The sequence below is a fragment of the Furipterus horrens genome, unplaced genomic scaffold (assembly GCF_987537825.1).
Source record: "Furipterus horrens unplaced genomic scaffold, mFurHor1.1.pri manual_scaffold_15, whole genome shotgun sequence".
NCBI lineage: Eukaryota > Metazoa > Chordata > Mammalia > Chiroptera > Furipteridae > Furipterus > Furipterus horrens.
The window spans coordinates 4,725,484-4,797,572 of NW_028327185.1; positions in this window are offsets into that span (position 1 = coordinate 4,725,484).

Below are 72,089 nucleotides of genomic sequence, written 5' to 3' on the forward strand. Positions count from 1 at the left end.
AAGGAGATAAAATGGTAGAGACCTGTTACAGGACCTAAGGGCAAGGTGACAATGACCAAGGGCAGACATCTGGTAGTAGAACTGATTAAAAATAGCAATGTTCTTGACATATTTTAAAGAAAGAATCAAAATAGTATTTGTAAGCAGATTGACTGCATGATGTGAAGACAGATGTGTTAGCCCTCATGGCGGGACATTTGATCCCGTCCAGATGGCCATGGAGACATTTGGTCCTCACCAACATGCCCTTGAAGTTCAGTCCTGTTCATGATGTCCATGAGCATACGTGGTCTACAGCAAATGATTCTTGATATTTGGTCATGTCCAGAATGTCCATGCTTAGAAACCCTCCTCAGGTTCAAAGAACCCTTAATGTTTATTTATCTTTTTAGTTCATAGGATTAATACATAATTTAAAAACGAGCATGCTTTATTGGCCCAGTAATTGTGTTGTGGCCGTATTGCCAATAAAAACCCTTCTTTCCCTGGTGGTCTAACTGGTAATGGCCCCAAGGGGGTAGGCAGATGGGTCAGTGTGCATGGACAATCTGTTTCCTAGTTACAGGTTAGGTTCTAGCCTATGCCTTTCAATAGCATTCCATCATTATTTTCTTATTCATGCTTTTTTCTAATTCCTGGCTTGATTATCCATTTACCCACCTACATGTTAAGCTACAGGAGGACAGAAACAATGTATTGCTCATTTCTCCTGTTTCTAGCTCGTACTTTAACCAATACCAAGGTACAAGAAGGAAAACATACAAGATATTACCATCAGTTATCTTAACACCTGAAGGGACACCCTTGTCTCTTTAAGGATGCTATCTCATAATAATAAATGCAGTTCCAAAATGCATTTAACTATAGGATAGAGTTATGGCCATATAATGGAAATAAATACTCGAAGCTCAACCAAAAGTCTGTATTAAAATTGCAGCAGGAAATGGTTGAACCAGCAGCAACAATAAAATAGCAGATCTATCATTTTCTTATCATGACAAAGTGGACCGCTCTGAACTGGATGCCTGCTATTTCCTGTCAGTTCAAAAGAGGTCTCTTGATGGCAGAAAAAAAAAAGCTGCAAAAAAGTGAGAGAAATATGTGCACAGCAGCTATTTACATTGTCATGGATTATTTATCATTCCGAGGGTCTGTGCCCTGAGCGGATCTGCAGTGATAAAATGTTACTGAATACTGACAAACACGAGATGAATTGGCTTCAGCCCTCTCATAGCGGATACTTCGGGGTGAGGGCCCTGACCGCTCTGAGCTGCACTTCGCCGGTTCGAAAATTAAGACTGACATGTGACCCACCCATGGGGCTGCAGTGAGGACTCAATTAGGTAAGAAGAGGAAATAATACTTGGGAAGCTCGGTATGAGCGTCTGTTCAATAAATGTGAGCTGACTTTCAGAGTTAAGAGTGGTGCGATCACACTGGGTGAAGAAGTGAAGGGAGGGAGAAGTGCGCATTGGGAGTCACCAGATATGGGGACATGAGCACAGCACATGGGATACAGTCAACAATGTTGTAATAACGGTGGTGGCGTCAGGTGCGGACCGGAAATATCAGACGGGATAGTTGGGCAGTATATGACTGTCTAACGACTATGCCGCATACCAACAACTAATATAAAGTAATATTGAATGTAAGCTATAATTGAAAAAAAAATCAAATTAAATGAAAAAGAATGATACCCTCATGGATGTCCTTCAGGCTGCAGGCACCTCCCTTCAGGAATTCTGGCAGATCGCGTGCTTAGCGTACTGACAATAAATGCATCGCCTCGGTCTCAGCGGAGGCCTCGGGGGGACAGAGGTTTCCTCGTGAGGACACTTTTCCCAGCTCTGAGTAAGCGCCCCACGCTTTTCCGTTCCGCACTCCTGTCCCACCGCAGGGTCCGTGGAACTGCCGGGAGCTTTTGTTCAAGGCGCCTTAAGGAAGGGACATGATGTAGGCAGGCCCACCTGCCCCTCCATGGGGCTCCCTCCGTGGAGGAAAATGGGACAGAGGGCCACTCTCCCCTGTCCGTCTCTTCCTTGTCCCCTTGCAGCGGTTTGTGACTTGCTCTTCCGACACCCCCGGCGGGGAAGCTCCCTCTGGGCTCAGCGGAGCCCCTGACACCTGGTAGACAAAACAATCACAGCCAGAGGTAGATATTTTCTAATTCCTGTATTCGAATTAAATGAACTTGAACAAAATGTAAAACGAATGGACAAACTGAACTAACAAGAAAAACAGAGACAGACCCATAGACAGACAGCAGGATGGCAAACTAGAGGGGGGCAGGGGGGAAGGACGAAGCCGAAAGAAGGACTCACGGGCATGACCAGGGTGCTGACTGTCGGTGGGGGGAGGGGCACATAAGGGGACTAAATGGTAATGGAAAATACACATTAAAAATGTAAAACTGGTCAGTGTCTCTTCACATGTGTTTTTATACAGAGTAGCATTGCTACACTATACATTTTGATTTAATAATGTTTATGAAAAGAGCGCAGCGTTATAATAAGCATTCCTCCTGGCTTCACGTCAGTATCTTCACGAAGATATTTTGTGAGAGTCACACATGAGGAAGGCACACATCTTCCCCTTATATGAGAGAGAAGGCTTTCTCATTGGGAGCCCCAGAGATCATACAATCCTTATACATTGACTTACTCATCTGTTTATTCAAGAAACTGATATTCATCCTAAAATATCGACGTTGCTGTTCTTCTTACTGGATACGTAGCTGTGAGGCAAGACAGGAAATCCGCCTTCTCTCCTGAGTTTTACATTTTAGTGAAATGAAGAGGATGCTCGGGACTCAGAAAGTCGTATTTCTAGTGATCAAAGCAGAAGCAATGCTGCTCGGATTCAAGGGGAGGAAACGGAGCCCAGTCTCCAGGAAAACAAGGTGCAGTGACTTGCAGCTCTGTTTTTTCTTGGCTTGTTGGTTTTATTTCACCATCACAGGGTTCTTCCAGAAATTAGGGCTGCACAATTGCAGGGCTGAAGCGAAGGGTTGGGGGATGTGAAAGGATATTTATGATTAGGCACCAACGCTGAGCTTTTTCTCCCTCTGTGATGGTTTTCCTGAAACCTCCCGCTGCAGGAGAGACTCTGAAACCTGTGCTCAGAAAGAGACCATGTGTGAGTGTTTAGATGGTCATGCCCAGTTGGCCAGCACTGCTCAGCGGTCTCATCGATGAAGTTTCGTTTCTTTGAGATGGAGGATATATGGACAATGGACAGGTGCACAAGGTAAGCTCACTGTCATTAAAAAAAAAGGACAACATTGACCTTTTGTATCTCCTCATAAAGGAAGGGTGTGAACATCTTTCAATTTAATATAGTGGAGAATTTATAAAAAACAGCAATTTAAAAACCTAATTTGAAGATGTTCTTTTGTTATTCAACATGAAACCTATTATAATAGCCTTTTCTTTCTTAAAGAATTTATTTTTAATCAAATAAAGCTTGTAGAGCTTTCTTTTAAGCTAGTGAAGTAATTCCATTATTCTAGTTATATCTTATTTCTATGGTCATAGTTTCCCTACCTGTTTGAACTAAATAACCTAATTTTAGACCTTTTGACATATATATGTGCATGTATATTTATACTTCTTATGAATTATATGGGTACAATTGGTTAATTGGTCATTGGATTAGGTTGTTTTCTCTTTTTTTTTTTTTTAAGGAAGGTATTAAGACTAGCCAATACACGTGATCTTGTGTTATTATTTGTGTTAATTTCCTATAAGAATAGATTATAAATAATTTTATGTTGACTCATTTGGAGATCAAAATAACCTGTTATTTTTATTTAATTTAAATAATTTGTTTACATAAATTAAGTTACATGAGTAGATTTACACTTTATATAAACTCAAATCCTTTGAGTTGGTAGCTACTTTGTATCAACAACCTAACTTTATATGGTAATTATATTATCTTCTGAAAAGTTCCCCTCCTGCAGCTCCCTCGGCGTGGATGCGAGAACTGACCCAGAAATGAACTGTCTGAGGAGAGAGAAGGGTGAGTGCCTCTCGCAGGAGATCACCGATCACTCCTGTCTCTGTCAGGGTTTTTACTGAGTTGCTACATGCAGAAGCGCACGGGGTGAGAATGCAGACCCCCACCAAATGGTTGGGAGTAACGACAAAGGGAAACATAAATCAGCGCGGGGAGACAGGCAGCAAGATTGGGAGGCGCCAAGGCACGCCATAGAAGTCCGGATCCCACTTCTTACTGAAACATTTTGTTCCCACGCTCTACTGATAAGAATTTGGGGCTGCACAGAGCAAGCAGGCTTCCTCCGCGTCAAAGAGGACATTGCATTCCCGTTCTCCTTCTAAACCCCCCGGAGTGTGGGACCCGCAGCGTGGTGTGTGGGGCACACGTGCCAGCCAGTTAAGGTTTAGGGGCCCCTGGTTTCTGGCCCAGGCCCCATACAGAGGCTACAGCCCTCTGTACCACGCATACTGCTCTCCCACCATCTTCTCATCGGACGCTGATCCATAATGCAGAATTTTATTTATACATTATTGCTGAATTGATTTTAATTGCATTACAGGTACTCATACTAGAAAAATGGTATTTACTAGCTCATTTTTTTTCTTTTATATTATGTTTTTCTGATAGTACTTTTCTCCAAACCGGAAGTCAAGACCTTTCAGAACACATATTGGAAGGGGAAAAACTATCTCTGAGCATAAACACCTTTAATTTCAGAATTATTTGTGTCAAGGGTTAAGGGTGTGTGAATGTCATCCCTAGGAACTACTAGGCTTTAGTTTTATTACCATTTTTTCCCCTCCATCAAAGCTAACACTGCATAGGGTGATAACATTGATTTCTTAACTTTATGAAAATTGCGCTCCCAACAGCTGGTCTCTTGAACAAATGAATCTGTCAGTGACTGAGTCCAGATTAATGACACAGCTACTTTTCAAAGGTGTGCCATTCACATTCGAATTTTACTACTCGGAGTAGTTTAGAATGCTTATGTACAAGGAGCGCTTTAATTTATGCACTTAAATACTTTCATTGACATGAAATTGAATGCTTTTGAAGACATAATATACACACTTCAGGAGACATACATTAAATTTAGAATGATTGAAAACTACATCTGCTTTGCATGAGATAATTTATTAAGACCAACTTAAAGGGACAGCTAATCACATTTCTGTAAAGGTATCAGACAATATTGCATTACTATCCAAACTTATTTAGGGTCCATTTTTTAAAATATTCAACTTGCAAAACTTTAAAAGCTAAATTAAAAATGAGAAAATGCTCTGAAGTTCTCTTTCCCAACTCTGTTCTAAAAAAATAGTTGTCGTCGTCGGCAGCCGTCCGTCTCGAGAGACGATGGCGTAGCTTCTTGAGAGTCTATCTGCACCGCCGAGAATGGCTGTGCAGTCCGACTCGGGAGTGACAGTCCCTGCCGCACTTGGTACAGGTGAAGGCAGATGGCCGTTGTTGCTGCTGTTGACGCTGCTTCCGCCTCGATCTTTCCTGGGCCGCCTCCTCGTTGCGCGCAGCCTCCGCGCGTGACGTACCTTGCCTGACCGCGAGCCTCCAGGCTAGGCGGTCGTCTGCTTGAACTTCCCATGTGTTGAGATTGATGGAGCATTGCGTCATGTCCTTTTTGCAGATGTCTTTGAACCGCAGTTTTGGGCGCCCTGTCATCCTCTTGCCTTCTGCTAGCTCGCCGTAGAGGAGGTCTTTGGGGATACGGCCTGCATCCATTCTTTTGACATGGCCGAGCCACCTGAGGCGTCTCTCGCTAAGAACTGCATGCAAACTGCTCATATTGGCTCGCTTCAGCACCTCGGTGTTGGGGACCTTATCCTGCCAGGCGACATGCAGGACGCGTCGCAGGCACCTCATGTGGAAGCTGTTGAGTTTCCTTTCGTGCCTTGCGTAGGTGGTCCACGTCTCGCTGCCATAGAGGAGAGTGCTGAGTACGCAGGCTTGGTAGATGCGCAGTCTGGTTTTCTCAGTGAGGCTGGAATTGTTCCACGCTCGCTGGTTCAGTTTGGCCATAACTGCGGCTGCCCTGGCGATTCTCCGGTTGACCTCCAAGTCGACTGACAGAGAGCTCGAGACGGTGGACCCGAGGTAAGTGAAGTCGTTGAGAACCTCCAGGGTGTATCCGTCGATGGTGATGCATGGGGGAGTCCCCGTGCCTTGAGCCATAACATTCGTCTTCGTCAGGCTGATGGCTAGTCCGAACTCCTTGCATGCGTGGGAAAGGCAAGTGACTAGCTGCTGGAGTCCCTCTTCGGAGTGTGATGTCAAAGCTGCGTCGTCGGCGAAGAGCATCTCACGGATGAGCACCTCTTTGACTTTGGTCTTGGCTCGTAGACGGGCCAGGTTGTAGAGCTTGCCATCGGATCTGGTGTGAATGAAGACACCCTCGTTGCAGTCCTTAAAGGCGTATTGGAGGAGCATGGAGAAGAAGATTCCGAACAGCGTAGGCGCAAGGACGCAGCCCTGCTTTACTCCGCTGCTGACTGGGAAGGCCTCAGAGGTTGCGCCATTGTAGGACACCGTGCTGTGCATGTTGTCGTGAAAGGACATGACCACAGCAAGCAGATGTGGTGGACAGCCAATCTTCCGTAGCAAGCTGAAGAGTCCGCTTCGACTGACCAGATCAAACGCCTTCGTGAGGTCGATAAAGGCGAGGTAGAGTGGTTTATGCTGCTCGTGACACTTCTCCTGCAGCTGGCGTAGGGAGAAGATCATGTCCACTGTTGATCGGCCAGCTCTGAAGCCACACTGGGACTCTGGGTAGACGCGGGAAGCAAGGGTCTGCAGGCGGGCAAGAGCGACCCGGGCGAATACTTTGCCGACGACGCTGAGGAGAGAGATGCCCCGGTAGTTGTTGCAGTCGCTGCGGTCTCCTTTGTTCTTGTACATGGTGATAATGTTGGCGTCTCTCATATCCTGGGGCATGTAACCCTCCTTCCAGCAGAGACAGAGTAGATGGTGGAGCGGCTGTAGCAGGACTGGTTTCCCGCTCTTTAGGATTTCTGGAGGGATTCCGTCGCTTCCTGGTGCTTTCCCGCAAGCGAGGCGGTCGATGGCTTTGCCGAGCTCTGCCGCAGTAGGTGGGGTGTCTAGCTCCTCCATGACTGGTAGGTCTGGGATGGCATTAAGAGCAGTGTCTGTTACGGTGTTCCTCGTCGCGTACAGCTCAAGGTAGTGCTCGGTCCACCGCCGCATTTGCTGTTCCTGGTCAGTGATGACCTCACCTGTCTTGGACTTAAGGGGGGCGATCTTGGAGGGGATTGGGCCTGTTGCCTTCTTGATACCCTCATACATTCCTCGTGCGTTGCCTATATCGGCGGCTTCCTGGATGCTTCTGCACAGGTTTAGCCAATAGGTGTTGGCACAGTGGCGGGCGGTCTTCTGGACTTTGTTCCTGGCAGCCCGTAGAGCTTGAAGTGTACTGGGAGTGGGCGTGACCTTGTAAGCCAGTAGGGCCTTCCTCTTAGCCTCGATCACGGGTTCCATTTCTTCCCAGTGAGCCTCGTACCAGTCAGCGTTCTTCCGCTCTTTCTTCCCGTAAGCAATAATGACGGAGTTGTATATGGCGTCGCGGAGACGTGGCCAATTGGATTCGATAATGTCATCTGCCGCCACTCCCTCGCCGAGTGCATCTTCCATCTTGTTGATGAATTGCTGGGTCTTAACTGGGTTGCTGGCACAACTGGTGTTGATGCGTGGGCGACCCTTCATCTTGGAGTGGTGCAACCTCTTCGGCGTTATGCGCCCCTTGCTTACCACGAGGGCATGGTCCGTGTCGCAGTCTGCACTGTGGTAGCTGCGGGTGAGGAGGGTGCTGCCAATATCCGTTCTTCTGGTGATGACGAGGTCAAGCTGGTGCCAATGACGGGAGCGGGGGTGCCTCCATGACACCTGGTGGATCTCTTTGCACTTGAAGAATGTGTTTGTCACGCACAGGCCGTGGTGACACGAAAGCTCAAGCAGTCGCTGACCATTCTCATTGATCTTTCCTCTCCCAAAGTTTCCGAGGCAGGTGGGCCAGGCCATGTGGTCGGCTCCTACTCTTGCGTTGAAGTCTCCAAGGAGATAAAGAGCGTTACTTCTGGGGATCTTGGATAACGCTTCGTCCAGTGCATGGTAGAACTGTTCTTTCTCTTCGATGGTGGCGCAGAGGGTTGGGGCGTACGCGCTAAGAATGCTGACTGGGCCGAAAGTTGTTGACAATCGGAGGGTAAGTAATCTCTCTGTGCCTCCTGTGGGTGGCTCTATGGAGTTAACAAGCGTGTTCTTCACAGCGAACCCAACACCGTGCTGTCTTGGTTGGTCCGGAGACTTCCCTTGCCAGTAGAAGGTGTAGTTGGTTTCTCTGATAGTTCCGTTGTCGGCCAACCGGGTCTCCTGTAGAGCCGCAATGTCGATGTGTAGTCGTGCCAGTTCCCTATCGATGACAGCGGTTTTCCTGGCACCCTTGATCCACGGAAGGTCTGCAGTAAGTCCGGGGCACATGGTCCTGATGTTCCAGCTAGCGAGGCGAAGAGCCGGAGGCTTCTTTCTTGTTGTTTGCTTGGAATTAACTGGTGCGGGTGTTTTGTGGCCCACTTTTCGAGAGGCGCCTCTCTGATCCCCACGCACCCAGTGGGGCCGGCGAGCCATGGCGAGACGGTAGCTGTCCAGTGAGGTGCGATGACCTCTCCCACCGTCAGAGGAGACCCCTGGCGCTCGTTTCCTTCGCCAATCGGATGAGCTTATAACCGGTATCTGTCTCCTCCCGTGTTGAGTCGACATCTTGCGATGACGCTGGAGTGTCCTCTCAGGTGAAACTGAAGCTACAGAGCCTGGGCAGGGTGATATGGAGGGTCTGCTGTTGCCCATGCAGCAGACCCCCCCTCTCTTCGCAGCTGAAGGGTCCAAGGGAAAGACAAAGTCAATACAGCTTGGCTTCAGGTGCGCCGCAGGAGTTGCCGGTGTTGACTACAACGTCAAACCGCCTTAGGGACTCCGGCTCCGGATCTTCTGTCGGGGTTTACTCCCTTAGCCTTTCCCCTGAAGAGGTATGCCGCAAGGCAGCGGAGGTTTTTTGGAGTCAGAGTTTTCCTTCTCTGATTTTAGAGATGTCCTTCCTCTTTCCTCCTTTACAGTCTTGAGGGCAGCATTTACAGGCTAAAATAGAAAACTGGCAGTGTAACCTTCTAAGCAGATACTACCAATACCCTGCTTGGGTATACTCACCCGACAATAAACATCTCTTAAATGTCCTCCAAGTGCCATGCCTCGAATTAGTAAATGGCAGTGCAATGGCAGCCAAACATTTGGATCAGTTTCACTAAGTAAACCACCAACACAAGTAGGTTTTTAAAACAATAGAATAGTGTCTCATTTTATTAAAAATAATAACTATTTTTAAGCAACTTACCAGCAACACTGAATAAAAACCTGGCTGTGTTTCCCACTGTTTCAACTGCTCCTCAGCTGGCTTTAACACAGCAGTATCCTGACTGGTGGCCTGAGTTAAGACTTGAAGAACAACAGTGCTGGCACTATTGAGATCCATGGAAACCAATTGGCTCAGTCCGAATAGCCCGGCTCTCCAGCTGGAGTTGTCATTATGCATTTAAAATGATGAAGAGTCTTGATCACAGCAATAATGTTCTTACAATTTGGAAACTCCAACATTACACTACAAGAATATTCCTATGAAAAGGAATATTCTTTTACCTTTTCGTTTATCTGCCTGTCAGTTACTATCATAAGTGATCCAACAACCCATCGTCTGTATATTTGAAAACTTTCCTTAATTTCGGGTCCCAGTGCTTAGGGAAGCAATGAGGAGAGCGGAGAGACGATAAAAGGAACAAACCTGTTCTCACTGGTAACACTTCGAGCATTGCACTGTGGTCTCAGTTTTGAAGGATTTTGTTTTTCTGTATTACCATGATTGACACATTGAAAGCTGAGCATCCTGTGTAATTTGTATCGCCTGATATCAGGTTTGAAGAAAACCCTACTGATTCTAAATGCACAATGCACTTCGTGCAAATAGCTAGCTAAATAAAGGGCCTCAGTGACTGAAAACTCTCCGTAAGAAATGCCAGTAGTTAAACGTGCTCCAATAAAAGCTCACTTTACACAGAAGTACTTATATTCCTATAGTTTTAAAAATGGCCCTTTAAGTATGCTTTTGGTTACTTGAGCATGCATTCATTGTCATACCATTTTTCTATGATTTAGAAAAAATGTCAGCTGAAATCACAAGGACATTTCAAGGAACTAAAAATAAACTCAGCAAAAACACAAGATAGTATGCAATCTTGCCCTATAGAAGACAAATCTTTTCACTGAATGAATTGGGGGGCACAGGTTAATAAAATTATGTAGGTTTCAGGTGTACAATTCTATAATACATCATCTCTATATTGCATCTGTATATTGCATTGTGAACAGGTCATATCTTTGTGCATCACCATTTACCCGCCATTTACCCTCTCCTGCCTCCCCCTGCCCCCCTTTCCCTCTGGTGACAACCACACTGTTATCTGCCTATTAATCCCTTCAATTATTCACACAGTCCCCCTACCCCAGACCCCTCTTTCAGCCATGAGTCTGTTTCTATTTTGTTGATGGGTTTAAATGTGTGTAAGGCAAGTTCCCACGAACTGCCTAAGTTAAGGAGTTTCTGGCATCACACACACACACACACACACACACACACACATTCAAGGTAATAAAGTTACTTGTGAATTCATAGGCTACCCTGCAGTAGCCAGGTCCCATAATCGAAGCTCTTAATTCAACCGTTGGTCTGAAACATTGTCTAAGGAAGATGACTTAGGAACAGGGAACATTGATTTGTCCAAGGTCACACAATAAATGGCAGAGCCTGGAAGATACATTTTTAAGATAAATAATGACTGAGGAAATGCTTTAAATGGGATGACTTATTAACCCTTTACTAGAGGACTTTAGAAGAGTATCATTTTAAAAAGTCCCTGTCTTTGTTTAGACTGCTATAAAAACACTGTCAACTTGGTGGTTTATGAACAGCGGAACTGCGTTCCTCACACCCCCTGAAGCTGCAAGTCTGGGACCAGGGTGCCAGCCCTGCTGGTATCCCCACATGGCAGAGAGCAGAGAGAAGAGGCCAGCTCCCTCCTGACTCTTACATGGGCACTAACCCCATGAGTCAGGGCTTCCCCCTCATGAGCTCATCTAATCCTGATTACGCACGTCACAGCATATTATAGGGTCTCAGCATCTGAATTGTCTAGGTGACTCAGATGTTTGGTTTATCAACACTCTTTAATCTGTACATTGAAAATACATAAAAACATTGAAGGAAAATATTGATCTGAATTATATTTTTCTTAAAAAATTAGATCTCATAAACCTATAACTACTATCATTCAAATAGAGCATAAACTAGATCATAAACTTATACCTAGAGCATAAATTAAAAAAATATTTGTTCATGATCCCCCTAAAAACATAACATTCCCATAGCTTGGCATATGAAGCTGGGATTGTATTTTCATCATTTAGTCAGTTATCCCCATATATTTTAGAAGACAAAAAATAAATCACTTGCAAATGGAAAAGTAATTCACTTTAATTATTAAAACTCCTTTTTATGCACAGGTGGTATAGATGCATTTAATATTTCCCACTTGGAATAGAAATAGCCATAAAAATCTTTGCATTTAATGCATAGCTGCACTTAATGCTTTCTTCATTCCAACCTTTATTATATTTATGCAAAAATCATAAAATAGAATAAATTAATGGTACATAATAATCCTCAATTTAGCATCTTAACTATTTATAGTGTTTATCAAATTAATGACTTCTAATTACTTTACACGAGTAACAAATATTCTAAATAGTAGATTTGAGTTTAATACTCAAGAAGAAATATGAGTTCAGGGGGAAGTTAGGGGTGCATAAAGCAGATGGATAGAATTAGAAAAATCCTTCCACTGGGTTACCATATGTGGTTTGCTCAGAAGCTAATAACAGAGGGGTTTTGTTATGAAGTATGTTCTCTGATTTTTAATCCATTACTTTAGAGAAAAACATTATTAATATATGTAAGAGATAAATAACCCCCAAAACATGTAAGTAATGCATTCTATTTTTTTTCATAGAAAAGAATATGGTTCTAGTGATATATTTATATTTCTTAAGTAGAACAGCAATAGTCTCTCCAAGAACACAGTCAACACAGATATTCATTCTATGATCTATGTGACATTTACTTATTATAATAATACTAATATTTCTGTCCATTTGATATTTACAAATTCTAATGTTTTCTATCACCTTCAATGATATGTCATCACTACTTACAAAGTAACTTTATATAGAGTAGCATGAGCTGGTTAGGTATGGAAAACATTGTACTATAGTATATTAAAAATACCCATTACACATAGGCATACAGCTTGTACTAGTATTTAAGTAAATACAATACTTATTACATAATTTTACTCTTCTTCGAAGACTTGCACCTATATGTTTTATTTAACATGGGCTTATATGCATAATATATGTGGGTGAGAGGTTTAATAGTTTGCACGGGTAGGGAAGAAACGATGTGAGCGTGCAGAGATCAGTTATGTCGTTTTTGTGTTGACTAGTCTTGGTGCCTTCATTTCAACGTAAGAACACCTTATGGGAGTCAACCTCCTTGCTTTCATGTGGTCTGGTCCCGACTTGCTTTCGAGGGTGTCGTCTTCATGGCCATGCTTGTCTAAGGGACTTCCAGCTGCCGGAAACCCATTGAAGAAGAAGCCATGCCTTGGCGTCAGGCAGCCACAAGCCACGCTCATGTGCAAGGCTGAAGCTGGGGTCAAGGACGCCCAGGGAACTTCACCAGCACCGCGGAGTAGGAGGACCTCCAAGCGAGAAAATGGGGGGCCACTGGGATCACAGAGAAACTGAAGGCGGCCACCAACAATGGGGTCCTCGAGGTCTACAGTGAGATTTGCAATCAGGCCTCACTTCCTTGGAAGCGCAGGCCTTTGGGAGCCTCATGGGAGAGAGGGGTCACCGTAAGGTTTGCAGCAAGTCCCTCCATGCTGCCGCCCTGAGCCGCAGGTCCGGGTCACTGGGCACACACCGCGTACACCGCCTACGCCTGCTTCATGCAGAGCATGGCCGGCAGGCCCAGCCGAGCACCAGCCAGCCGGCGACCCTGATCTGGTATCACCGGGATGGCAAATGGCTCAGTGTCCACTATCCCAGCCATGTTGCTGCAGTGAGCTCATCTGCAGGCCGTGACCTTGGAGGGCCTTTGAGACAGTAGCAGTCTTCCTTTGAGGTTTAAAACAATTAAATTCCGAAGGGGTAGCAGCCAAGACACACCCTGGCATGTGGCCCTCTCTCCTGCCCTTCCTGTCTGTCTCTGCTGTACCCAGGTGTTTTTAAATTTGAGGGGGAAAAAAAAAGATGGAAAACAATTGTTTAAAAAAGGAGTCCAATTTTTTGGTAAGAATAACACAAAACCGTGGGAGCTATCATCTTGTGATATTCGTATCAATTTTTAGAAGATTCCTTCTTCTCTTCAACATATTTATCTCCATTTGTTGTATGTTCTCGAGTCAATATCCAGAGGCTTTAACTGTCTGCCTTCTTATAATTATCACCAGTTATGGTTCTTTTTCTTGGCAAAGGATTCCCTGCCCTTCCATTGTTATTAAGGAAGTATTTTTATTTTCAAAAAAATAATATTACCCCAAGAAATAGAATTCTCATAATTGTATTTAAATAATTATGTGTAAACTATTTGGGGGGAATGAGGTACTGTTCGCGATATTTTGTGCATATCAAGCATTCTGTTACTTAACACACACAAATGTCTGTGTGTGTTATATGACGTTATACACATCTGAATTGTTCTTTATAAATCACTCCTCTTTCTGAGTATGTTGGAGGAACAGGTTGCAATTATATTAAGTCCAGAATTCATTTTGCTTTCAACATAGGCTTGGAGGCTTTTTTTCAGTTTGTAGTTTTCTGTCCTGTCAAAAGAAAACAGATATTGGCAGGGAAGTTTTCTGGAAATAATCATATCAAATATTTAATTTGAAAAAGATATGATGTAAGTTTAGTTATATGTGTTTTTATATCAGTAATTATTTTTAGGCTAATATTCACATATGTATGTTCTTCTCACATCTGTTTTTTCTGCCTGGAGAAACGCACCCAACGAGGACTGCTCATTGGTACTGAGTCTACAGTGACCTCGGTCTGGGGAAGTGACAACCTCATATCACACGAGTGCCCGCGTCCTAGTGACCCCGGCACCTGACCTCGTTTAATCCATCCTATCTCATTCCCAGTCTCTAGCATTGCCTGCAATTTCACTCTGTCGTTCAGATTTGTGTGTGGGTTTAGGTTTTTCTGCTTAACCTTTGGAACATATTAAGTATATAACTGAGATTTATCTTTTTGCCTTTTCTCACTTTTGCTTATTTATAAGATTTGATATTAATTCTGACTTCTACTAACCAACCAGGGAGAGGAAGGCAGAAAAATCCATCTCATCTGTTTGCCCACTCCTTCAGCCAAATGCCACTTTCCATCCATTGCAAACTGTCTATAAGCCAAAACAAAAATTTTAAGAATATTTATTTTATTATTTTAATGAATTATTTGAAATCTTTTGAATTGCATAGACTCTAGGATATAAGGTAGGCTATCATTTTTATCTGTGAATCTACTACAGGAGTTACAGAGGAAAGCTTCTCCCAGACGTTGGGTGATCTGGGCAGAGGTCAAGTAGAAGGTGAGGTATTAGTCAGAACTTAAAAAAATGCAATGAAAGAAGAAAATCCTGAGTGGTGAATTAATGAACATTTTTATAAGTGAAAATCTTAGAATTACTAAAACATACCAGAGACAGTGAGTGACTAAGTGTATTGATAGCAACATTGGAAGATACTTTTTGAAAGACAAGAGGAAATCTGATTGGAGAGGAGGCCACGTGTCTCTCTGTAGGAAGAACTCTGCAAGTGTTACTGCTAACCCTTGTGTTCTGTTCTTAAGGGCAGAGGAAATGAAAGCATCAAGGAAATACAGTCAATATTATACATTCTAGATGAAAGAAACGTGGATAGAGCCACCAGTTAGGGGGCGGTTTCTACCATCAAACTGTGAGTTGGGAAGGAGCTGAATCGTGGGGGGAGCTGTGGGGTTGGAAAGGAAGAAGCCATGGAGGAGAAGAAAGGTCATGAAGACACAGGACCAGCGGACCTTCGGGAAGAAGACACAAAAGTTTTACCCACGCTATAGAAAATAAGACAGGGGAAAAAATGGCCAACCACAAGGAGCTTAGATCTGTGCAATCCATGTGCAAATGTTTATTGCTTCAGTGTAACATTCTGTAGCACAAGAAGATCTAAAATTTAAAGTACCAAGTAGAGAATGTGGTATATTATAGCCAGAGACAATAAAACTTTACAGCCTCGAGTGTTGGCTGTGAAATTTCCTTTATAATCTGTCACATTAAGCAATTCATGGAGAGAATTCTTATGTTCTACGAAGAAAGCTAGATGGATTTTTTTCCTACTCACAAACAGTGCAAATTTAGTTAAAATATTGCTTCTTAAGGGTTTTACTTTCATTTGTAAGGGATTATTTAATACTGGTAATTAATCCAGGTTACAATTATTTCCAATGGCAAACTGTTTTAAGATATATGCAACTGATTAGAAAAATTCGGTTGAATATTTAATTACAAAGAGTCTGATTAATTTAATTTCTCTTAATAGACATAGTCTGAAATGTTGCACACTTCAAATACACTTTTTCCATTCAAGGCACATGATTTGTCCAAATTTCTTAGTGTAGAAAAATATCATAATTCCTGATATTCTGGAAGTTTATGCATTAGGCAAAATGTAATCATCCTTGTAATTTAGCTGACTAGAACTTTATTAATGTATGTTACTAGAATGAATTATGGCCATTGCTTCTTACACTTTCCCTCATTAGAAAGCCCTGGAAAGCGTCACCAGTTGCTTGATGACTCATTGCTCTCACTATCTCTCCTGCTGTGTTAGATCAACTCCATGAGGAGGGACAGGTTTGTAGGGCTTTGAAAAGGGTCCATGTCGGTAAGAGGTCCGAGAATACATGCATCCCGATAAATCTTCCTCTGAAACAGAGAGTTGTCACTATGATACTTAAAGGGGGAGACAAATCATTTTCAGTGAAGAACAAAGCGTTATCATATGACATACTGGACATATTAAGTGAACCTCGTTTTTAAGATGTCTTAGCAAAGCCTATGGCTAGTAAGTGGCGTACAGTATCTTTGTCTTTGGACTTTGCGATACCATGTTAACTTACAGAATGTGTACCAGAAATTAAAACCTCTCATCCTTAATACCTTGAGCACATTGTCGTAGCTAATAATATTCCCAATGCCCTATCAATATATATCCTGGAAGGAAGAGAATGCCCATGACAGCACTAAAAGCAAATGTTATCATACGTTTGACAAAAGGCAAATATTAAAAATGTAAAGAATATCTAGAAAGCAACAAGGAAAAGGACAGGTACTGATGGAAGAATGAACAAATGATGTAGAGAGTTCACAAAATAAGTAACCAGCATGGCCAGTAACTATTTAAATCATTAACTAGCAGAGGAAGACGATGTGAAGCACAATATTCTATGATATGTCACCACCAGGATGAGGAAAACAGAAAAGGCAGACAATTCACCTAAGCCACGGCCAAAGCCAGAGTAACCAGAGCTATCACGTCATGGCCAGCGGTGACAGTACGTACATCTGTTTCGGAATATTCTTTTATGTTATCTACTAAAACTGAATGAGCACCTACCCGCATGACCCCACAATCCCATTCCTGGGAGCACACTCGAAATAACAGTGACCTTAAAAGTCACACAAAGCAACCTATTATCTTATTGCCCTGGAACAGAGGCCAAAAGCTATGTATTTTAGTTCTTCCGACTTGCTGTGTGACTTTATGATTTTACCTGATTTTGAATTCTGTAGGCCTTAGCATCTTTAAGAAATCAGGGAGGCATCTTTAGCTATAAATTTCTATGAACCTATAATTCTATAATCAATTAGCAAAACTGTTGAAGCTCATGATAGCCTTAGTTACACGTGGAAGGAAATTTCCTGGTGCTATAGATCACTTAATATCAAGTGTTAAATGGCCAGTTACCCTGCTGCTGTTTGGGGTGCACCAAGGCTTTACGAATTAGTGGATTCATATTCAGTTCAAGAACTATCAGTAATAAACACCATTTTTTTTTTTTTTGGTCTGGCCTGAAATTGCTCAATTCCAGATCATCTTGCACAACTTAAATCTTATAAGAGGTAAAAACTAACACATCTTAAACAATGGCTTTGTGTGTGTGTACTAACCCAGCTGTGCTTCGGACTTGCAACTGCCCACTTACCCCAAGTAAACGCTATACACCCCGTTTCCCGACTTCAGTCCCAGTTAGGCTATTTTCTTTCTAAAAGTGAGGTCCTAACAGGCATTTTCCTCAAACAGTCTGGTTTCATCCATATGTAAACTTTTATGGCATATGAGTCTGTTGACTAGGTTTTTTCCCAAGCCACTTCAGGTTACTTTGCTACTGTTTTACATAAACGACAGCAGTGAACGCTGCTGCCAGCCTTCAGTCTTACCCGTCACCAAATCCCTGTTACGGAGACACTGCCATTGCTTCGCTCACCAGAGAATTTTGTTCCCATGCTTCCTTGGTACTGTCAGAGCACAGCTCTCCGGGGGGCATCTCGGGTCTGTATGTATGAAAATACAAGAGATGTCTGAAAGCAAAGAACTAGCTTACGATTACTACTAACGTCCAACTTATTTCACCTAGTAAGACCCACTCACTAGACAGCGTTCTGTCTCTGTACAAAAAGTCTGTATGTGTATACATACATACACATATATACCATATGCATACATACATATCATGTATAAAATACACATGTTCATATGTATAAAACACATGCATAGTCTCCCTCATTATCAACATCTACTACCAGAGGGGTACATTTCTAGCAACTGACAAATCCACCTGGACACATCATAAGCACTCAAAGTCCACCGTATACATTGGGATGCACCTGTTGTATATTCCATGCGTTTGGACAAATGTACAGTGACAGGCATCCATCATCATGACATCATATAGATCATTGTCACCACATTTATTTTAATATATAGAGAGAATAAGTTGTGTGCATCTTTTCAATTTTAGGTTCTAAACAAGACGCTTTGCATTGAAGTCAATTTTTTAAAATCATAGAATATCACGTTCCTGGGTTTTCATTAAATAACTTCTAATTCATCTCTGAGCTTTTAGACTACTAGTTGTCAGAATAATCAATATCAGTGTCAAGTTGATTTTATATAAAAGGATCCTTTAACATATCTTAACTCTGATTTGTTGGCAGTAAATTCTTTCAGCTTATGTTTGTCTAATAAAAGTTGTCCCCCTTTTTCCTGCCTTCCAGATTTTCTTTTTATCATTTTTTTAAGCAGCTTGAATATGCTTTATCTTGGTTGTGTGGTATGGTTGAAAGTATGATTCCTCTCCACAACTCTGCCAAAACTACTTTATTTTTCTTAAAATTTTAACCAAATTTTTCATAAAATGTATTTCTGTTACAGGAATAATACAATAACATAATCAGGCTATGTAGGTTTCAGTTAGTTTTTTACTTAGTAATTCTAACACTGATTCATGCAGTGTAATTTTAATTAACTTTTTTAAAACATCAAAATCTTTTGAACATCTTTCACTAATATCCTTGAAGCAGCTTCACAGGGCATGGGCTGGTCTGATTTAGATAGTGAATAGCTTGTCTTCTGCATCATTTATCTTGTGTGAAAACTCATTAACATTATCCCAAAACATTTTTTGTAATCTCAAGATATATAATTAAACTAAAAGACAATGAGAATGAATTTTTAGTTCAGCATGGCACGGAGAACTTTTTCAGACTCAGTGTGTCAGGACGGTAAGGTTTTATTTGTTAAGGAGATACTGACTTAGAAGCAGAAACAGAAAACTGAACAATACCGAGTGCCAAGGGACTTCGCCTCCACCACGGCTCTGAAGACCTGACGTTGTCATTTCCTTCTTATCAATGAAGAAACTGTGTCCCAGAGAGCTTCATGTGTTCACCCAAGGCCACACAGATACTGAGCGACAGAGTTTAGATTCCCATCTACATGTGTTTCTTCAACACACATTTTCCGCATCCCAGCCCAATTGTAAAGCGTTTGAAAAATAATATTTAGCACGTATAGTTAAACTTTATGACACTTTAATGTACCTTATTATACCTGAAAAAAAGCAAGTTGTTAAGAAAGTGAACTACTGTGAACACATTCCTATGTTTACTATGTAGCCAAGGATCATTCAAAGGCAGTAACCTGCTGAGGAGCAGGAAAAAAAACAGTAGGGATGGATCCAATACATCTAAGAAAAAGTGATTTTTCAAGGGACATCAGAGATGTGAGAATCACCTTGACATCGTCGGCAGCCGTCCGTCTCGAGAGACGATGGTGTAGCTTCTTAAGAGTCTATCTGCACCGCCGAGAATGGCTGTGCAGTCCGACTCGGGAGTGACACGGTATCTGTCTCCTCCCGCGTTGAATCGACATCTTGCGATGACGCTGGAGTGTCCTCTCTAGTGAAGCTGAAGCTACAGAGCCTGGGCAGGGTGATATGGAGGGTCTGCTGTTGCCCATGCAGCAGACCCCCCCTCTCTTCGCAGCTGAAGGGTCCAAGGGAAAGACGGAGTCAATACAGCTTGGCTTCAGGTGCGCCGCAGGAGTTGCCGGTGTTGACTACAACGTCAAACCGCCTTAGGGACTCCGGCTCCGGATTTTCTGTCGGGGTTTACTCCCTTAGCCTTTCCCCTGAAGAGGTATGCCGCAAGGCAGCGGAGGTTTTTTGGAGTCAGAGTTTTCCTTCTCTGATGTGCCCTGACTGGAAGATCGAACCAGCGACACTTAGCTCGCAGGCCGACGCTCAATCCACTGAGCCAAACCAGTCAGCACCTTGACATATTTCCTCAAAATAAGTAAGAATTCAGCAGAGTGAGCAATGGGTCCATAAAAGAGAAACACACCTTTGCCTGCGGTTGTGGCCAGGATAACACTTACAGTCACACAAAAGCAACTTTCAATGCAATTCTTCGTTTCTACACCAAGGAACACTGCATATCCCCTCTTTAAATGCTGAGAAGCCTGAGCTCGAGAAATGGTGTCGTGAAGGCAAGTCTCTGGCTTAAAACGTACCGAACATTAATGACTGCATTATTCTTTATTACAGTAATCTATTAGGAGAGCCAGATCTACTTAAGGGAGTTTTATACACTTCTCCTTGATCCTTGGTTGAAAACAGGATGGGAAATGTTTAATGCTTTGTAGAGAAAAAAAACTAAAGCATCAACTGTACCCCCAGAAGATTAACTCTGGGAGCATTAGAAATCTGGGTAATTTAAGCCCGTTATGGTCCCTGCCGCAGCAGTCATTGGTACAGGGAGCTCTTTCTCAGATAAATACAGTGCTGGCTACTCACATTTTACCCCTGATTTCACCTCCTAAGTATATGTGGAATGGAACTATTATCTGTCATCCATTGTTGAAACTGCTGTGTTAAAGGTAATCTCGTTCTGCAGAGGGTGTGGGAAACACATTCTGGGTCCCTGGTGCTTTTTCAAAACATGTTTACTGTCCAGGGAAAATAGAACATATGAAAAAAATAGCAAGTAAGCAAAAAAGAAAGAAAATGAAAAAAATTGTATTCAAATAGAGAAAAGAATGATTGGAAATTACTGTTTTTGCCATGTATATATGACATAGCTCCAAGAAGGAAAATAAAAACCAGACCATGCCTCACATCTTGTTTAAATGCATAAATGTTCTATATAAGCTTGTGCTTGTTTAAAATAATAGCTGACAGATCTGCACTTCTTATTTTAAACTTTTAAATTATATAAATGTAATTCTACAAAAATGAAGAAGTATTTTTATATGTAATTATCATCAGCAACAGAGATAGGATATGATTTTGCTTGATATCATTTAAATGTGGATATTGTTATACTTTGAGTCCATCATTTTTATGATAAAGGAGAAAAATTAAAATTATACAATTTTGAGCATTTCTTTCTGAAGTTCGGGGACTACAAATTTACATACTTTTCAGAACTGTTAATGATGTTGTAGGCAGAATGTTCCATGTGATTTAACCAAAACAGAAAAAGTGTTTAGAAAAATTATATCGCATGTAAATTTCAGATAATTTAAAGACTCTTTTTTGGAAAAATTGAATGACTTTTTGCCAATCATTTGAAAATCAGAGGAATATAGCCAATTCTATTTGTTTCTATGCTCAGTTTGATTACTCCCTGTAAATAAATCTTAACTAATCCTAATCCCATTTTTTCTGTCACGTCCAGAGCCAACGTTTTTTAGGATTCATTGTCTACCATATGTTAGAACCAAAAGTTTTCCAGAAGGAGATTTGAATTTCTAGTTCAAAGTACTCATCTGGACATACGCCAGAGCATCTGCTCTTCCTTTAGGACAAACAACTCCAATTCCTAAGTGTCTATATAAGCTCTTCAAGTCTCACAGAACATTAATAAAGGCAATACTTCAAACTGTCTTTCAGAGATGTTCTAGAACTGGTCTTGAAACATGTACCATATCTTGAGCAAGTAGAGTGTGCACTTTGGGGAATATATTAAATGCACCCTCTATAAATACACCAGCTTATGTTCTTGGACAAATCTTATTCCCCTTGCTCTCACGCAGCCATCTCTCAGACTTGCCTATTTACATATCACTGGTTTTCAATTAAAATAAGTTGTGAATATTTCTTCTTTTTCCCTCTCCTGTTCCTTTCCCCTCAAACCTACCCTGTTTTTTTTCCCCCATCTTTATTCTTTAGATTTCTTATTCTTTAAAGGAATGGTAGAAGATACAATAAAAATCATCATTTGGGGGGGGCAGGTATAGTCTATTCAACTGTTGGATCAGTCTTTGCAATCATAAACTCAGGGCTTCTGTAAACTTATTGAGAAGATGTCCTATCCATTTTAAATCAACACGGCCTATCGCTGTGCCTCTCTGATACTGCTCTTTCCTTCCGTCCCCCTCGTCCCCCATCATCTCTCTCAGTCACCGTTTTCCACACTTCCCTTCACTTCCCAGTGCCTTTCAATCACTGAGTCTTTAGGAGACCTATTGCCTGTTACTTTAACAACACCACTCTATTACTGTGAGCGTAATGCGTATCTTTTATTTATATTGGTTGTATGAACTCCCACCTAGTCTGACATGGAGTTTTTGGTGGTATTTATATCACTTTTGAGTTACTAGTTCCTAAGCCTAAGATTTATGGGCACAAATTGAAGTTTTGAGACTATGTTTTAAGCACACTGGGTGAAATTTTGGGATACAGTTATGGCCTCTAAGGATCTATTCATAACTCTGTTCATGTAAAATGAAGAAAATAATAGACAAGTTATGGTAAAGGGAGGTAGATGAACTTGAACTCACAAAACCCAATTGTGATTTAGACTTTTTAAATTTTAGACTATGTGTGTCAGTATACACATACACACACACACACACACACACACACACACACACATTTTAATGAAAAGATTTAATTAAATCCTTATTACCCTCTAAGGAAATGACATATAAGGCAGTTAAATGGATTGTCCTGAATCACATAGCTTTTCAGTTCTGAAGTTAGTACCTGACACAAAATAGCTACCTACGGTGCAAAGTAAAACCTTGAGTGTTAAATTTAATCAGTAATGGCATGGGAAAGCAAGTAAGTGGATTCTTAGAACAAAAGGACCATCCATATGTTGTCACCTTACTAGGAAGGGCTATTTAGGTAGCTCAAGTCATGTAAACAATTAAACTTTCACCATAAATACTGTCTCACAAAAAATACATTTCTTAAACCTTTAACTCTCTTGCCCTTACTTCTCAACAATGATATATTTTCTAAGTATTTCATATTAAATCGCGGTGCTTTTAACCAGAGTGTGAAATATGCCTTGGGGATTACAATAATTTCAAGAAATTTACTTCATAAAACTGTTTTCCTGCTTACCCATTTTAAAATACGTTGGAATGCTGTGTGATGAAATATATTTGCTAATACAGAATATTTTCAAAGGGCGTCTCTCCTAGGGAGGAACAGCTCCAAGAAGCAATCAACCTTCCTATTTCAGACAACTTACATCTCTGCTTTGGTATAAAGACGGTGGATGCACCTTGGATGTGGAGTTCCTGAAATAAGTAGGTGGAAGAAAATATTTAGATCCTGAGACTTTCATATGAAACCACAATATACACTTGGTGTGATTTCTCCTTTCTTTGTTTCTTCTAAATTTGTAGGCATCCTTTTACAAAGGCAAAAAAACCCACATTGTAAACAGTCCAAAAATATGCAATGCCATAAAAGACTAACTTAATAACTTTTTTTCTACCTCTCTCAGCATCATAGTCTGAGTTACTAATTTACATAAATTAGCATACATGATGTAATGTCCTGTTTTGTGATCACTGGAAAACAATGTTAACATATACATAAATACGTCTAATTTAAAATTAAAGGGGTGTAAGTTAATTTAATTTTCCTGTCTAGATTTCACCTTTACCCTGTGATTAATCAATCCCACCCCACTTTTCCTAAGTTTGTATCCATATTTGTTGTCTTATCTAGCCAGTTTCCTCTCAGAAACAATCCTATCTCTATTCTCTGTGTTCTTAGCATGAATCCTGCATACACTTCCAGACAAATATGAGCAGTCATAACAATCAGCAATGCCATTTTAGGGAACAGGTTTTAATTTTCATAATTCTTCTTTTCATGTCCTGTGTAAGTATATTTTCCACTAATGGTCTTCCCTTTTGTATGTAATGAAAGTGCCCTAATTAATAACAGAACCCTAAAATCTCTACATCTGTGACACACAGCCTTATTTCTAGCAAATAACTGCTTTCCGGTTCCCAGAAGAAGTGGAAGACATCAAGATAAAGTCTTCAAAGTCTGTGGGAGATACAGCTCTGCCCCATATTCTTGAAAGGAACTGAAAGTGTGGCATTGCTCTTGGAATATTGCTTTCTGCTATTTTGGTTGTCCATCGGTCTTGCCTTGTGATATCTGTCACGTCACCACACAAATGGTGACATTTTCCCTTGTCTTTTTTTACCCCTCTCCCCCTCAAATAGCCTCACAGGTGGAATAGAGAGAAAATAAGAAAGATGGATGAAGTTATATTTCTGATTTCTATTACACTATTTTGTTACTACCCAAAGATCTTGCTAATTTATAGAAATTTATTTTAACTTAATTACTGTTTATAACATATCATCATATGCTTAAAAAGATTCATTTCTCTATCACTTAACAGAACATCGTGAAAAAAAAATCTATGGCAAGATCTGAAGCATCAAATTGAAAGTCTGACCAAATATTGCTCACTCCTGGCATACAGGTATATTTATAAAACCTCTCCACTATTTAACAAAATAAACCTAAACATAAATTTTTCCAGTATTTGCTGCTCTATCAAGTCTTTAAAGAGTGCTGAAAGGATGTTTTCTGTATGTGAATGGGAGCCTAGACCACTGATACTGTAGGCTGTTCAAGGGTGGACTCTTTCCATTGAAGATGGCTGGTCTTGCATTTATTTCTACTAAAGTTAGGATTTGCTATTAAACAGTTTTATTACCATCCTAAATTAAATGTTCATAAAACCGTAGGTGCTCTCAAGTTACGGGAATGGGGAAGGACCAAGTGATGTTGGCATTTCCTGGCTTTCTTAAATTTTTAAAAATGGGACTACATACTAATCTCTGTTAGTAAGCTTGTGTTGCAGACATGAAATTTAATATCCACCCTATATATCACAAAATATTTACCTTTGAGTATCACTTAATTTAGAAAGCCTGTGGGTATAAGTTCTACAACATGTTACAATATGTTATACAAGGACTGAAATGACCTTTACCCAGACTTGGCAACAATTCAATTAATGCCAGGAAAGGGAAAAGAAACACGATAAAAAAATATAGTCACTAATGGAGTAAAGATTTAAACATAGTATCTGACACTATAAAACTCCTAGAAGACAAAACAGGGAAAATGCTTCTAGATGTTAGCCTTGGCAGTGTGATTTCATGGACATGACACCAAAAACACAGAAAATGAAAGCAAAAATAGGCAAATGCAATTATATTGAGTTAAAAAGCTTCTGCATGGGAAAGTAAACAATTAACAAAATGAAAAGGCAATCTATAGAATTGGAAAAAATATCTGCAAAATATATTCAATAAAAGGTTAATATAAAAAAAATATAAAGAATTTCTATAGCTCAATAGTAAAAATCAAATGACTTAATTTAAATAAATGGACAAAAGAAATTAATATCTTTTCAAAAAGACAAAGTTGTCAATACATATATGAAAAGAGTCTCAATATCACTAATCATTAGGGAACTGCAAAATAAAACCACAATATGGCATCACCCCACACCTTTTAGAATGAATTATATAAAAACAAACAAATGTGGGTGAGGATATGGGTAAGCGGGTCCTTGGACACTGTTAGTTAGTAGGGATTTAAGTCGGTCCAGTCGTTATGAAAAAGAATATGAAGGTTCATCATAAAACACAACAAATAAAACTACCGTATGATCCAGCAATCCCACTTCTGAGCACTTCTCCAAAAAAATTGAAATCAGGGTCTTGAAGAGGTATCTGCACTTCCATGTTCATTTCATGCTTATTCACAATAGCCAAGGCATGAAAACAACCTGTGTCTGACCTGTGTGGATAAAGAACATGTGGTCTGTACATAGAACGGAATACTATTCTAGCATCAAAATGAAGTAACTCCTGCTACTTGTGACCATATGGATGAACCTGGAGGAAACTGCGCTAAGTGAAATGAGCCAGACATGGGACAAGACTGCATGACACCATTCGTATAAGTCACCGAAAACAGGCCAATCCATAGTGGCACAAAGTGGAACGCTGCTTGCCTCCTTCACAGAATTACTGGGGGTGTGCCCCGGGTGGGTCACTGTTTAAGAACTTTCTCCATTGGCTACAGTCCCATGGGACCAGGAACGCGAGCTCCCCTGGCCTCCAAAGCCAGGTGACCCACAGGTGTGCTGTGGGTAGCAGCTGCAGAAATCCAGAAGTGTGTAAAATTCACCTATGGGAGGCAAGTTGTTACATACACTTAAATATGAGTATCATTCAGCCGTAACAAAAGCATGAAATCTTGCCATTTGCAAAAACCCATACAAACATGGAGGACGAAATGCTAAGCGAAATAGCCAACCAGACAGGGGAAGACAAGTACCTCATGGTATCACTCATTTATGGAATTTTTTAAAACATTCGTAGAGAGAGAACAGATTGGTGGTGCCAGAGGTAGGGGGTGCAGGGAGGGAAAAATGGGTGAAGGGGTCAAACGTTAATAGAAGAAAAAAAAGAATATGTGAAAAGTCTATATATTAACATTTATAGCAATATTATTTATAGTAGCCTAAAGTAGAAACAAATCTTATGCCTATCAGGTACAGCCATACAATGTGATATTATTTAGCAATAAATGGGAATGAAATGCTGATACATGCTACACCACGAAAAAAAATGGATCCAAAACAAATCATAACGTAGTTGTAAATGCAAAACTGTGAAACTCCTAGAATACAACATAGGATATGGTTCTGTAGTTTTATTTCCTTGTAATGCCCTGATTTGCATTTGATATTAGGTATTATTTATAATTAACATAATTCTGGTGACAAGGAGAGGTGATAGACTGTAACTTTCACTATAACACATAAAAGGGAGCCAATTTACATGATATCGAGTAGAGAGAATGATAATATAGGCTCAAAAAATGCTAAAAAGTAATGAAAATAAGTGCATGATACATCAAGTAAAAACAAAGGCTAAGAAGCGGTGAAAGTGGGCTAGAGTAAATGAATGTAAGGAAAGTTTCCCTTAGACAAGTTCACTCCATTAGCTATGCTGGTGCTGTGCTCGCAGGTACACTGAGTCCAATGAATCATAGACAAATAGTTCAATGTGTAAACTATTTATCACCCTGAGTGAGTTTCTGCTAGGATCACCCCCAGCCTTCATGCAGAGCTACAGCGAGAAAACCCTTTGGACCAGGTAGGAAGAAGTGATGTCACCCCCTAATGCACTTAGCATGGTAATTGACAGCGGTGCACATTCACTGGGCACATCCCTGTCGTCTGGAAACAGGTGGAGGGCAGCCAAGAAGTCTCAGCTTGAGAATAAATCACATCTCACATCCTGATCCCAAAATAGTCGAGAGGTTACGCCACTACAGAGTTATGTTGGTATTGGCACTTGTGAAATGACGTTTCATGGCAACTATAGAAACTGGCCACGAGTGCCATTAAAAACAACAACAATAAAACAAACAAACAAACAAACAAACAAACAAACAAACAAACAAAGACCCAGAGATGAATCACAAATACAAGGTCTGTCCAGAAAGTATCCAGCCATGCGCTGTGAAAAAAGTGGCATTTTTTGAAGAAGACATAAGGTACAAGAAACGTTGTACATGGAATAATGATGCCTCAGTCCCCTTCAAAGTAGGCACCTTGGGACCTCACACAGTTCTCCCAATCACCATCAGCTGCCCCATCATATTTTCATAAATCTCATCGATGATCTGAAATCTCTTCCCTTTCAAAGGTGATTTTAGTTTTGGGAAGAGCCAGAAGTCACAGGGCACCAATCTGGGCTGTAGGGGGGCTGAGTCACCTGGATGATGTGATGTTTTGCAAAAACCTCTGCACAGACATGCTGCATGAGAGGGCATGTTGTCGTGATGAAGCTGCCGATCACCAGGTACCCGTAGCTGCGGCCTCTGAATCATCCGAATAGCGTCTGCGGAGGAGTGTTCAAGCTTAACATAAAATCTGCTGCAGATCAGTTGCTCTACTCACACAGTCATTTTGAATGTGACGGGCACGCAGTACATTTGCTCACTCAATGGTGTCTGCTACCCCCACTGACTAGTACAGTGAAGTCACCATTGTTCATACATGCGCATTCCAGTCTACTCTCCTTAGCTGCCAGGTCACATTGATGTAATGTAAGCCATTCTAGTTATATTAACAATGGTTGGACTTTTGCAGGACATACCTTGTACTTCCCTTCTTCCTAGCCTCCCCAGACATGAGATGTAACAGTGCACAGGTGTGACCATTCCTCTCGGCACTGTTCAGACTGTCCCTCACTCCTCTTCTACCTTCCATATGCCGTATCTTTAAACTATATCCTATGGAATCCTATAATACATACTTATGTGTGTCTGGGTTTTTCATTTACCATAAGGCTTTTGCCGAGTGTTACCAGCCCTCATTCTTCTTTATTCATGTATAGTATTCAACTGCGTGGACATGCCACATTCTGTTTATTGGCTTATCATTGTACGGATAACTGGGGTTTGTACCATTTCTTAAATATTGGTCTACACATTTTATGAGATTGCATTACCAGACAGTCTGTCAATTCTAGCTGCTCCTTTCTTCTCTGTAGGCTGCACCAATATTTACCTAAACAGTGAATGCGGATGACAACCCTGGCTCACTAAGACCAACGGAGTGAATGTCCCGGTACAGAGGACCCAGAGAACAATAGGCCATTTTTCTGATACATGTACCTACTCAGGAATAGAAACACCGGGTCACAGATTATATGGACAGTTAATTTTCCTGGGAGCTAACAGACTCACTGATAGGTATAAAACATTTACATTATTGGACATCTCTAGCAGTTTTTAAAAAGATCTACTATTTATCTACTCAAATAGCTGAATTTTAGATCAATAATATTACAATTGTCCATTTTTTCCCATAACCCCACCAACATTTTACTTTACCCAGCTTCATAGTTTTGTCATATTAGATTGAAATATAAAATCATATTCTTTCTTAAAAAATCATATTCTTATTCATCTTCTAACATTATTTCCCTAATACATTTAGATAGTGCAGTATCCTTCCCTGATATGACCTCAGTCTGGAAACAATGTCTGTTGCCTCCTTCATTTAAACTAAGTCTTGACTTGGATGTGATCATACTAATTAATGTCGTACAGTGATTCTGGCTTCAGTTTCCATTTGACGTGCTTCAAATGTACTTCCCATTCCTTGCTTCCGAGGATGTTTTTCTATATTTCTTTCTAATTGACTAGGTTAGTAAATAATGGAATGAAGAGTTACATTTTTGTTTCACTTCAGTTTTCTAAACACCTTTCTTAATTGATGGTGGTGCCATCTTTATCACACACTAAACACACATGCATACAAACACACATGTGTCACATTTATGTACATACACATATGTACATGTATGGTGATTTATGTTATAACTAAGGCAAACTGATAAGGCAAACCATTTCTGATTTTCATAACTGATATTCATTGATGGCTTTAACAGACATTATTACATTTGCTGTGAAGTCACCATCCATTGGGGAAAAGCATATAATAAACTAATGACAAGTACAAAGTTGAAAATCAAGAATTTTGAATTAAGGAAGATAATAGCATTGAATAACAGAGAAGAGTGCTTGATGATCCTATGTAAACAGAGCGATTGGGGGACATTCCACAATGTTCACAATCCAGATTTAAGAATGGAAAGAAGCCAAACATACAATAACAAAACAAATAGACAAATTGCTTGCTCAGAAAAGCAGCATTAAATGTTTAAATTATGTCAAAAAAAAAAAGAAGAAGAAAATAGAAAATATAAAACCTTTTGTTTTAGGGCGTAGTACAAGGGAAAATGTGCTGATTTGCTAAATTTGTTGAAATGGAAAAGGCAAAATTATACAGAAGAGAAAATGGGCAGAAAAAATGAAAACTGTGAGCATCAAGATCATTTTTATCTATTAACAAGATTGGTTTTTTGCCTAGATACGACTACTGGAACTTTTAATCTTTTTCAGCCTCATCTGTGCATGTTGATAAAACACTGCCAGCAGAGTTTGGCTTAAATAAAAATAGCTACCATATCATCCAAAGCTACTGGAATAAATCTTAATCGATTGATAACCTTCCTCAAGTTTGCCTTCCGCTCTTGAATCACGTATGTTACAGAGTTTTGAGGTTGTGCAGTGGTTCTCTGAAACACTAACCCTTCAGCTATTATTAATTGCATCCCTAATGTATCAGAAATGATATATTTTCAGGAGCAACGAGCAATCTTGTTAGAAAAGCTGTTCTATCAAGTTGATTTTTCTATCTTTAGAGTACTAGTCATTGATCCAAGCGTCATAATATCATGAGTCTAAACTCGATTCTTGTTTGTCTTCTGTGGCTTCTCTTTACTGCAGGGACAAGGGACGGAGAACGTTTGGGAGGCGAGGAGGCTACGGGGACTATTAACACCAAGTGTGGAAACCAGTAACCGAGAGCTGCCTGCTGCTTCCTTTTAAATGTTAAAATCAACTATGGCACTTATCTGCACTGATCTGTTTTTAACAGTAAGAACACCATGTCTAAACTTTCACAATGCATTCATAAAAAGGCATATAACTAGCAACATCTTCCTTCTAAAAATCAGTAGCATGTTATTTTATAGAACAAGTAAAAAAGTAATGTTTTCAATATTAGAAAAAGCCAAAAAAAAAAAAAAGCCATAATATTAGGTCATTTTTGAATCTATATTAGGTTAGCAATGCTTGGATATTTCCAATATTGTAAACTTTTAAGCCATTTAACAAAAATTCCAAATGATTTGTAGTTGTACTAGGAATGCATATACTTAATGGATTATTTCCAAAATCAATAGCAAAAGCTAAAACCAAGAAATACACTTTTGTTATTTCTGTAGTGTGTAAACCTATGCTCTGGGTTTTAAAAGCATGCAAACCTTTATAAAAGTGAGTTACCTTGAGTCACAGTTATGAATTATAGGAAGTGCCTGCATACCGCTGATGCTACTTGTATCTTTGGTGATGGAAGGTGACCTATATATCTGTTTTGCTTTTCAAAATATTGGAAAACTAACAGAGTGGGAACTTCAAAACAACAACAAAATGATTGCAAGATAAGACAAAAGTGATACTAAGTGATAAAATAGAGTATACGAGGTCAGAACGACTCAAAGTAAGATCGGTATCGTAAACTACAGGCTTTCATAGGGTTCTGGTTTCTTTAATCAATTTCTTAACTTTCTTTTCTTACCTGGAGAAGACAGAAAGTTTAAATCAGTGTGTTCTTTCTGAAGGAAACAAATTCCTTTTCTTGAATAAGACTTATCTGTGACAAATATTGTAATAGTTATTTACTTCAATATCATTTAATGGAAGAATAGTCATTTAAATTCTCTATGAATATTTTTGAAAAATATTTCTTTTCTAATTCAATGTATTGTCATATAAAGAACATTAGAATGTTGATTTTGGATTCAGACAAACCCTGAACAGTATTCCAGTACTGAAAATTTATAAACATATAATACTAGAAAATATAATTCTTGAAACAGAATTCTAACGTAAATAGCGATACTTTTGCCAACATAGGAGCATTACATATATGTAATATATATTTTTATTTTATATCTATATATGTCAATAGTATGACTAGTATTTCCACAAATTAGGATATTTATTAGGATGGGGGAAGGAAACTAGCATGTTGAAATTGACTATATATTATGCTTCATAGCAGAGTTCGGCAAACTTTTGCCTGTAAATATATTGTTTTATATACTAAATATATTATGCTTTCTGGGCCACATGATCTCTGCTACAACTACGCAACTCTGTCACACTGTGAAAACAGCCGTAGGTGATGCAGGAATCACTGCATGTGCCTGTGTGCCAATAAAACTTTATTTATAAAACAGTTGGCAGCTGGATTTGATCCATGAGCTACAGTTTTCCAGACACTGACCTCCCCATTAAACAGATTATTTCATTCCTCTTTATATTTTTACAATATATCTTTTCTTAGTACATATAATAATTCAAAGAATACTGCTGAAGCTTAGAGAAGGTGATTGATTAATAAAACCCAGTTAGAAAATGCCATAATAACTTATCTATCATTAACTTCTCAATACCAGATAGCTGATCCAAATGCCATGAGCACCACGAGCTTCATGCTGCCCACATACCTGTGTCCTGGGGACCACAGTTTTCTGTGTTTTGGAGATGAAGTAGAGCCAGAGCCAATACTGCCTGAGAATCACCTATCACACACACAGACACATATAGCAAAGGCGATGCCGGCTCCTTCGCCCCGTATGAATGTGTTCAATGCAGCCCAGCTAAAACCAGAAGCAGCTTTTAAAGAATCTGAAGCAAATGGAAAACCATCATGGAATACTTTAGGGGACCGACAGGTGAGGCAGGAGTTTAACCAAATCGGATGTCATGGCAATCTCTCTCAGACAACCAGCTCTCTTTAGTTTACTATAATCTCCAGGTTAGGAATGAAATGAAACTTTTATTCCCTTTACACTAACATGCATCTCCTTCCCCTGCCAGAGACCTGCTTCTCAAGGGCCCTTAATGTCACTTGTCACTTAACAGAGTCCATGGGACCGTGTTGGCTGAAAGTCATGTTCAATTTTCCCAAGCTCTTTATTAATAATCAGTGTGTATCTCAAGGGACGGATCTTCATACCTCATACCTGCTTTAAGGAAAAAAGCTAATAGCTTTTACATCCATTGCGAAAGCAAGTCATTTAGGAGAGAAAAAGCCATCTGATTGTTTCAGCCAATTTAAATTAAATTGAAATGTCTTTATATGGAGCTCCCGCTGAATGTGCTGTGGAAGATTAAGAGGATTCAGCATTAAGAATGGGGTTACTTTGAAGAAATGCCAACTCGCCCTCTGATTTTCTTCATCGGTTAAATCTTGATGTTCTTTTCTGCCGTGTAAACCTATGATCCTGTGAATCATAATTCTACATGGTTTCCCTTATTTTCTTTATTTTGTTAAAATAATTCCACACTGGGTATATAAGAACAGACCATATAACTGTGACACAACCAGTTTATTAGATGAGAAACTTATGTGTGTTTGGCCATATAAAAATGTCAGATGGTTTAATAGTCGTAAAATGTCTGTTTGAGAGGTACCTATTTAAATAAGAGTATTAAAACTCCTTAATTTCCCCCCAAATATTTTTACTGTCTTCCCTTCAATATGAGAATCATGACATACATTTTGGAATGTCTAAAAAAGCTGAAGTGACATGCATTTTGCCGAAGGGAGTAAAGACCACCTGTTTTTGCTTTAATTTGTTTTAGAATACTGAAATAATAAGTATTTTACTTGGTCATTTTGATTGTCATCTGGAATAACTCAGAGTCTCTGAGCATAAATTTAGTGAAGACGACAATATTAATGGCTACGACAATAATGACAATGACTCCTGGAACTGTGTGTCAGGAATTCTGGCAAGTACTTTACATGCATAAGTCTGTCATCCCATCTCCCTGCTCAGAAAACTGAGCCTACGGCAGGAACCGTGACTCATGCAGGATTCACAAGAGGATGAGAGACCCGAAGTCCAACCTCAGCTGCCATGTTTAGAGTTCTTGCCCTTATCCATTATATTTTATTTGAAAATTTAAAATTACATGTATTTTATTCCTAGAGAAAGAACGGTAATATAGTCCTGTGTTAGAAAAAGTCACACATTTAATCTCCTAGTGAATTTGATTACTGGGCAGTTAAAGCATCAGTTTGGTTATAGAGAAACATTATTTACCCTTGTAATCCATGCTTATTGCCAAGTCTGTTGTCAATCTGATAATTGCAAATTATCTTAATTTCGAAATGCCCTTTACCAAGATATAATATTTTTGTTAAAGTTCAAATATCACAAACTCATTTAATTAAAATGATTTAAAACATTGCTTACAGTAAGAATCTAGATGAAGAAAATACTCTTCAAACTATTCCTCTGATATAAATATCAACTGCTCATATCTAATTATATAAAATGTGATTTTTATTGTTTATAAAGATTTGTTTACATACAAATTTTTACTTCATTTTCAATGGGGCATATTTTAAACATGAACTATCCAAAAGAACTACCAAGCAGCCAAAGAAGTACTACCTTATAGAATAAGCCACAAAAAAGTAGTGTTTAGACAGATGAAATATTCTGTGACATTAAGATGAAATATTCATTTATGTTACATTAATATTCATTAATATTTCAAAGTATCAGTAACTATTAGCCTTGAATGAGCCACAATAAACAATAGAAAATATATTTCAAAGTCATTGTTCAGAAGTGTTTTTTTTTTTTAATTGGCAAACTTTCCTATGACGAATCAGTGATGATTTGGAAAGCTAGCAAATGAGGAGGAAAAAAATAGAAATAGGACGGTTCGATGCAAGTTTGAGATCCTAAAACATTCCAACATTTAAACCTTTCAGAATTTTAATAAGAAATCAGTGGCCTTCCATGAGAATTAAGAGGCACATTTTATTCGTATTATCTCTTTTTTTCCCAAGCACATCTCACTGGGCTGGTTCTGTTTTCGCTGACCCCTCCTCCCCCGGCAAGAACCACCATAATCCCCTAATCCTTTCCTCAGAGGGCAGTTTAGAAAGGACTTCGGTTCTTTTATCTTTTCATCATGACTGATCTTGAGGAAATGTTCCTTGTTCTTATATTGTAAATCAATTATTATTTTCCTTTTAAGTTTATTGTTTCTCCTTCTGATCACATTTCAATGTCGTGTTTTAGACTGAAAAGTTCTTTGGCTTTCCCCCCTCAGCCTGCAACTGTCATGGGTATTCAGAGTTGAACGGGTTTGTAGTATTAGGAAACCCCGATGAGAGCTTTTTGGATACCTGTTTTAATAATCATAAAAATCCACAAATTGTGTTAAGTTGTATGTATAGTTGGGAGAAGTATGTATGTCTGTGTGTCCTAGGAGCAGGCCCTTTGGGTTAGAAAAAATGCATTTAGTGAGTTGCTCCTCCATTCATTTACAAATGATCACTGAGAGGGATGTTATGAGATACATGTTCCCAAACCCCAAATAAGCATAATTTTAAAGGTTTAAAATTCTACTACTTTACCAAAAGTGGATTACTTTAGTGTGATGTCGCTAACAGAAAGCTGATGTAGGATGATTGTGGTTAAACACTGGTGAGCTCAGGGCTAGAATTTCAAAATGTAGCAAGTCCCCTCCACCTCAATATCACTTAGACGGGCTTCACGTCCTGGGTAATAAGCACATTCTAATAGTTTCTGGTATTTCTAAGGCCATACATTTAAAACACCTTTGGGAGTTCTGTGTATTTATATTTAGCGTAATGGAGACGCAAAGGCAGCCACCCAGGATCCCTGCCTCCCAGTGTTGACCCCCTTGGAGGGCAGGTCTTGTGACATGCTTCTATCCAATGGAATATGGCAAAGGTGACAGGATGTCACCTTTGGGACTATGTTATGTTAGGTAAGACTCCCTCTTGCTGGCTGACTGGCTCTAGACTGTCCCTACTGATGGCATAAATTCAGTTTCCATGATGGGAAAGCTGGTGTGGCCAGAACACGCGGGCAGCCTCTCGTTGCTGACAGGCCTCCAGTGTCCAGCCTGCCAGAGGCTGGGCCTCTTGGTCACGGGTCCCCTAGCTGCAAGGAAATGGATTCTGCCAACAACCGCAGTGAGAGGCAGAAGGGTTCCTCCCCAGTACAGCCTCCAATAAGAACACAGCTAGATAGTAACCTAATGAGAAACTAACCAGAAGACCTATTCAAGCCATGCTTAGACTTCTGACCACAGAACAGTCAGGTGACAAAGAGGGGCTATTTTAGCCGCTAGGTGTGTGGTACTTCATTGGCAATAGAAAACTAATGCAGATAAACAAGAAGCAAACACGTGTATGCCTGAAATTAAACTGAGAAAAGTTATTTCCAAAGCTTTAGTGGTCAAGCTTCTTGAAAACCAAAAATAGAAAAAGATAATAACAAAATACAATGGAAGGTGTGATAAGGAGTTGATTTGTTTGAAATTTTCTCCATTTTTCATAATTATAATTACTTAATTAAATAAATGAAAGCACTTGGACAATTTTTTTTAAAGCTCTTATCAATGTTCAATTGAAGACGACTTAAAAATATATACCTACACATACTCAACAATCATTTTTCACTTCTAAAAATAAATAACAACAAAAAAAGGCAGAATGACAGGGAATAAAAAGGGAAACCAGAATATATTTCAAAAGGTGAAATCAAAGAAACAACAAATATAACTCTAGGCTTGCAAGAAAATTATGTCCATCCATTATAACACTTTTAGGATACTATTTGAGAAGCAATTCTTTATGGAGAAATATATCAACAGGTGTATATTCTTGGTGTTCGTACATATAATGATATTAAGTAATAGTCATTACATTTTCTCTTCAAACATCTCACTACATATCATATTGATGTTCTATGTAGGAGAAAAAAAATCAATGGCTTTTGTGAGACTGTGAAACCAACAAAAACTAAGTATTTAAAATAGATTGCAACATGTGTGTTTATTGTTTAATATCTACCATAGATTTTTTATTTAAATCATAACCCTAAATATAGAAGCTTCTATTCATCTGAGTCCCTACTCTATGCCCAGCGTGACATTATGCGTGTATCATCATACTTATTCTTGGAAATTATCACGGACACTTTGGCTCAAATGAATGACAAATTAAAAATGAAGCCTTTGTCTCTCATAAAATGTCATAATAATGTACTCACGTGAGAGAATACCTGATCTTTTCAAAGATCAATGATTTTCTTAATGTATTTTTTTGTATTAAAAAAAACGGATAAATAAATAGCTGGGGCACCTGCGACTAGTAATTTGCAATTATCCATTGCTTGAAAGTGTGCAACGTGCTTCATTAACCAAAAGGCAAAGCTTGCCATCCAGAAAGAACACAAAATAAAACGCAGGTTTTCACTTTCTTTGAGCAGCCAGATGGCTTAGAACTGTTTCTTTGCAATAGGTTATAAAAGGGATGGAACCGAGTCAAATTGACCATTTCAAGTTTAGATCGTCTTTTTTATGACTTTTAAACAATGACGCGAGATGTATAAAATTATTAACTCCACATGTCACATAGGTGACTGTTGAAATAATATATATTTAAATTGTGTTACCAGCAAAACCTTAAAACTTATTTGTTTGAATACACTTACTTAAGCTATATATACACTCTGACAATGTGTTATTTCTGCAAATGATCTGCATGTATGCGGAAAGCCAACTGTTCAAATGCTCAAAAATAGGCATCATGATATAAGAACTAAAACGCATGACTAAGAGGATGGCATTTCAAAACGCATGACTGGGAGGAGGATGCCACGGGATGGCTGGGCAGTTGGCGTCGGTTTTCATCTGGTCCTATTTTCCCCTTTGCTGCTGCGTGGTGGCGGGAACAGCAGCTACACCACGGGGCTTGCCTGGGGGTCGCAAATGTCTGTAGCGCTTCATTCCCACCAGAAAGTAGGGAGCCTTGCGTTGCTCCCCGTCTTCACCAGCCTTTGGCGGCGTCAGCGTTCCGATTCCGGTCATTTTAACAGATGCGGTTGTTTTAATATGCGTTTCCCTAACGACCGAGCATGGAGCACCCTTGCCTAGGTTGCTTGCCACCTGAGCGTCTTCTTGGGGAGGTGTCTGTTGAGGTGTTCGGCCCATTTTTAAGTGGGTTGTTTGTTCTCTTATACTTTAGTTGTCAGGGTGCTCTGTCTATTTTGGATTACAGTGGTTCATCGGGTATGCTTTTGTGCAAATATTTTCTGCCCGTCTGATTTTCTAGCAAAGTTGCTTGAAAAAGTAAATATCTACATTCTCTCCCTCCAATTCTATTTCTTACCTATAATACATTTCCAAAGCCAACTGATTTATTTCTAGTTCTGGTTTCCTATCAGAAAATAGATACTTCTCTACCTATGGGCCACATTTGACTAAAGCAGCTGGACTTTATCCATCTGGTGAACCCTTGTTAAGTGCAAGGCAATCATCTATGAATGACGTTGTGGAAATCAGTACAACAGATGTGTCTGTCTTAAAGCCCTGCCAGTAAAAAGTATGTCATTGTTTTTTCATTTGTAGTAAGTTGGTTAAATAACCTCTGATATTACACATTTGGGACTTTTTTAATCCAAAGAAAATGTGTTAACAACTACTACCAGTTAAATGAAATGTCCGCTCATCCTTTTAGGCAAGGAAATCACATGACATTGGAACATTTCCAGATGATCATTTAAAAAATATACTCTGTCGGGGACAAGATATTTTTGGCATTCTATCACCCATTATTTAAAAAATGCCATCTTATCTTAAAGGTATGATTTAAGTTTGTCCAGCTTTTCAAAAAGCTCTGCAAATTATTGCCATAGTGAGAGCTATTTGCCCAACAAATTTGAAATTGTTTATATTTTTGGTGAAAGAAAACATACACGGTGTTTTGTGAGCTTCAAAATGATTTGAAACAGCCCACAGGGAACTTAGTAAACTTTTGCGCCATCAAAACGTTTCCATGCTTTTCCCATCCCTTTCTTCCAGACTTTACTTTTTATTCCTGAGAACAGTGTTGTTGAGGTATGATTTCCACATATTAATTTACTCATCCTAAGTGCATAGTTTAGCGCTTTTTAGTAAATGTATAGTAATGAGCCCTGGCTGGTTTGGCTCAGTGGATTGAGCGTCGGCCTGCGAGCTAAGTGTCGCTGGTTCGATCTTCCAGTCAGGGCACATCAGAGAAGGAAAACTCTGACTCCAAAAAACCTCCGCTGCCTTGCGGCACACCTCTTCAGGGGAAAGGCTAAGGGAGTAAACCCCGACAGAAAATCCGGAGCCGGAGTCCCTAAGGCGGTTTGACGTTGTAGTCAACACCGGCAACTCCTGCGGCGCACCTGAAGCCAAGCTGTATCGACTCCGTCTTTCCCTTGGATCCTTCAGCTGCGAAGAGAGGGGGGGTCTGCTGCATGGGCAACAGCAGACCCTCCATATCACCCTGCCCGGGCTCTGTAGCTTCAGCTTCACTGGAGAGGACACTCCAGCGTCATCGCAAGATGTCGATTCAACACGGGAGGAGACAGATACCGTGTCACTCCCGAGTCGGACTGCACAGCCATTCTCGGCGGTGCAGATAGACTCTTAAGAAGCTACACCATCGTCTCTCGAGACGGACGGCTGCCGACGATAGTAATGTACAGCCAGTCACTCTAATCCCGGGTTAGTGTTTTCCCCACACCCCAGAACATTTCCTGTGATCACGTGTACCAACTCTTCTTGCCCCAAGGTTACTATCTGACGGCTTGTTGACTAGCGGGAATTAATTGTTCTAGCATCCCAGTTCTTCTGGGAGACATTCCCTTTTACCTGGAAGTGGGTGGCATATCCACTATCTGCCTTCTTCAGCCCTTTGCTGCATTTATGACACTTACCACATTGAAATGTAATTATCGCTTTATTATTACCTTAAGACCCCTCCCTTCTAGGCACAGTGTCCAGATCATTACAATGTCTCTTGTTCCTCTTTTCATGGCCTCGTGTGGTGGCAGAATGCTAAGCAGCACCTTGGAAGCTTGCCTGTAGGTGATATGTTGTTTACACAGCAATCTAGATTGAGACTCTGGCTCAATTCATGCTTGGAAGATTACAATCTTCTAATAACTAGGAATATGATAATCTTCCTAAACTAATTTTAAAAGTTTAGGACTGCTGACTATAATCTAAATTTATAGCAAATAAGATTCAGGGAGTAAATCATAGACTCTAGAAAGTAGATTTAAAATATTTTTTCCCCCAAACTGCATACAGTAACTCTTGAGAAAATTGCATTGTATTACTGGGCTGAAGTTTTAGCACAAGAGGCATATTTGATCATTTATAACATTACAGAGAGGCTGGGTTAGTGTCTTTACAAGCTTCTTTAACCATATCTTTGTAAATAAGGCAAAATTTTAAAGGCATAATTATTTTTGAATCAAGTATATTAATTGAAAGTGTAATTTCTCTCTGCATAATTATATGTGGTCTTTTTGGCATACACACACATAGGCATTTCACTGATACCAGCCTTAGCCTGTCTTAGTATAATTACATTTCAATTTAGTCATTAAAAACTTCATCAGAGATGTGCTTGATTTATATCAGAATTTGTTGCTCTATGAAATTAAGACTTCTCTGACATGGCTTTAAGAATGTCCTGTCTTTTCTCAAGATACTATGGACAAGATATCAGTAAAAAGAAGGCTGATTCATCGTTCTCTTTATTATGTGTTTATTCTGAATATGTAGCTCAGGGCTTTCTTCTTGTCACAAAATTAGCCACTCATTCGTTTTTATTTATTTTTCTTTGTTCATGTGTCTAAAAATAATTTGACCACTTAAGATCTACTTTCTTAGCAAATTTCAAGTGTACACTATATTATTAATAACCACAGTCACCATGGCGTATATTAGATCTGTACAATTTATTCTTCTTATAATTGAAAGGCCGTACTCTTTACCCAGCAGCCCCCCATTTCCGCCCACCCCTACCCTGGCAAGCACTATTCAACCCCCTCTTTCTCCAACTTCGACTTCTTTTGATTCCGTGCATGTGTGATATCATGCAATATTTTTCTCCGTGTCTGGCTTATTTCAGTTAGCTTAATATCCTCCAAGTTCATCCACATTGTCACAAATGGCAGGATTTCCTTCTTTCTTGTGGCTGAATACCATCCCATTATCTGTATGTCACAATCCTTTATCCATTCACTCAGGACACGAAGTCATTAGGAAAACTTAGATTGTTGCCACACCTTGGCTACCGGGGATAAATGCCTCAGTAAACATGGAAGTGCTTATATCTCTTTGAGATACTGATTTCATTTCCTTTGGACATATATCCAGAAGTGAGATCGCGGGTCATTTTTTTTAATTTTAGAAACTGTACCCTGTTTTTCCTACTGATTGCACTGATAGGCATTGTTGTAGAAAATGCACAGAAGGTCCCCTTTCTCCACATCCTGCCCAACACTTATCTTTTTTTTTCCCTAATAATTATCCTAAAAGTTGTGAGGGGACATCCCATAGTGATTTTGACTCACAGTCCCTGATAATTAGTGATGTTGAGCACCTTTTAGTATACATTTTGGTCATTCATATGTTTCCTTTGGAGACTATTCAGGTCCATTGCTGATTTTTAATCAGATTATTTGCTTTTTTGCTATTGAGTTTTATTAGTTCCTGTGATGTATTGTATACTTGAAATTTGCTAAAAGAGTAGTGCTTAATTGTTCTCACCACACACACACAAAACAGTAACTGTATGTGAGGTGACAGATACGTTAATGACCTTGGCTGTGGTAGTCAGTTCACAAGGTATACTTATATCAAAACACCACATTGTATACCTCCAATATATACATGTTTATGTCAGTCATCTTCAATAAGGCTGGAAATACACGTAACCTGAAAATCATTATAACTTTGTTGATATGAATATATGTGTGTGTGTGTATATATATATTTCTATGCAGTGCATATTTTTTTTAATTTTTATTTTTTATTTTTTCAATTATTGTTTACATTCCATATTACTCTGTATTGGTTTCAGGTGTACAGCAAAGTCATTAGAAAATTATGTTTTTTATAGAGTTATATAAATATCTTATTTAGACACACAAAATTCTCTCTCAGAACAATCTAAGGAACAATATGAACCCGTACCTGGGCTCCTGAGAGTGATCTTCTGCCTCTTTCCAGCCCAGAGGTTCTGATTGCTGAGGGGTCCTTCCAAGTGGACCAAGTATGGTGCATGCATGTGCAGCTCCATGATGTGCAGCATACAGGGGCTGACCAGACTCAGTGGACAGGTGTGCCCAAAAATTCTCCCCAATACAAGGCTTGAGTTCATTCTGTTACACAAGAATTGCAGTGCATATTTTAATGTTAACCAAAGAAGAGATTTGCGCTAACAGAAAAATCAGAAAAAAGTTTATTTGAGTGAAAGGACTGTGATTTGGCGGAAGCAGATGGAGATATGATCCAAACTGTGCTCCCAAGAGATCAAAGAAAGTTGGGACTATAAAGTATAATTATGTTATGCAAATGAAGGATTCAGGCTAGGGGACCAGGGATTGGTTAGTTCTGATATGCAAATCAGGGGGAGGGGACTACAAGAAGGAGGCAGAGTCCTCACAAGTCCACGGAACAGCGTTTGTTGCAGGATGTTCAGGGCTCAGCCTTGAGCTGAGTTTAGCGACAGGGTCACCAACTAAGAGCGGCTCTGAGCCCCGAGGCACAAGCTGTGCACGGGCCCCGCCTCCCTAGTCGCCTCCGGACTCCACGTGACTCTTAGCTGTGCTTATTCACTTCATTTTCTCCATTATTAGTTATATAGTGGTAACTAAAATATATTATTAGATTAAATGATTTAATATATCTTTTTGATATTTAAGTCACAGGACATAATACCAAATTCACAGAACCAGATTCTAAACAGCACAGTTATTTCATCACCTACCCTGACTGCTGTTAAAATGCTTTGTGTTTAAAATACTTTGCTTTGAAATATTGCTGTTGATGAATTACTCAGTAATTGACAAATAGTGTTTTATGAGAAAGTAATAACTTTATAAGTATTAGTTTAATCATGAAAATCTCTTTCATATCCAATATTTGATCACTGTGTTACGTGTCAGAGATGCTGGGATCTTTACTCAGAGGGAAAATGTTCTTAATGCAATTTTTTTGTGTCAAAAAGTGCCAGGTATGAGAAGTTTCTCCTGACAAATTGGATTCTCCATTCCTCAGACTCCATGCATCCTGCTATTTTTTTTTACTCTCGCTGACATAGTTTGTGATAGATATACAATTTTTTTATTATACCGTTTTTTTCCTTTTCTTTTTCTTCCTTAACAGCGTTAAGACTTAATATACGATTTTTCTGTCATGGTCTGGCCCACGTAGTGTTCACCTTCTACAAAACCCTCACGAAGAAGCACTCTGCACGCGCGAATAGGCAACGTCTCGGCTCCTGGTTGGCATACTTTCGTCTCCACTTCCCGTGTGGAATGTGATTTGCTCATGAGCGTTGGTCTTTGGGTTTTACACTCAGCATATTGGCCTACTTCTAATACCAGAGCTAGGTTCTACCTCCACCCACTACCCACGCCTCATGAGGTGAACAAACAACATTCAGAAGAAAAGGAGAGATTTCCTTCAGAGTTACTGCGTATTCCATGCTGTTTAGTTCTCCTCTTGCCCTAGTTTTTGTGTCTAACGATGGCACTAAGAAGCGATGGGCACAAGAGAATGCCATGTGCCCAGTATAATATCAAGCTCAGAGTAACTGGGCACATTCTAAACTGTCCTAAATTTTAAATAATGCCTTATGGGTCACTCAGTCATGAATAACCACCACTCAGATCTGCTTGTGATCTGCGCGTCTAAAATAGTTGAAAGCCAGGTTCTATCGTACCATTTCTTGTCAGATGAGGGAAATGGTACCTAGAGATTTTCCGAAACTTGTCTAAGACAAGACAATAAGGGAAGTCAACAGACTCACTTTGTTACAGAAGGGGGGGTGTCCAAAAAACCCCAGAGCTTTGCAGCTGGGGGATGGGGAGAAGGAAGCAGCTTTAAAAATGCTTCCACATGCCTGAGACTGGTGGCTAGTGTCTTTGTTATGCAAATGGACTTGATGCATCCAAGGCCTGGGGAGGTGGGAGGGGTCTTGGACCAGCGGATGGTGTAGAAAGAGCACACAGAGCCTGCGTGAGGTTCTGTGAATGGTCAGAACTGGTTACCATGCTCTCTGCGTCACAGGACGCAGTCAGAGATTTAAAAATAAGTAGCAGACATTTTAATGGGGTACACCATGTGGTTTTGAGAACCACACACACCATGCTGCTTTGAAAAGAAGGAGTCTGACTATGCGGTTTTGAGGAGGGAACTGACCATACAGCGTTGAGAAGGGAGCACTCCATGCAGCTTACAAGGAGGCTGAGAATCCATGCAGTTCTGGATTAAAAGCTGGCGAGCCCCTTAACACAGACAAGAACTCCCCAATCAGAATTGAATGACTGGCAGCTACCGGTAAAGCTGAACTGTGTCTAGGAAGTAGGGAAATGGTATCTCTAACTTTTCTAAAACTGGCCTGGTTTGGTAGGGGGGAGGCAGAACTATATGTTTGTGGGTGTTTTAAGGAAAATAAGACCTAACATCAGAAATCCACAAATAATCTAAATCTATATAACTGTTAAATAAACAATTCTTTTTCTTTTCACTGAACTCTGGTATTGACAGTTATAATTCTGGCGGCGGGCAATCAGGCCCCTAACAAAATAGCCCGTGGGTTCTGTTTCAATTGGAGCAGTCCAAGTGTTCTGTAACAACTTCACATCCTGATATGATTCAGCTCCAAAGTCTATTTTCTTTCCCCAAAACCAGGTTCAGAGAAGTCAACCAAAGTTTTTGGAAATTGTGCAGGTAGCATCACCACCCAGCCTGGCTCTCCCTCCGTGAGAGAGACACTGTTCGAGAGAACACAAAGCAAATACGCCCAGAAGACTCATCTACAGTCATTTTCAGGTTTCCGTCCTCCACGGACCACAATCAGATTTTAGTCATGTTTCATGAAGGCTCGCTCCGCAGCACTCACGACCAAGCCTGACCACGTTATTTTTTACTTCTACAAAGTAAGTTACAATGGATTACAGTCACTAAGGACCAGAGAGGCAGCAGGCCCATTATCATCACCACGAGGACTTCCTCTCTTCTGCACGACTGATAAAATACGGATTGTCAATGCTTCCACCTGACACCTGTATCTCCACCCTCAGAGGACAATGTGGCCTCGGCTCACTCCCTGCTGCACACCGGCTGTCCTCTGGACTTCCACCTGAATCTACTGCGTTGCCCTCATCCTGCCGTTTCTCCAGAAACGCTGCTGCCCACTCAGCCAGCTGCAGCTCAGCATGGCAATGTTAGGAAGAAAAGGACTGCGGGCGGCACCAGAAGTTTGGTTTTCTGCTCCAATGGGAGTTCATCTGCTTTTGGCGCACGCAGCTGTGGATTTCGGTCCCTAGATGTTTTCGGTGATTTTCTCTGACTTAAATGCATATATATATATATATATATATATATATATATATATATATATATATAGACTAGTGTACTTATTTCAAAAATCAAATAATTCTATTAATAGACTTGAAGTGGAAATAAATAATGATCAAGCATAATCATCCCTGAAGCCACATCGAAGAACAACTGTCAGTCTTCGGGACCATTTGGCAAAACACAGAAAGATAGATCCATCAATCAGCAGTGAATGGCTACTTTATGGATAGAGAATATAATTTAAGATGTGCTTCAAACTGATCAATAGATTGCAAGTAATCCAAGATAATTCTAATTTTCTAAAATCTGTAAGCCAATAGAGGTATAATTTAAGAGACAAAGGCGAGGCTAAAATTGAATTTTGAAAATTGCCTTCCTTTGGGTTCCCACTCATTACTCGTTATAGACTTAGCCCTATTCTCGTCTCTCACACCTGCGATTCCTCACCCATGACATACAGCCTGGGTTAGTGACATTTACATACAATTGCAAGATTGAACACATTTTTCTTGACCCTTCCTTACCTCCACAAAATGCTGCTTTCTTATCTGGTACATTACCTAGGAGTTTAAAGATATTGTCCATTTGGGTTAAAGACTTGTAGTTCAGCATTGAATATAATGTGATCGCTTGGAAACAGTGAGGTCATTGACCTAACTGAACCAGGGACCGAACCATTCCGGCGCCTAGGAAAGTATTATGTTCATCGAAGTTGCTCAACATTTAGGTTAATAACGTCAAGTGACCAACAAGACATAATGCAAAACAAAAATTGAGTCATAAACATTGAGAAGAAAATCTTAAACTTTTGGGATACATAGTTGGAATGTTTCAAGTAGATTTTTGAGCATAGAAATTGTATGAAAAAAGAGAAAAGTCATTCTGTAGATGATTGGAAGAAAGCGTCATAATATTTGTTGAGCATTTTAGTTCAATTACTTCCTTAATGCGGAAGAATGTAGATGAATGAAGAGGAATGGGAAATAAAAAAGAAATGGGAACACATAATACAAATAAAAGAATAATTTAGTGGCGCAGCTGTCGGGAAAACTCATTGTAATAATGGTTTGTTTGCTTCGTGTGATTTTCATTTCCTAAGCAGCTTATAGTTAGAAACAGTATCATATATTTTTAAACAACAAATTGTTTACTGTTGGAAATCAAATTGGAGTATTTGTACTCTGTCGTAGGCGAATATTTTTGCTCTGTGTTACACTGAAATACTAATAAAAGTAAATATATATGCACAAACACACATACATATACAGATTATATACACACACTGTATATAATCCAAAAAACCTCCGCTGCCTTGCGGCATACCTCTTCAGGGGAAGGGCTAAGGGAGTAAACCCCGACAGAAAATCCGGAGCCGGAGTCCCTAAGGCGGTTTGACGTTGTAGTCAACACCGGCAACTCCTGCGGCGCACCTGAAGCCAAGCTGTATCGACTCCGTCTTTCCCTTGGACCCTTCAGCTGCGAAGAGAGGGGGGGTCTGCTGCATGGGCAACAGCAGACCCTCCATATCACCCTGCCCAGGCTCTGTAGCTTCAGCGTCATCGCAAGATGTCGATTCAACACGGGAGGAGACAGATACCATGTCACTCCCGAGTCGGACTGCACAGCCATTCTCGGCGGTGCAGATAGACTCTTAAGAAGCTACACCATCGTCTCTCGAGACGGACGGCTGCCGCCGCCGCCGCCGACGAATTTATATACATATATGCTCATTTTTATCCCTTTCCTGGCTCAAATAATCATGCTCCTTATACCCCAGGCTTAATTCTTGAAAATATATCAAATTATATATATGAAATATACATAAAATACATAATTGACCCTTAATGTTTTTTTAAATTTTAGTATAAAAGAGTGGTTTTCTTTTTTCCAATATAATTTCCAATGTTTCAGAAACCACACTGTTACATTTCCATCCTTGTAGTCCTTGCTTCTATAGATCCTTTTTTCCAACAGAATATGCTAATCAAGTTAATGTTATTCCCGCTGTGAAAGTGACTCACATCTGAAATTACCACGTGTAATACAATGGCACAGAATTACATAAAGACTAATCAAGAGATTACATACTAAAAAGCAATCAATAATTTTTTTCATATTTTTCCTTTTTTTTTTAACTTGCAAAGATTGCATTTCCCTATTTTAAAAAGCTGAGAATGGAAATTGTATTTTACTCTATTACAGAAAAGCCTAAACCCACAAGCAGCTCCAAACTACACAAGCAGTACCTCAGAAGGTTACCGACTTTTCCTCTCACACTCAGAATTGCCCAGAAGTGTGTTATTTATAATATTTAGCGAGGAACTTCAAGACTGCTTCTAAATATGAATTGGTGAAATATTAATAATACATGTAAACCCTATGTGACTATTTAGATAATTCTCAGTCCCTTCCTGTTGTATATATATCTGCTTCTGTAACACTGTAAGAAATGTCTGTCCCTTCTTAGGTCCAATAATCTTTGTCTCGGCAAGATCTCACCCAACAGGATTAAGTCCTGAAAAGTCTACGAAAAGCTCTTATTATCAACCACAAGCTCTGCCCTCTGTCATCAGGAAAGTAATTAACAATTCACTTCATCTTTTTAGGTCCCTAAAGAGCCTCAATTCTTGACGCCAGGCACCACAGCTCTGTCTGTTGTTCCTAAACTAAACACGCACTTCACAGCCCGCACATTCAGGTAACAACACAGCTGGCGGTCCCCAATGCAGAGAGGGCGCGGAAAGGAAGATGGCTAACTTTTCATTACTGTTTGCTTGTATTTCTTTTTGTATGGAATGAAAGGCTCTGTGAATCGAATAGACTGAATTTGGTCTTTTAGGGTCTTAATTTTCTCTTAATCTTAGGAGGTGTGATGAATAATAAGGTGTTATGAACTCCTGAAGGGCACTTCATAACTTCATGCATAGCCTAAAACAAACGAAGGTTACATTCAAGTAGCTGAATTTATTAGTCAAGACTGAAACATTCCCAAGTAGGTAAAATCATCTACATCTTAACTTATCCTTCTGAATACTTTTTTTTTTTTTGCTTCCAGGAAATCAATCCTCAAAATGAATTCTGGAATTGGTTGCTTACGTATTTGAGGAGTAGAGAAACGAATGCAAGAAAAAAAAGTGTTTCCCTCATCATCGTTGCTATGGCTGTCATCACACCTTGAACTAACAAAATGCAAATCAGCAGCCCGATGTTCCGGAGTTTCTACCAGATCCTCAAGGTCAACTGCACACATTTTTCCCCAGACCATCATGTTGGTAGCACAGAGTTGGCCAGGGTGGGCATATCTGTCCCATGGAAGTCAGCAACAACTACAGATCTGGGACTTTTCCCCCATCTCTAGGAGCTGATTGGCCAATGTGCACATGGATCTCAGCCAGTCTACAGACAGCTGGATTAATTCCATTAGATTCCTTCTGACATGGAAGGAGCAGTGTGTTGTGCTTATAGGGACAGTCATATCTGAGTCAGGGATTTGTCCTCCCTACCCATTGACCTGCCAGCATCACCGTCGTGAACTTAGTGCCTTATCTATTGCTGTGATAATGCACACAGGGTCTTTTTGTGATGAAGAGATGTGACAATGAACTAGAAAATGGAAACTCCTGATTTTAGCAGGCACTCCATCACCCAGAATCAGCTAGTCTGACGCAAAGCTTGGGTAGTCTGATGGAGATGCAAGCCCTTCCCTACCATGGAGACAACATTCTGAGGGGCTGGGTATCTACTGAATACAACATGAGCAAGTCTTAAAACAATAGCTGGTGTTTGATGAGAGATCTTCTGTTCCCTCAAATGCACAGACCCAATAATGAAGGAATGCACTTAGATGTGCCCCGTCCCACCAATACACCTAATACCTGTGTTAAAACAGAATAAACAGTTGTCTTCCTGCTTTGGGCTGGGTAGATTTGGAACACCCAGAAACCGGGGTGAAATGTTGCAGCCAGGGGCCCAGGGGACTGCAAGTGAGCACTGCCTCAGGGCCCTTTTGGACATCTCTTGGGTGAAACCAAGGTCATGGTGAAAAAGAATGATGTGGTGGACAGGGTGGGAGAAGAGATGAAAAATATTGTGTTTTCTAACAGAGCAGGGTTTTTCTTATCATATTGCTTAAACTGCCCACAGTAATAGAATATTTAACATACAGAGGAATTGAACCTTCCGTTTGTGAGGTGACTTGTCTTGTGTCACAGCTACTGTTGGATTTTATGCTGGACAAGGTTGGAAAACATGCTGTCAATTTAGGACCCCGGGTACAGCAAGAACCAAGTACTTTCTCAATACATTTATGGTGGATTAACATTGCATTGTTGGTTTTTCCAAGTCTTCTAGTTTTATTAATGACATGAATTCACTGTAACTGAGTGACAGCAAACATATTTTAATAAAAGAAAAAATTATTTTTGAATGCTATTCATAAATCTCTCCCGTAGCCCTTCTCTCTTTTGCCAGACAGAGGCGCACATCTGGAGAGAACGCTGAACTCTAGTGAGTGGCGTTTGCCACCATCGCTATGTTAGAAGCAAGAACATAGGACAATTATAGTAAAAAAATCAGTGCTGCCACATTGTCACTAACCTGCTTCTGTGTCGTAGTATTAGGATGGACGGCGGGATACATAATTGTGCCATGTCGCGTCTTTAGCTAACCTGCGGTGCACCGTGAGCTGAGAGGACCCTTCCGCCTCCGTCAGCAGCAAGTGTATAATGAAATTAAAAATAAAATCAAGCTTTTCTCAGGGACCAAATCACCTGTTCCTTTCCAGCCCCGTACAAGGGTTCCTCTTACCCTGTAGGATTTAATAACCCAATGTGGTAATTATTGCTCAGCATAATTATCGGAGTAGCATGCTGTTCTGTGAGCTATTTCACAGGAACATAAAAATGAGGTCCTGACCACCTCATTATTCGAGATTTCATGTCACCACATGTCAGTGTAAGAGTGTGACTCTTTTGGTCTGGGCCTGAAGTCAATTTGATAATTGAAAATCGGCTCCTCCCAGAACCACCCAAGCCTTGGCCCCCGTGTCCCGCCCAGTATGAATGAATGGTATGTGATGTGTGTTTCATCTAAAGGTCTGGTTTTTTTAAAACCCCAGAATGGTTTGCAGGAATGATTTGTGTGAGTGTGGAAATGAGCTAACCTTGACTTTTCTACATACTTGCTTGTGTTTAGTAAGTCCTTTGGTTTTCCAATGATAATACAAAATCACTGAAATTAAATTTTCTCACCTAGGTTGATAGAGTTATATTGATTTTATGTGGCTATGACAGACTTTTGTCTAAGAGACCACAAAAGCTGGAAAAACTCTGGGATTTCAATTCTTCCCTTTACCCTAGATCTTGTCCCAAAATTATTTGTTTAATTTTTTAAATTAGGCTGGCTAAGGATGGTAAACACCGCATAAAGTCCTCTGTTTCTGAGTGACATTGATGAAGTTCAGAAAAATTTATCATCGAAATAGAAAGATTTAATGGAAAAGTAATGAGCAGAAAAAGGAACCATTTGGAGGGAATTCTTGTAAACATAACTGGAAATTTGCACTGGGTCAGGCCCTTCAATCAATTATTCAGATCGGTAATCTCATTTAACCCAGTGCCAACACTGTCCTGTCAGCATTATTATCCCCCATCCAATAGGGAATGTCTTCAGAAAGATAAAGTCACTCAAAAGAGATCAAAAGAAAGGAGGGGGTGGTCAAAGAGAGGCTTTGAACTCGTCTTTCTGAGTCCCCGGGAGGAACTGAGCTGAAGGGAATGAGAGAAAGCCACCAGAGGGTGCCGCTTTGCAGTGTGCATGGCTTTAGCAGACGCGCACATACAGAGACACAGTCAAGTCTTCAAGGGCTGTGGTCTTTCCTTGCTTATACACTTGAGAGTAAAGACTTTAGGAATAAAACCCCCAGGAGTTCAATAAAAGTGGCAGCAAATCTCTCGGAATCAGGAGATGTTTTACTTTGTTATAAACATGTCTCTTTCCTGAAGCCTAAAGTTGTTCCTTGTGTCAGAGCGCTTCATAAGAACCGAGGTTATGAAATTACGACTGATTTTTCCCCAAGGGAGGAGTATAGGAAGAATGAAATATATAACTGTTACATTATGAATTAGAAAAAAAAGGAATAGAAAACTGCCCAAGGTGCATGCTATCATGCAGCCACAGATGTTTTAATAATACATGCTGTTTGTGTTAACAAAAATTAAATATTCAAGATGTATTATGAAGCCCCTATTTGTAAAAGTTGAAGTTTCAGATAATTTATCTTTTTAAAAACTATATATAAAACTATAATATTGATATGCTCTTACCTAAATAAAACATTAAGGCATTAAGAACTACAGTCACTCCACAACTTGGTCTGGGGATGTTGCTCAGGACAGTTAGAAAGAGAAAATCAACAAATCAAGGAAAAGTCATATTATTTGGATTGAGTTATAGTTACATAATATCATTTAAATAATAATTGGGGTCCGGTTATATTTAAAGTATACAAGTTAACCCTGGCTTATACTATATGTCTAAATGTAACACCAGCTTGTTATTTTGCACATAGTATTTTACTAACAAATGTTTATCAAATATAAATAATTCTAGACATTGACCTTTGGGAAATAACACTGGTAATGGGACTGAACTAAGCCATTTGACTAGGGCTTCTTATTATATACTTTATCCTAACGGCATTTTTTTCTGCCTATTAATTATATTCTAAATCTGATTAACTGAAGCTATATTTTTATACAAACTATAGAACAACCTAAAATTGAGAATGGCTTTATAGGTAGCCTTGAATTTATTTTATAGATTAAATTGGAATTATATTGCAGTTTCATTTTTAATGTATATATTTTTTCTCCTTAAGAGTCAGGATGCTATCATTTTCTTTTTAAATATTTGTAACATATGTAGAGGAGATGGAAGGAAACAGAGAGAGGAGGCCTTGAGGAGGACCGCAGCTGGCCTTCACTGTGGGACTGAGGTGTCCTTTGCTCCCCTCACCTCACCCTGAAAAAGCCTGACAGTTATTTTCACTGCAGGACTTTCAGAACGAGGTCCTAACACTTCTGATGATATATTTCTGCCCAGCCCTGGGATAATCTGTGTGTTTCAGCAGTATTACTCATCTCTTCCTATCCAAAATGAATGGTGTTGAATAAATAATGATCATTAGCCATACGCCATACTTTCATATACATTTTCAAGTCTTCCCTTGAACAGTGAGCCTTAATTCATATCCAGCTGCAATTATGTAACTAAAGGTCATACCATCACTAATTCAGATGGAATCTGCATGCACAAAGCAGAATGGGTCTGGGAAGAGTTCCAAACATCACAATTTGTCAAAAGTATCAAAGCTGTCTCTCTACATGACAATGTGTCTAATGCTACTGATATTTATAGATAGCTGCAAAGATGCCTTGGTCCTTAAATTTATTATTACTAAATGCCTTTTGAGAAGTTCTTAAATATTATATTTTATGTTTATCCCTATTTTATAGAATGTCAATAATTATTTGTATATAATTAAGAAACCTAAATACATATTATTTGTTAAATTAAATGTAAATGTATATTTTATATATGGCCATGGTATCCTTTCTGAAAGATTTTTATTAAAAACATTATTTACTTAGCAATTAAGTCAATATAAGAAAATCTGAAATAAAATCCAAAATAATATGCAGAAACCTACTTATCATACTATTGTATCACTAATTCGGAATTTTTTTTCCTCTTAATCTTCTTTCCCACGTTCGATTCCATGTTCAGCCTTTATAATTATCCTTGCATAGTCCCTCGATCAATTAGTACTTGCCTCTCTTTATGCTCCACTCTCTTAGCTAAATGGAAACCCTCGGAAAGCCCAGCTTTCTACCTGCGCCCTACCTGCCCCCCCCCCAGTTGAAAATGGCTGGGAAAAAACACACAAAGACGGCCATCGGGCTCCCCAAAACACTCCAGGCGCATGGAAGTGTTACCCTCTTTCCCTCACCCACTCACTGCCCTTCCCTTGGCAACAATGATTTCCTGCTGTTTCTTCTCAGTCCCTCTGTTCCTCACATGCATTCGCCAACTTGACCCTGAAGCGGACGATCCTGTCCCCGTGTTACTGGGGAAATCTTTCTGCCCATCGCCTGGCTCTATCTACTTACTCGTCTATACGAATCGGTATTCATATATTTGCTTGTTCGTTATTACCATGGAAACCTGTCAGGGACCATAGAAACGGCTCCCCTTTAATTTTGCATAGCAACATATTTCCTTTTTCCTACTAAAAAGGGATTTGGGGCGATGCCCCCCTCCTCTGCATCACTGATTGCTCATTCCCTTGGATTTTGTCAGCCGAAGAACATAGCAACATGACTCTGAAGTCCGCTGACATTGTTCTGCTTTATCACGGTCGTGCTAAATGCAGTGGTGACTCCTTAGCCCCCGTCTGTATCAGTGGCACGGGGCACAGGGGGCAATGTCTTTTTCTTGAAATACCTAGTTTCCCCTCCTCAGCATCCTTAGCTGATTGCGCCATCTTCCTGACTTCTCCACTTGGGCTGCTGTTGGACTTAAATCCTTTCTCTTCTGTTTTTATCTGTATTGTCTCTCCTCCAGGGGTCACACCTACTCTGTGGTTTAATAAGCTTCTCAACATGTAAATGATGTAGTTGTGTGGGATCCGATGCTGCTTTATGCCCAGTCCAAAGGCGATTCTGCCCAGTGTCAGTATCCCGAGGGCGCGCGGTGTCAGACCTGTAAGGCTTTTCCTCTGGGATGCATCCCAAGCCCTTGTAAAAGTGGCTCCATTTATATTATTTTTTTTCATGACACTAACAGGTACATTGCAACTTGGAGAAATATAAGCAAGTCAGGGTTTGGGGAAAAATATTTGGAACCAAGTATTGGCTACAAATCACAACACAACTTAGAAAAATTTTCTGGCTCCATTTCCTTCTCTGTAAACAAGGGACTATTTGATAGCAAGTCTGTGGTGGAAAAGTAAAATCTCTTCCAGGGTACAGGTAAGGGGCAAAATGCACCTCATTTAACTGTGACCCTTTGCTTCTCTGACCCAAGATTGGATAACTCTATATAATTTAATATAATGTAACTATGGGAAAATTAATGTGAATTCAAGTCAGTCGGCCCTAAAATAGAATTTTGTAAAACCAATTTTGAAATGATGTTTTCCTTCAATTTAACTTTCTATGCTTTTTATAATACTCTTCTCCAAAGCCAAAATGATCTCCTATCCAACCCCTCTCTTCCAACATTTTATAAATTCCTCTACCTTCCTCCCTGGATAGAATATTTTTAACATGTAAACAAAAGGGCATATTTATGCTGTCAGTTTAATGAGACAGTCATTTATTAAGTTCAGCAAGTGGATTAAAATTTCTTAGTTAATTGGATGTTGTCTGCACTTCTGATTTGAATCTGGGAGGTGAGCAAGTCAGTTTCTGCTCAGACAAGTGTAATTAACTGTGGAAGCCGGATTCATCTGAAAATTAACTCCTGCGTTCTGTGGGCAATCCATAATGCTTCTCAGGCAAAATAGTCCATTTTCTTTAAATTATCTATAAATTAAAGACACTGTCTTCTGGTTGTTCATACTGATAACAGAGAAAATAAAATGGGATAAGCATTGTTAAGAGACTCACTTCAAATGGAGCTGGGGGTCACTGAAGAGGTGAAACCTGTATATATTCTCTCTCTCTCTCTCTCTCTCTCTCTCTCTCTCTGGCGCATGCCCTGGCCTTCCCACCTCTTCTTCCCTCGGGCCCATACATTTGCATTCTTCCTTCCAAGCTCCAAGAGCCCTCCTTTTGCCTTTGTAACTGTTTTCCTGAATCTACTCAGCCCAATGGACTCACTTCTACTTGTGACTTTCTAAATGAACTTTCTCTTATAACTGGAGTTCTTGGCTCTGAATTCTCTCTTAGGCTCATGGACCATGGTCTAACCTCACTGGTAATATCTGGTAACATTGGCTCTTAACACATCTGAAGACTTGCATTTTCTGTCAGATATTAGGGCCTTATTTTGAGTGGTCTGCACAAACCAAATGCCAATTGGCCCATCCAACAGGTTAACCTTGGGATACAGCTAATGCCTTAGAAACAGCATTTCTTTAAGGAAATACGTATGTTGTGTAATTGCGGGAACCCAGAAAACCCAAGCGAGCGCACACACAATGCTCCCCGCGTGCCTTTCCAGCATGGCAGTCTGTGCTGCTTTGCCTTCCTAACAGGTTTTAGAAGGGAGTCATGTACCTCTCCTACGCACAAAAGGGTGAGTGAAAATGTACACAATCTGCCTCTCACAAAGCCCTACTACACGATAAAGAAATATTTAATGCATAGGCAGATAAAGACAATGGAAATGAACCAGCAAATGGCAGCAGCAACATTTGAGAGACAGGAAGAAAACAGGCAAAGGGCCATTGACGAAAGACAGTGAACTCCTGCAGCGGGGAGTTCAGCCGAGGCTGGCACACAAGTACTTTTCACTGCCATGGTGTGGCCTGGGAGGGAATCGGTCCAGGAGGGCGGGGACATTAACACAGCGGAGATCAGGCTGAGAAGGGATGGAAGATCAACCAGATGCCCCATCCTGGCCTGAGGCCCTTCCTATCCCCCATTAGCATGACACAGGCTTCAGCCTCCCACAGTGGGAGATGGGAGGGTTCCCCCAGGGGAAACCTAAGTGCTGTCCTGGAAGAAACAAACAGGTCACCTTAAGTAATGGCCCTCAGGAAGGTAGGCCAGGCCCATCAGCCCGGAGGGGAGCTCCCTCGCCCAAACACTTCGAACAGAGGCAGGGACAATTCCTTCAGCCTTCCATTCCTCACATGCAGATAGGACTGGACAGCTCAGATGTGTCAGATAGTTGAGGTTAGGTAGTTACCGGGAAGCAGAAACCAATTGACAAATAGAAGGAAAAAGGAATCTGTAGAAACCAGGGTGGTGACGAGAGGGAGTAACTAACATATCCACACCTGCGACTAGTCGCCTCACGGAAGGTATTTTATATACAGAAGAAGACAAAGGATGTTGTATAAGGAACAGCAAGCAGAGATGCTTTGGAAATATAGACACAAAAATTACATCGAGATCTCAGAAATGAAACCTTAAACAGGACAGCAAAAATGAAGGCGAGGAAAATCCTGAGGTGCTCTGCTAGGAAAAAAGATGTGAACAAGCAGAACTGTGTGTGTGTGTGTGTGTGTGAGTGTGTGTGTGTCTGTGTGTTGTCTGTGTGTGTGTCTGTGTGAGTGTGTGTGTGTGAGCGTGTGTGTGTGTCTGTGTGTGAGTGTGTGTCTGTGTGTGTCCATGTGTGAGTGTGTGTCTGTGTGTGTCTGTGTGCGTGTGCATGTGCGTGTGAGTGTGTGTGTGCGTGTGTGTCTGTGTGCGTGTCTGTGTGTGTGTCTGTGTGTCTGTGTGTGTCTGTGTGTGTGTGAGTGTGTGTGTCTGTGTGTGTGTCTGTGTGAGTGTGTGTGAGCATGTGTGTGTCTGTGTGTGTGTCTGTGCATGTCTGTGTGTGTGCATGTCTGCATGTGTGTGCATGTGTGTCTCTGTGTGTGTGTCTGTGTGAGTGTGTGTGAGTGTGTGTGAGTGTGTGTGAGTGTGTGTGTGTCTGTGTATGTCCATGTGTGTGTATGTGCGTGTGTGTGTCTGTGTGTGTGTCTGTGTGTGTGTCTGTGTGTGTGTCTGTGTGTCTGTGTGCGTGTCTGTGTGTGTGTCTGTGTGCGTGTGCGTGTGAGTGTGTGTGTGTGTCTGTGTGTGTGTGTCTGTGTGCGTGTGCGTGTGAGTGTGTCTGTGTGTGTGTGTCTGTGTGTGTCTCTGTTTGTGTGTGTGTCTGTGTGTGTCTGTGTCTGTGTGTGAGTGTGTGTGAGTGTGTGTGTGTGTCTGTGTGTGTGTCTGTGTGTGTCTGCGTGTGTGTCTGTGTGTGTCTGTGTGTGTGTCTCTGTGTGTGTCTGTTTGTGTGTGTGTCTCTGTGTGTGTGTGTCTGTGTGTGAGTGTGTGTGAGTGTGTGTGTGTGTCTGTGTGCGTGTCTGTGTGTGTCTGCGTGTGTGTCTGTGTGTGTCTGTGTGTGTGTCTCTGTGTGTGTCTGTTTGTGTGTGTGTCTCTGTGTGTGTCTGTGTGTCTCTGTGTGTGTCTGTGTGTGTCTGTGTGTGTCTCTGTGTGTGTGTCTGTGTGTGTGTGTCTGTGTGTGTCTATGTGTGTGTCTGTGTGTGTGTCTCTGTGTGTCTGTGTGTATCTGTGTGTGTGTGAGTGTGTGTGTCTGTGTGTGTCTATGTGTGTGTCTGTGTGTGTCTGTGTCTCTGTGTGTCTGTGTCTCTGTGTGTCTGTGTGTATCTGTGTGTGTGTGAGTGTGTGTGTCTGTGTGTGTGTGTCTCTGTGTGTCTATGTGTGTGTCTGTGTGTGTGTGAGTGTGTGTGTGCGAATGTGTGTGTGTCTGTGTGTGTGAGTGTGTGTGTGTGTGTGTGTGTGTGTGCCAGAAGAGATGAAAGGCAATAGGAATCAGTACAGTGTCAGCTATTTCATCTCGATTATTGCACAGGACCAATGGGCTTGGAACACCAAATCCAGAGCCCTACACGCTGCCCAGAGTGATAACGAAAGAAATTCTCACTGAGACATCTGAATGCAGAACACGACGGGCAGAGCTGTGTTTCCACAGCATCTGGAAAGGACAGGAAACAGGTCTCGTGAACAAAATATTCCAGAATATTTGATATTTAACAATAATTTTTGACACATTTGATGAGCAGCACTATTAACACAAACATACATTAATTTATGCGTCATAATTTTTTTTGGCTAAATCTGGCATACTATCTTTTATGAAGAATTTCATTTAAAATTAGCTGAAGGTTCTCACCAGGAAAGTCACCGAGGAAAGTATTTCGAGGTCAGTGCAAAGTCAAACTTACAGGAGCAGAAAGCGTGCTTCATGAGAGGAAATGCGGTCACATGAAGGTGTTTCTACCTCATGTAACACTGGTCCTAACAGACATCCTGTGATAACACAGCCCAACGCAGGCTTCTGTTATGGATGTAAAATGTATTTTCTAAAATATCAGAGTTTGTGCACCAAAAAAAAAACTTTAACCTGTATTTAAGTCAGTATTTCCACATTGTGAAGTTTCAAATATTTTCATATTAAAGCCTTTTAAAAGTGTGTCAAAATATTGTAAAAACAGTAAGTAACAAGGTAGTTAATTTGCACTTCCCCGATCATTGGAGGCTCGGCGTGCGGACTGGCATTCCGGGACTTTGGCAGCCGGAAGCAAGGCAGAGGAGGAGAGGCGGGCTCCACTATTTATTTTCTGCTGGAAGAAAGGTTTGTTCTTTTTACAAAAATCTGATGCGGGTCAAGCTACCCTCCTCCATGCAGTAGTGATGCCATCTTGAACAGATGGCATTCAGAGTCACATGGCAGAGGAGAAGAAAGCAAGAGTGGCTTGCATAGATTTTATATCACTTCGAGAAATGATAAACATCATTTCGGTACATATGCTGATTGTTCTGACTCAGATACTTGGCAGTTAACTTCAAGGGAGACTGGGAAAATATATTCTTGTTGGCCCAGGAGGAAGAGATAGAATTTTTCTTTATCAGAACCATCTTTGTTTTTATCTCTAATAAAATTATGGTTTTGTATTTAATAATTAAAATAGAGAACATACTTAGTAGTCAGTGGGGTTAAAATTAAACTTATCTGTTAAGCCCGAATTATGAAAAAAAAAAAAGAAACTGAAAATATTTCACATTGTCAGATATTTCAGGCCAAGGGAGTTTAGTATTATCACTAGTATTAAAAAGTTGGATCATCTTTGACACAAGGTATTGATTAATATGTGGTTAATCTTGGATATTGCAGGCAAGAAAGGTTGGAGCCAAAATGAATGCAGTCTTTTGGATCAGTTAAAACTTTACTGGATTATAATAATGTTTCAGAGGGAAAAGAAGGTTTGCAAGGAAAGCCTGGAGTCGTTGAGACCATTTGGAACTCATTAAAGGGGATCAAGTGAAAGGAAATAAAGTCTGAACTAAGGAAACAGAGCTGATGAAAGGGGGGAAAATTTACAAGATAATGAAGGTGGAATTGTTTGGAAGGATTAGCCATGAAAGCTGAGATGAAGAAAGGAAATAGAAACAGAAGCAATTTGAAAGGTTCTGTCTGATAACATAAAACACTGATGATTCTGTCACCAAACAACCAGGAGGCAAATATCTATCTGTAGGAGAAAGAAGTTGAATTCCTTTTGGAATATTTGCAGGAGTAAAGGTGGACATACAGGTGAGGAAATCTGAACAAACCTAAAATACTGAGGGTTCGAAACTAGAAACTCACATAAGTATATGTATCTTACACTTAGTTTTGACACATAAAAACTTGAGGTTAAACAAGGAATTTGGAAGGAATCCTACTTTTAATATTGGGAAAGAAAAAGAAAAGGACAAGGAAGATATTTTTGGATAGACTCCTGTGTCCTGATATAATTTAAATCAGAAAATTTCATACGTTATACCTACACCTTTGGCTATGATGCAAAGTCAGTGACAGAAAACAGAAGCGTGTGGTGTTTCCAGTCCTCTGCCCATGGGGAAGACACAGAGGCGCGCTGCCCTGGTTTTTCCAGGAATTTATTCCTGTTTTCTTTCCAATTGCCCAGGAGGGCACCCTTATGAGGGTACAATTTCTCCAACACAGGTATGAGGCCCTGGTGTTGCTTGTCCAGCTGTATTAATCCAAACAAAGATTCTAGTGTTAGACAAACTTACTGTACCATTCGTATTACTCTGAATTCTCCCCAAACCTCAGGGCTTTTATCTCTAGTTATTAATATTTCACATGAAGTTTTATAAATGAGTGGTTACTACACAAGAAAATACAAAAAGACCTAAAATGGAAAACGTAATCTGTACCTGGAAAAGAAATAGAATATTTGAAATATAAAAATGTCCACCCAACTTATTTATAAATTAAACACAATTTTAGTGGACATACTGCTTTTAATTGCTAAAATTATTAAGTCACCTGGAATAATAAGGAAATAGAGAGAACCAAATAATTAAATGATATAGTTAACTTAACCCAACAAATAGTAAAGGCTATTCAGTAAGTGTAAGGCTAAATATAGTGTGCATCCGACATAGAAGCTGAAGGATAAATAGAATATTTTAAACATTAATGAACTAAACTCTGTTGTGAAGAAAGTTTATTATATGGAAAGGCGATATTTCAAAATTGGGGACAGATGCATCAATATTATAATGTGAGAAGGTGGCTACTATTTTGGAAAAATGATAACCTCATTATTACTTAAGCGGATGGATAAATCATTTGATGGACGATATTGAAACAAGTTACTAGTTGCTTGGAAAAATATAATGTAACCCCATTTTATTAATGTCATTATTAGTTTTGCTAACTGCTATAATAAACATACAATGAAAGTATAATGACCTATGTAATAACAGCTGGTCCAATTCTTTCTCCCAGAGGGCAGCTTTCTTCCTGGTTCTACCCATCCTTACCTCTGCCATGCTCCAGAATGCTGAAGGGCTCAATACCAGCAAACAAACCAAGCAGAGAACGAGAAGGAAAGTCCCCCAATAGTGTGGCTCAGAAGCGACACCAAATTTTGACGCATATTCCATTGGTGAGGAATAGTCACAAAATTCCACCTGGATGCCAGGCGTGGCTACGATACATGGTCCCTGGTGGAGAGACAGGATGGAAGCCATGGACTGTTGATGGAGAGCTGGCCACATATTGTGCCCCCAAATAAATAGCATGCAAGTCACATACTTAAATATGAAGGGAAGTTACTGCAATGACATTTTAATTATATTTATATACTTTAAGATTCAAGGCAGCCTTATTGAAAATAATTCAAAGGGTGAACCACAAAGGAAAAATGTATAAACTTAAGTTAGAAAGTATCTATAAAGGTGTGCATATCAACAAACCAAAATCGAAAGCGAATTAGAGAGAAAAAATAGAAACCTACATATAGGCCAAAACTTGAACAATACCTACAAAAAATCTTATAAATCAATTGGAAAAAGTCAATGCAAATCCTGTTAACTGACAACATGCCGAAAAGGAATTAAATGTTCAATATGTATGTAGAGAAGAATATGTTTTTTTAGACGAATTTGTGATAGTTTTTGTTCAAGTTTAGCAACAGTGTCACCAACTAAGAGCGGCTCTGAGCCCTGAGGCACAAGTGTGCTCGGGCCCCGCCTCCCTAGTCGCTCCCTGACTCTACGTGACTCTCTTAGCAGTGATTATTCCACTGTGTTATTTTTTTTTTTGTATCGATAACAAAGCTTAAGAACAGGTCTCAAAAGTAATTCAAGTGATCATGAAGTAATATAAATTCTTGCCAAAACTCGATGCCTTCTAGGATGCCAAAAACAACAAACAAACGAAAGAAACTAAACATCCAGAAATAGGGTCATGTGGCGCTACATTTCTGAACATCTCAAAATATTTACATTAGGCTAAGTGACATTAGCCATACACAGGAAGACAAGGACTGCAGGGTCCCACTTATACGCAGAAGCTACAATAGCGTGCATTTGGAGACAATGAAGCTGACTTAGAGAGAAAGTCATCCCTGCCTCTAGTGGGAGATGGTCCAAGAGTTCAAGAGCCTGACGGGAAAGCCAGGGTATTGACTTTTGGCCGGGACAAGTCATCTTGGATTGGTGGACAAGAAACAGTAGGTAGGTAATAGATAAGTAGATAGATAGGAAGATAGGTTGAAAACAAAAGCAACCCTGTTGAAAGTCTAGGTTATCTTAAGGTATGGTTAGAAAAAGAATTTGGATAATAATTACCAAACATAAGCATATATAATTTATAATTCAGATACTCTTTAAGTGGCATAGGATTCCTGCCTTTTGGGGTGCCGTTTTATTGCTAAAATATCAGTCACAGGGTTCAAGATGAAGAAAAAAATTATTGGGTGCTATGATTTTAAATGTTTCTTTCCAGCCATGATATATTAAGATACTTTGATAAAATATGAGTTATAGACAGCTAAATCACAACGCGACTAATTTTGTAATCTGAATTATTTTTAACAGTGTGTTATAATTAAAAAGCTCACATATTCACACATTGTATGAAAGTGAGTGGTGATAATGCCTTACATTGTTAATTTAATTCATCCTTATTTTAAATTATTTAAAAACTAACAAACACATGAATTGGCCTAATTTTCACATTTAAATTCAAATCCTATAATCTATAATGCTACTTTTTTTCAGATTCCTTCAGATTCCACGTGTATCAAGATTACAAATCAAATTAATTATTTTGATTGCTATTGATGTTTATTAGTAAATATCAAATTAGCTTGACTATGGTTAGCTAATTTTGATTTGATATATCTGCGTATATTGCACATTTAATTGCCTTGATTTGTCATGAGAAAAACTAGATAAAACATAGATGTTTATGTGTGTGTGTGTGTGTGTGAGCACGTGCATGTATGTAAAAGTTTACTTGACTATTCATATCCAAAGTATTTTAAATAACAGATACCTCAAAATCAAATCTATCACACTTCAATTTAAATATCTTGATATCTGGTTGGTATTTTGTCCTGAAATTTAGTCGAATTTATTTCCGTATCTGATAGCGATACACTATCATTCTGAGATAAAATTAATAACATGAGAAATGTAAAGACCTACAGTTTAAATGTCAGTTAGAATTATGCTAATGTAAATAGAATTTTTAAAATAACCATACTGTGATGAGAAAGGCCATCTGAAATTATGCGGCATGCAGTTATTTTTAAGTGAAGCTCAAAAATGTAAATGAGATACAGCTATGAATGTGTAAGGTAGAGAACTTGCCTAAAAAGTTCCTTAACTGTTTTTTCCTAATCCTTTGGAATTAATATCTCTAAATGCCAATTGTATCATTAGCATTTAAACTAATGCCTACTCCTTAAAAACAAAGCATTGTCTTTTTAAAAAATGAGTCTCTAAGGAGATCTAGCCAGAAATTAGGGAAGGACAGGTGTCTGCACCTGTATAGAAGAAAGTTACAGCCCCACTTCCCAACCCGACTGTCCCATTTGGTTTTCTCCTTCGAATCTCAGTATCTACCTATGGCCACATTATTATTATTTTTTGCCTCAAAACAGTTTCCCTTCCCCAATTCCTCACTCCTGCCATTTGCCAGTGGGAACAGCCAGGTCAAAAGTACATCACCGGGTCACTTTTTTTTTTCATTTTTCTTTCCTATTTATTGATCATTTTAAAATTATAGAACACAGGGAAAAGGTACTAAGAAGAATGTTTTTCCTTTTGCTCTCGTTTTCCTTTATCATAAAAAGGATTTATTTCCTCAACAGGAAGGGTGAAGTCTTCAATTAAAAGTAGTGCAAAGAGACACTACATCATTCATTTACAAACAAGGAGGAATGAAAAGAACTACCAGTTGTCACCCCAAAACTGAAAAGCAGACAGAGAAAGAAATCCGGGAAAACACACGAACAGTGCTTCTAGTTATTCTTTGGCAAAGGGAAGGAGGCGGGTCATGAGAACCTAAAGGTTGGAGGAGAGGTTTTGTGGCACCTATATCAGCACCTCTGAAGCGGGAATGATGCAGCTGGGGCCAGCACCCCAGAAGTGAGGGGGGCCATTGCCAGGACATTTGGGAGAGAGTAGTCCAGGGCAGGTGTTTTTAAAGCTGTTGTGGGAGAAGGAAAAACAGTAACAACAACAAGACCTGGATCCCAGACCTCAAGACCTCTGCCAGGGCAAAGGGCTGTTGCTGAGTTCATTTTGGCAGGGAGGGGATCACACAAACAAAGGGCATGACCTTTTCTTCCCGTTGCCCAGATTTCCAGAACACTCTCCAGGTGGAGCCTTCCCCACACCCTACCTCACTGACAAAATGGATTGTGGAGGGCAGAGTCTGAACCTCAATATGACAAAACAGCATTGGGAAGGCTAGATTTCAGACCTGATTGAGAGTAACACTAACCGGCACAGACAGCTAATTATTTAGTAGAGTTTTCCCAAAAAGAGGCCCTTATTTTAAAATGTTATTTCCTGATTTTCCAACACATGAGTGGGCAAAGAAAATATCTTATCTGTGAAACATGTCCCAACAGCCTGGGTTCCTTTTAGGAGCACTTCTGACAGATATTCCGTACGACCAGACTACGAACACCCGGGCTCTGCAGACTAATGACTCTTTAAAAGTATCATATTGAGTAGTATTTCACCGGTAATATATTCCTCCCTCCGTTTGATATAAGAATACAGGCGATCATATAACATTTCCTATGGATTTATGGCATTATGAAATACATTTGGCTCCAGGGAAAATGTCAGTGGAGAAGTATATTAAGGATGAATATCTATTTATACTAAGAATATGATTAAAATGAATGTTCCCTAAATCTGAAATATTTATATATATTATTACGATTTTACAATTCTTTTGCGGTTTAAACTGTTTATAAGAAACATAATGCCTGGGACAAGGACCTGCCTGTCAAACTTCCTTCCGAGTTGCCACGGGCATGAGGAGCCCAGAGGAACCTGAGTGATAGAGTTTGGCGAACTGATGCCAGCGAGCGGACAGTGAATCCACTCTTTGAAAGCTCGTTTGTCACAAGACTTTCAAGAGAAAATAATTTAAAAGAAAACGGCCATTTGGCATTACCCAGGGACATTACAATAGCGTACTGTCCCCTCTCTGCAGTAAGCATCACCGGCCATTGGAGCGAGTAACAGAAGGCCTTCTGGATGGATGCTAAAAGGACCTCCCCATGTGACATTCTCTGCATTTGCTGTCTGGCCCTTGTGACAGTCAACGCTAGCTTCTGTGTGACCATGGCGCTCTGTGTGGAGCTCTTATACGATCTGTGTAAATCTCTCAGAACTGGCCTCGGCCAGAGTGAACAGTCAGCGGGCGTTCTGATTGGGAGCGGTGGTGTGGTCGCTGTGTTAGAGCTTCCACGACAAGGACTAAGGGACTTTGGCGTCCCGTTCTTGCGTGTGCCCCAGGCTCCTCCCCAGTGAGGCTCTGTCTGGAGCGGAGTCTGGGTGCAAACTCTCAGGTTACTGGTTTCCGTTTGGCAAATAATTTGCGTTCAAGAATTCATTACACAGAATTTACTTCCCTATAATTTAGGTAGCAATAATAAGTTTTTATGATAATTCAGGTAACGATTATGAGATATAAATGAAACATCATATATAAAGATAATATAAGGGTATAAGGAAACATTTTTCTTACTATGGTAGGTTACATGCATCATTGGTTTTCATTGAAGCTGAACAAAAACTATCTACTTCAATGTTTTCTAAGTTACAAAATATAAAATGAAACTAAGAACGAATTATTGAGAGAAACACACATTCATATTATAATCAAAATAAATGCTATATAGCAGAGATGTGCAAACTTTGGTTTGGCAAAAAGTAGTAAATATTCTAGGTTGTCAAGACGACATTATCTCCCTTATTGCTGCTTCTGCTTCTTATTCTGCTTATTCTTTTAAGAAACCTTTAAAAATGCCCCGTACTGTGGACCCCGAGCTGTGTAATTGACTAATCCTTGCCCATACATCACGGCTTCTCTGGGTCCCTATTGCATTTTTGGAAGTTGTTTTAAGAAAAGAGCTTTTAAACTTAATAATTTCCTCTTCTTAATTTATTTAATAACAATAATTTAAACCTTGATTAACATATATTCTGGTAAATTATGTTATGAGAGATAACTTCTTCCTTGCCCCCAGACCATCCATTTTCCCATGTTAGGGAAGGTTTCCTGGGCACATGAGATTTCCTCACATTGACTAGGAAGGTAATTTTCTGTCTTTCACACAATATTTAATATCTACAACAGTAATACAATATTTTTAATTAACATAATGTGAGGCACTTATATACGCATAATTGATTGTTAAAAGGGCTTTTTAAAAAATAACACAGTAAATTTTTTATCTATCAAGTTACGTACTTGTCTTTGTCCTTAGGCAATCTCGTCATTAAATTTTCATTTTTAATTATGAATTGTTCATACTTGTACCTCATTCTCATTGGGTGAAGGTGAAAGGCAGCATTTACACATTTTTCTTTCAAGACTTTTATATGTCATATTATACATTTTGACTTAAGAAAATATCCCATATACATCATGTATATAGAGGAGCCGTTATGAATTAAAACAATTTGAAGACATAAAAAGGAAACTACTTAATTGAAAACGAGAGAGGAAGATGGACATAAATTTTACAAAAGTCAAGGGACAGCAAATAAAATAAAAAGAAACTGGGCCTAAAACCAACTATAATAAGCATAAGGTTTTTAAAAGAACATATTAGTATCTTCATTATGCTAGATGTCTTAACATGTCATATATGAATGGGAATATTAGTATCCTCATTATGCCAGATCATTTAACATGTCTTACTATGTTTAATCACACCTACAATATCACAAAGAAGGAATTTTTGTTTCTATTTTATAAAGAAAAATTTATAGATCTTATTAAGAACAATTGGAATTAAATCCAAAGTTGGCTGGAGCCCAAAGTTCAGAATGCTCACATAGCTATGTTATTTCTCAATTCCACAAAAAAACTAGAGGATTACTTGGAAAGTTTGACATATTTTTGAGTTAATATGAAGTATTTTGATGAGTTAATTTCATAAAGTGTCTATAAATAGTTTCACGTCGGGCCTATGTTATCAGGGGTGTGATGAAGGGAGTGATAATTGGAAATGGTGTCACCAATCCACAAGTTTTATGGTCAGGAGAAGTGACTGGCTTACTAAAGACAATTGATATTACACAAGGACATGTCAGACAGCCAGTCCCACAGCATGATCTGATAAGTACTGTCTGCTACGGGCAGAGTAGCGGTTTTGAATGGCTCATTAAGTCTTTGTTGTGCCAAAGCAACAACTCTAATTCCATTCAATTACACTTCCTCATCCTTCTTCCTCCATCCTCTCCTCACATACACTGCTATTCCATGGAAGACCATTTTACGGGACTTAAACTGCTATAGTCAATTACGATGATCCTGATAGGTTATTACAACCTCAGTAAAGCATGGTGATAATGAGTTGATTAAACTCCAGTACCTTGACATATTCTCTTACTTTTCTCTTCATCACATAGGAAACAAACCTGTGATACATATTAGCACCACTGCATTTAATCTTGCAAAATGTGTATTACCTTCCAAAATAAGTGATTCGTTTAGATCAGGTGTTGGTGAGCATTTTATGGCTAAGATATAGAAACGGGATGCCACATTAAGTACTTATGTAGACAGGTTTCTGCAAATTTTACTGATAAAACTCAAAATTAAAATAATTATTTCTAATAATAGAAATCCACTGAAAATAAATTATTTGAGGCCAATAGTATTTCACTTGATTGGGGTTCAAAGTTAGTATTCCTTGTGCACAAGATTGATAGAAATGCTGTTAATGCTGATCTGTAAAGATATTTTCCATATTTTATCTTTGAAAATGCCTTTTGACACAGACTGATACTTCCAAGTATTGATTTCTGTCTACAAGTATGTGCTATTAATGAATTATATTCATTGCATGGCAGGCTTTTATAGAATTCCATGATATTTTTCTCTTGAGTTCTGACAAACAGATTATAATTTCTTATTATTGTTAATTATGTGTTTCCCCAGCTGTCTCAGAGTTGCCTAATGGGAGCTCCCTCTCTCTCTCTCTTTTTTTATTTTTATTTTTTGCATTAGTTTGCTTCTGGTAAAAGATATAAGATGCCATGAACTATCCTGTTCATGCCTCCTGATCTGAAATCAGCCCCCCCTTTCCTAGAGACCTTGACTTCTCCGGTTGGAGAATGGTATTCAGATGAGAAGGACGCTAACTATGCTCATTGATACTCGTTCACTGCCACCAGACTCTTTGCAAACAGCTAAAGAACATGAAAATATACAAAGTCTGCCCGGAAAAAGTCCAGCCATCGTTAATATGATGAGAAAGGTTTGCACAAAATTCATGTACCCTGGCAGCCAAGGAGAGTGGGCTGGAATGCACATGAGTGAACAATGACAACATCACTGTGGTAGTCAATGGGGGCAGTAGATCCTGGCTGCTGTGGCTCAGTGGATTGAGCGTCGGCCTGAGAGCCAAGTGTTGCTGGTTCGATTCCCAGTCAGGGCACAATACTAGGTTGCACATCATGTCCCCAGTTGGGGACGCGAGTGAGAAGCAACCACACAGTGAAAAAAAAAAAAATGGGGGCAGTAGATGCCGTTGAGTGAGCATGTGCGCTGTGTGGCTGTCGCATTCAAAATGACTGAGTGAGTAGAACAACGAATCTGCGTCAAATCTTGTGTTAAGCTTGAACATTCCTCCACAGAAACTATCTGGGTGACTCAGAGGCTGCAGGTATGGGCACCTGGTGATTGGCAGCTTCATCACAACAACATGCCCACTCAAGCATCATGTCTTGTGCTGAGATTTTTGGTAAAACATCAAATCACACAGGTCACTCAGCTCCCTGCAGCTCAGATTGAGCTCCCTGCAACTTCTGGCTTTTCCCAAAACTAAAATCACCTTTGAAAGGGAAGAGATTTCAGACTGTCAAAGAGATTCAGGAAAATATGATGGGACAGGTTATGGCGATTGGGAGAACTGTGTGAGGTCCCAAAGTGCCTCATTTGAAGGGGACTGAGGTGTCATTGTTCTATGTGCCATGTTTCTTGTATCTTGTATCTTCTTCAGTAAACGTTTCCGTATTTTATATTACGTGGCTGGATATCTTCTGGACAGATCTCATATAAATATATATTCATAGTTATTTACATACTATATATGTATATAATGCACATTTGTATATACTCACTTATATATAACTTCATTTATACACTTTATATGTGCATATATCATATATATATATATATATATATATATATATACAAAAAAAAATACGTGTTTTTACAGTTGCAGGCATTTTACCATGCATTCCTTTATATTGAGGACAAGTGTTAATTCTTTCAACTCCCATCCAAATCCATACTGTTCATTTTAGTTTTCATATCTGTAATTCCCTTCTCTGACAGTGAGAAGTGTGGCTCTCGTTATCCTTATATTTATTTTAACGCATTTAATTATTAGTATTTTTTCAAAGCACCCCATCCATATGAGACTCATCTCTCGCCGGCACAGCCAGCACGTCCTCCACGTGGCCGACTTCCCTCCCTGCACCCGCCACAGCCCCGCTCTGCCGGGCGCCCTCGCTCAGCCCTGGGGTCCCGCACCCTTGCCGAGCTGGCCAGCCGCTCACGGAAGCCCCCTGGGCTGCATTTAGAATACGACAGTGCCAGGCTGCCCTCCTGTGGCGGACGTCCACGCACACACCTGGGCTCCCACGTCCTCGGGGCGCCCGCACCTCGCACGTTGCCCTGCCTGTCACACATCCGCCCCTGGAAGGATGCGCTCCCCAACTCACCTGCGGGCGGCCACCCTCCCTGGGAGCTTCCCCACTCCCCTCTGTCCTACAGCTTGGTGATGCCCTGATACTCCAGGCGTGGGCACCCACGGTGGGGACACCCTCTCCACCCGGCTCGGACGTACCCCGAGGACACCCGCCGCGGCCTGGACAGTCACCCTCGCGCGCACACCCTGTCCCTGCTGAAGCTCTGGCCCCCATGCCGGGCTAGGTCCCGCCCTGATCAGGCCTCCAGAAAGCCCCCCCTCACACCTCCCCAAGATACCTCCCTGCTTTCCCTACTTAAAATACGGAAATTTCAGGTAGGCGAGACAAGGGAGGTAGGAGGACGCAGCACTTGGCACAGTTCAGAAGTATGAGTTTCCCGGAAGTTCTTTTTAAATCTGTTGAATTTCTCTTGATCTTTTACATGCTGTTTCAGGCGAAGAGGGTAGAAGGGGTCTCACTGTCTCCAGTATTCCAACGATCACTCAATGTACTGATTTTTCTCCAAAATACACCTTTAGGGGAGACTTAAGCCCTTTAATCCCCACATTTTGAACCCAAAGGCTATTTTCACATATGTAACTGGATATTCCAGGCACGCTTCTCAGTTTTCTGACCCCTGAAAAAATCTAATAAATTATAAACCTGAAATGATTTAAACCGTCCATAGAGTAAAAACGAGGCAAGGCTCACACTTTCCGTGTTCCTTCCATATCTCTCATTGTTGCTGCTTATTACTTAAATTAATATATTTCCCTGTTATAACATTCTAGTTCTGTTTCATTATTTGGATAACATCAATTCTCCTCTCTGGGAGAAACTTATTGATATGTGTTTTGTGTGCTTGGATCTCAACTTGAGATCTGAGATGATCGCCAGCACAGGGCTTTCTAGTTACAACCCATGGTGTGTCGAGCAATGTTGAATATGATAACATCAACTTCATCTTTTTCATCTGGTGAAAATTGCTAGTACACTTTTTGCCACATTAAAGTGACAACAAACTTATTTTAAAATGCATTCCATGCTTCAGACCCTGCTGATTTAGACTGAAGAAGAACCCTTTTAAGTTAAAAATTTAGACACTTAAAAATATTCCATTTATTTTTAATTGAATTTATTGGGGATATACTGGTTAATAAAATTATGTGGGTTTCAGGTGTACAATTCTATAGCACATCATCTGTATATTGTATTCACCACCCCAAGTCAGCTCTCCTTCCATCATCATTTGCCCCCCCAACCCTAACCCCAACCCTAATTTCCCTCTCGTCATCACCAGGCTGTTGCCTGTAGACAACTTAAAAATATTTTTAAAGTTAATATTTAATTTGTTAAAATCTGTCAGTAAGCCTTTCAATTTTTCTGTTTGAGGAACAACTTTATAAGGTAAATTTAGCATTTCTTATTGAATCAAAGTATAGATAATCATTTTTCTTTGTGGGAGCATTAGTTTAGAATATGTAATGGAACAATAGGTTATTTATATTTAGATGTACAGTGATCACAGATGCTATTAGAAAAATGTAGAAATGCAGGGCATTTTATTAATTAATATTACCATTAAATATACTCATTTAAAAAGGCCTGTATTGCCATAATACAAAGAACAACACACGTATGTGAATATATTAAGATTATAATTCTAGAATTTCTCTCAGCTGTGTGTTTCTGGATCACTCAACACCTCTGGTGTTTGGTTGTTACATATAAAAATTTAATATTTTTGAAATAAATTGGTTCCACATTCTCTTTCCATCTTAATTAATTCTGGGATTTATAAAGATGAAGTTATATTTTCACACATTTTTTTGGTTAGTCACCGCAGGTGATGTGTGATCTTCCATATGTTAATTTTAGCTGTGAGTTTACCCAGTGTACCTTGGAGTCAGACAAACTGCATTTAATAGGGAGCAAGAAGACTTTGAAGAAACTCTTGAAATCCCCCTGTCTGCGGGTTTCCTTATCTCTGTGTACCTTGGGATGAGGCACAGTCAGACATTCAAGATTCCTTCTTGAGCCATAAATGAAATAGAAAATATATGGAGCCACCAAGTCCCACTTTCTTGGGTGATGTATAGACACAGTCACTAAATACAAGCACAACTTGAGAGAAATGGTCCACGCTGGGGTGATGCCGGCCACCTTCAATCTGAGGAAACGGCATTTTCAACAAGGAAATCTAATAAGCTTGAGGTTCATAAAATACCTGAAGGCAACCCACGCCCATGAGCGGACTAGCCAATTAGATGTGGAATCTGTGGGCGCCGAAGTGCTGGTACCCAAGCCAGACAAAGAACATCGTTAGGTGGGATCATAAAACTTCCCCGAGCCATAAAACGCTGCTATTTTATTCCTGCAAACAGCAATTTCACCCCTTTTTGGGCCTGTGTATTTTACGGCGTG